Below are 72,089 nucleotides of genomic sequence, written 5' to 3' on the forward strand. Positions count from 1 at the left end.
TGGCAAGACTTTGAATTGGTAGCTTCCCATGGGGCAGTTAAATGCGGTCTTCCATTCGTCCCCTTCCTTAATTCTTATGCGATAGTAGGCTTCCCTTAGGTCTAGTTTAGAAAAAAATTTTCCCTTTCGAGAGGTGTGACAGCATGTCTTTCAGGAGGGGCAGAGGGTATAGGTTGCTTTCACTGATTGTATTCAGGGCCCTATAATCCACGCATAAGCGTAAAGAGCTATCCTTCTTCTCTCTAAAGAGGACTGGGGCAGCCACTTTAGGCTTGGCTGGCTCAATGAAACCCCTCCCTAGGTTTTTTTTAATGAATCTTTCCATTTCCTCCTTCTCATTTGGGCTCATGGAGTATAATCTGGGCTTTGGGAGTTTTGCCCCAGGCTTGAATTCAATGGCACATTCTGTGGGTTGATGGGGGGGAGCTCATCCACCCTCTCCTCACTGAAAACTTCAGCAAGGTCTCTGTATTCCTCTGGTATTTCTGGTGGTCCCTTTTCCTCTCCCATGGATGCTTTTTCTATTCTTGATTCTGGTAGCCCCCCTTAAAATTTTAAGTCCATAGGGTCCCCCTTCAGGAATTTGATTTCTGTCGTCCTCCAATTCACCCAGGGGTTCCATTTTTTTAACCATTCCATCCCTAGGATCATTGGGCATTCCATGCCTGGGGACACCACAAACGTTATGTTTTCCTCATGTTTGCCCAGGGAGAGGTGTATTGGTAAAGTGGCTAGGATAGCTGGCAACCCCCCTGCTATGGACCTATCTAACTGGGCAAATGAGATTGGTTGTTCCAGTCTCCTCGACGAAATGCCCAGATTCCCCACTTGTGTGGGGCTAATGAGGCAGCGGGTGCAGCCAGAGTCTATTAAGGCTTTCACCTTCACGGGCTTCGGGCATGGGGGGGAATTAATATAATCACTGTCTTGAGGATGGGTGCAATATGTCCACTTACCAGGGGTTCGCCCTCCGAGCTGTCATCTGAGGCATCCACCGGCCGTGTGGTGTAGGCTGGAGTTCTTTCCCCCTGATGAGCAGAGGTGGTGGGTTCCACAATTACCATCATTCTCATGGCAGTTTCTTTTGGCTTAGCTGAAGACTTTCCGGATTTGGTGATCGGGGATCTGTCTGGGTTGTCCCTTTGAAGTGTACTGAAGGAAGTGAGGGCCATAAAGCCCCTTTGTTCACCTCCTCCCCTTCATCGTATGACAGAATCCAGAGAAGGCAGAAATGGGGTTTTCTATAGTTGATAACTAGAGATGAAATATAATTGGATTCTCACATCCGATAAATTTTTAAATTTTTTCGCTAAGCGAACTGTTGTCATATGCTATCTATAAAACATTTTATATAAGTTTTCTTTGCATGTTACTGCTTTAGTAAGGTTGATATTTTTATCCCACAGTTTTTGCCAGTCTTCTAATTCTATAGAATATCCAAAGTTCTTCGCTCATACTATCATTGTCTCTTTTATTTGTTCTTCTTCCATCTTCCAATTTAATAAGTATTTATAAAGCTTCTTAATCAAATGTTCATCTGTTTTTAAAAGTATTTTATCAAGTGGAGTCAGCTCTTTGTAAAATCCCATTATTTTTATGTCTTTTTCATATCTTGTTTGAATTTGCAAATAGGACCACCATGTTAAGTCAATACCTTGTTGTTGAAGGGCTTGCCTGTCTTTGAGTTTTCCGTCCTTATCCAAAATGTCTTTATAACTAACAAGTTTGTCATAAATAATCAGATTCGGATAAGCAAATGATTCCATCGTTGAGAGCCACTCAGGAATTTTCATATACATTTTGTGTCTAACTTTCTCCCATTCAGAGAGTAAAACATTTCTTATAGCATGGTTTTGAAAGTACTTACCGTATTTTCCGGCGTATAAGACAACTTTCTAAACCCTGAAAATCTTCTCAAAAGTCGGGGGTCGTCTTATACACCCAGTCGTCTTATACGCCGGAATATACGGGTAGCTGTTCTCTGAATTTAAAACCAATCTGCCCCCTAGTGGCCAGCCCTATTTTTTTTTTACAGAAATAAGCACTAACAGGACAAAGCATACAAAAATCCCATTTTTCTACATCGCCCATCACTTTATTCTTTTTCAGGAAAAGTAATTAAATAATAGAAAACAGTAAGCTATATAAATTAAGGACATTACATCTACAAAAACAAAAAAGAAACATTCGATTTACTTCTTATACCTATAGCAGCAGTCATGAATATATGGAAAAACTTTTTGATTCAGCAAATCACATTGATTAAGAAAGATACTGGTCAAAGGAAAAAGATCAAAGTGAAAATTAAGAAAATAGATGATGGGATCTACCAGAGAGAATATTTAAAAAAGAAACATTTGTTTGAATATGCTTAAAGAAACAGAAAAGATTTTGAATACATATGTCATTCTAAGAGAGATGAATTCCTTAAATAATACTGTATGCTTCCCCCCCTTTTATTTTATTTCTTGATATAAGTAATATAATACTGCTGAAATGGCCTAGATAAAGGAAATGTTTTAGATAATTAAATGTGTACACCGCTTAGAGAGTGCTTGCACTTAAAGCGGTATATAAGTCTCATAAATAAATAAATAAATAAATAAATAATGTATAAAAAAGAAAAAATGTTTTGAATAAGACCTAAAGGCTTAGATGACTAGGCACATTAAATGGAATATTTAAAATTAAATATATTTTATCAAAATAATAAGAACTATATTATTTCAAGGTTTGCAAAGAAGACATTTTGGAGAAAAGGGGAAATCAACTAAATGTACTACGTGGATTATAGATTATAGAAACCAATTGTTAATGATTTTTCTTTACAAATGTAAACCCAGCAAACACACTGTTTATCAACTATTAAGTGATTTATGTTTTAAAAAATCAATAAAATATATGGGAAAAAAATACCAGCTGAGTTCAGGAAGCATTAGGGAAGCAGTGGTGGGCAACACTCGCTTTCTAGCAGCAAAGGAATGGAGCTCCTATTGTATTCATCTATAAACAGAAATTCAATATTGTACCGTATTTTCTGGCATATAAGACGACTTTCTAAACCAGTGGTTTTCAACCTGTGGGTCGGGACCCCATTTGGGGTCGAACGACCATTTCATGGGGGTCGCCAAACAATGCAGTCCGCATTTTCCCCCCCTTTTCCTTAGCTGTGCTACTTCCTTTTATTCTATTGGCTTTTGAAAGCCAATAGAATAGACTCTCTTGAATAGAGTCTAATTCTATTGGCTTTCAAAAGCCAATAGGAATTGTCCAGGCTGTCTCTGCCCTGCTGAGCCCACCAAAAGTCCCATTCTGCAAACGGTGCTGCACCAGTTGAGTAGTCCTCGACTTACAACCGGTTGAGTAGTCCTCGACTTATGACCGGTTGGGGTTGCGGCATTAAAAAGGTTGAGAACCACTGTTCTAAACCCTGAAAATCTTCTCAAAAGTTGAGGGTCATCTTATTTATTTATTTATTTATTTATTTTTAAAATTTATAAGCCGCCCCACTCCCGAAAGACTCTGGGCGGCTAACAATAAAAAACACATAAAACATAACAAAACAACAATACAAAAACAATCATCCAGGGGTAAGGTTTTATAAACCCCAGGCCTGCCGGAAAAGCCAGGTCTTAAGTAGCTTACGGAAGACCAACAGGTCTTATACGCCCAGTTGTCTTATACACCGGAATATACGGTATGTATTTTAGCTTTCTCATACCATAAAAAGGCATGTCAGTCTAGTTGAAGGTCATATCCCTCTAAATAGAGAATTCACTTATTTCTCAGAGTAATCCATTCTTTAAGCCTAAGCAAAGTAGCTGCTTGATAATAAAGTCTCCAATCCGGAAGTCCAAAACCCCCTCTCTATTTCGAGTCTTGTAGAAGTTTACATTTAATTCTTGCTTTCTTTCTTTGCCATATAAATCTTAATATCATTGCATTTAAATCTTCAAAAAATTTCTTACCCAGCTTTACAGGAGCTGTTTGAAATAAAAAAATTAGCTTTGATAAAATGTTCATTTTAACAGTCACTGTTCTTCTTAACAATGATAGTTGGAGATTTTCCCATTTTTCCAGGTCGATTTTTATTTGTTTTATTAGTCTCTCATAGTTATCTTCTTTTAGTAATGACTATTTCACCGTAAGATAGATACCTAAATATTTAACTTTTTTAGCTATTTGAAGATTTGTCTTTTTGGCGAGTTGAGTTTTCTGTTTATCAGTTAAATTTTTTGTTAACACTTTAGTTTTTTTCCTATTTATTTTCAATCCAGCCACTTCTTCAAATTTCTCAATTTTCTGCAAAAGTTTAGGGGCTGTTTCCAAAGGCTCCTCTAAGGTAAAGACCAGATCGTCCGCGAAAGCCTGTAATTTATATTTCTGGTCTTTAATCTCAAGACCTTTAATTTCTATGTCTTACCTTATGTTTCTAGTCAATACCTCCAGAGTAAAAATAAATAGCAGGGGTGAGAGTGGACATCCCTGTCTCGTGCCTTTTTTAATATCAAAGTTCTCTGTATAGTCTCCATTTATAAGTATCCTTGCTGATTGTTTCTTGTAGATCGCTTGGATTGCTTTAATAAAGTTTTCACCAAAGTCCATTTCCTGTAGTTGTTGAAACATAAATTGTCAATTTAAATTATCAAATGCTTTTTGTGTGTCAAGAAATATGAGCGCCATCTGGTTCCCTGGATGATTTTCATAATACTCCAAAACATTTAAAATAATCCTTGTTGTTCTTTATCTGTCTTTTAGGAAGAAAGCCATTTTGGTCTGGGTGAATAAATTTTATTAAAAAGCTTTTCATTCTTTCTGCCAAAATTGCAGCAAAGATTTTATAATCCACATTTAGTAATGATATTGGCCTGTAGTTTTTAATTTGTGTAGAATCTGTATCTTCTTTAGGTATCAAGGTAATATTAGCTTCAGTCCATGAATTTGAAATTTTTGTCTGTATAAAAGTTTCATTACACAAGTCCTTCAGAAAAGGAGTCACAGTATCTTGCAAAGCTACATAAAATTCTGCAGGTAGTCCATCCGACCCCGGTGTCTTATCTTTCTTTTGTCTTTTAATTGCCTCTATGATCTCCATCATTGATATCTTCTCATTTAACCTCTGTCACATATTTTCTGATATTTTTGGAAGATTTGCTTTTTTTAAATATTCCTGAATTGCCTCTTCAGAGATTGTCTCAGCCTTATACAGTAGTTCATAAAAGGCCTTAACAATTTTTTTGATACCATCATTATGACAATGTATTTCACCCTTTTCATCCAGTAATTTACTTATTGATCTTTTTTCTCTTTCTTTTTTCAATCTATATGCAAGCCATCTACCAGGTATATTAGCATTTTCAAAAAAGTTCTGTTTGGCTCGTTTAATCTGTTGTGCCATAGTATCAGTCTCAAGTAGATTTAATTTATGTTTTATTAAGTCCATTTGTATCTTCAAATTTTTCTTTTGTGGATCAGTTTGTAACTCCAGCTCCAATATACCAAGCTGTTTTTTCAATTTGGACTGTATGATCCTCTTTTCTTTGTTCTTTTTAGCAACATAGGTTATAGCTAAACCTCTAAAGTATGCTTTTGCTGTGTCCCAAACATTTTGAATAGAAGTATCTTCCTTTTTATTAATCTTTAAAAAATTCCATTTTTATTGCTAATTGTAAAAATTCTTTTTCCTTCAAAATAGATTTATTCAGAGACCATCTCAATCTTTTCTTAGATCCTTTCCATGTCATTTTAATTGGGTTATGGTCTGCTCAAATATTTGATTCTATTTCAACTTCCTGTATCATAGTCTTCAAGTCATGGGAGATCCATATCATGTCTATTCTTGACCAAGATTTATGCCTGTTAGAGTAAAAAGTATATTGTGTCTTTCCTGGATTCATCTCTCGCCATATATCCTGCAAACATAGTTCATCTTTCATTTTTAAACAAGATTTAGGTAAAATATTACTTCCTTTCTTCCCTTGTTTATGGCTTTTGTAGTCTCAAACTGCATCCACAATTGCATTAAAGTCTCCCAATATACAAAGACTATGATAATTTAAATCCACAAGTTTGTCGTATAGTTGTTGAAAAAATTGCTCTTGTTTCTCATTGGGGGCATATATTGCCACCAACAATATTTGTTTTTGATTCCCATGAAATCTCCACCATTACTATTTTTCCTTCCTCATCAGAATAAATTTGTTTTGGATTTATTTTATATATATATATCACTATCCCTCTTTTCTTTTGTAATGCCGAAGAAAAATAAAGTTTGCCTAGTTTTGGCTGTTCTAAAATTCTAGAGTGTTGTCTCTCAATATGAATCTCTTAAAATTATGTCCATTTTAAGTTTCTATAGTCTATGAAATATTTTACTCCTTTTTGATGGGGAATTGAGACTATTTATATTTATTGAGTATATTCCAATTTCCTCCATAATTTCAATTATTTTGGGATCTCAATCTTCTAGGTGAGCTTATCTGCCTCTGATCTTTAGGTCTGAGTCTTCCTCTGATTGCGTCTTTTTTGGTATCTCCTCCTCTGTTTGCTTAGAAGTCTCTGCAGTAGGCGTTCCCTCTGATCTCTTAAATTCCATATCACCTTTCTCCAAGAAGGCTCTGTGCTTGTTGAAAAATTCCTCTCCATGCTCTGAATGGAGTGTCCAGTCTATATCTTTTCGAGTCCCAAAAAATCAGTAGCCCTTCTGGAATCAACCATCTAAAATTCACTCCTCTATCAATCAGTTTCCTTGTTAAAAAATGATAATCTCTTCATGCTTCCCTTATTTTTCTAGGAATCTGTTTAAGAACTACAAGCTCTTTATCTTTATATTTCATAGGTTGGTCCCTTACAATTCTCAAAATTTCATCTCGTCGATTTCTTTTAAGAAATCTGACGTGGACCTCCCTGGGCACTCTGTTCCTTCTTGTGTAGTTAGAGTTGACTCTAAAAACCTGGTCTAATTTCCTATTCATTTGGTCCTTTTCAATTCCAGGTAAATCCGCCAGTAGTCCACTCATCAAGTCTAACAAGTTCTCATCTTTCTCTTCTATCACATTTTGAAATCTTAAGAAATACGATGACCGTTCCATCTCTATGACCGCCATATTGCCTTCCAATTCCATATTAAATTGTGCCAATCTTTGGTTTTCCTCTTGTAGAGCTACTAATTTCTCATCTACCACTGCTGACTTGTCTTCTATTTTCTGCATTCTTTGTTGTGTATCTATCATCGCCTGCTGAAATGCTTTCATTCTTTGGTCCATCTTAAGGATATCATTCTTCAAATCTTCATAGTTTCTCTCTAAGTCCTTTTTCATATCCATTCTACAATCCACAATTGCCTGGAGTATGGCCTGTGTGTCTTTTTGTTGAGCTTGTTGGGTTTCCTGCTGTAGAAATGTAGTGATGGATTTTTGGGGCGCCGGACTCACCGAAGTTGAGGCAGGGGCTGAAGAACCCTTTTTCACCCCCTTTGCTAAATTTAGTGTACTCATCTTCAAATTATTATAGTTGGAATTTGTAATCTAATAACAGGCCCGATGGCCACTTTATTTGTAATCCAACATGGAGGCCCACTGGCCGATTGTAATCCACCAAAATGTGCAAGAAAGCGAAAGAAGGATAAAAGTAATAGTCCAGTGCCCTCCTATTATCAGGAGACAAGGCCAAAATATTTTTAAAAAATAAGAGAGAAAATTAAAAATCAAAAGAAGAAATAAAAGTTATCAAAAAAAAAAAATATCGAGGAGCCTTAAAAAAAGGAAAAAAAGAAGATATGGACAAAGAAGCACCCAAAGTCTCTAGAAAAAGAGTAAAAAAAAAGCCAGGAAAAAAAACCAAGCCTACAAGGCAACAATAACCAAGTTTTAATCCAATTGCAGCTTTGCAAGATCTTCTTATGTAGTTTCCTTACTACAGAAATTGCAACCAGTCACAAATAGCAAAAAGCCAAACATTAGGCAAAAACAAAAGCAAAAACCCAAAGCTCTCTCTTGAAGGTCTCTAAAACAGTGGTTCTCAACCTGTGGGTCGCGACCCCATTTGGGGTCAAACGACCATTTCACGGGGGTCACTAAACAACGCGATCTGCCATTTTTTTTCCACCATTTTTCCCCCTTTTCCTTAGCTCTGCTACTCCCTCTTATTCTATTGGCTTTCAAAAGCCAATAGAATAGACTCTCTTGAACAGAGTCTAATTCTATTGGCTTTCAAAAGCCAATAGGAATTGTCCAGGGCTGTCTCTGCCCTGCTGAGCCCGCCAAAAGCCCCAGTCTGCAAATGGTGCTGCAAGGGGAACAGTCTGCAGAGCTTCCCTCCCTGCTGAGCAACTAAAAAGTAAGTAAAAGAGGGCCGGTTGTGGGAGGTGGGAGGCCGGTGGGCACAGGGAGGGTTGCTGGTGCACGTGGAGCCCGGCAGATGCCTTACCTGCCTTGGGCTGGGCCAACTGGTGGCCCAGCCAGTGGTCGCCCTGTGCTGCCGCTGCCGCCCGGGAGCACCTGGGCCCGCCTGCCACTGCTCCGAATGGGCGGCGGCCAAAGTAAGCCTAGTGGGGCAGCGGCGGGTGCAGGGAGGGTTGCTGGCATGCGTGGGACCTGGCAGGTGCCTTACCTGCCTTGGGCGGGGCCACTGGTGGCCCAGCCAGTGGTCGCCCTGTGCTGCTGCTGCTGCTGCGGCCACCGGGGAGCACCTGGGCCTGCCTGCCACCGCCCCGAATGGGCGGCGGCCAAAGTAAGCCTAGCGGGGCAGCGGTGGGCACAGGGAGGGTTGCTGGCACGCGTGGGGCCCAGCGGGTGCCTTACCTGCCTTGGGCTGGGCCAGCTGGTGGCCCAGCCGGTGGTCGCCCTTCCTGCCGCGGCCGCCCTGGGTGTGCCTGCTGCCGCCCCTTGCCGGCTATGCCTCAGCCAGTGCAGGGGGCAGCACCATGCATGCGTGGCGCTCCAAGGCCAGTAGTCCTCAACTTACGACCAGGGTCGCGGCTATAAAAAGGTTGAGAACCACTGCTCTAAAAGATAAGAATGTCTGGGCACACAACCAAGTGTCTGGGCATTGAGCCAAACTTTGCAGCTGTGTATCCAAGGTCAAAGAAAAAAAAATAACCACCAGGGGATGCTGTTTCTTTCCCCATTGTTTGAATAGGGAGAGGAAAAAAAGTTTTAAAAGTGAAGCAGCAAGCTAAAGTTCCGTAGCAAGGCAATTAAGCTAGCTTCTTCCAAATAAAAAGAGTATATATCATAGCAATCTTGCTTTTCCGTCCATAATAAAATATAGTAAGACCTTCTACTTTAATTCCATCAAAAAAGAATTCAAAAGTTTTATAATGAATCTTAAACCACCGCTTTAGGGGAGGGGGGAATTAAAAACCCCTTCTCCCTCCCTTAAGCTTCCAGCTTCAGCTCAAAGGCAGGCAATTTATTTCAAAAGGTCCAGTTTGCTATAAATATTGAGGTTATCTCACCTGGAGCAGTTGCTTTTTCTCAATCAGCCGTCTTCTGTCTCCGACGATCAGCTGGTGATGGCGGTGATCGCAGAAGCACTCCGCCCTTCTTTTGCCGGTTCCAGGGGCTGCTTTGAGTTCAGAGAGCCGGCTACCACCGGCTCTCCTTTCTCAAAGGTTCACCCCTCAGTGGCCACCCCTCCAGGGTGACATTCAGCCCAGGTGGGCCCACCAGCGAAAGAATTCCGGACCCTGGGGATGGAGAAACCTCTCCAGGGTCTATAGTCAGCTCCTCACCGGTGACATCTCTCGCAATACTGTCCTTAATTCACTGATCGGATGACCATCTACTGACCTTTATGGGGGCCAGAAGTCACCTAGTTGTGGCAATTTTTCATGAGGTCACACTGACATACAATATGTGGACAGGGCAATATTTGTGCCAAATTCCCCTCCTCTTAATTCCTTGAAATTTGTCAAAATACATCCTATGGGTCCATCCATGTGTACTAACTGCCGAAGCCCTCCTTTTACTGTTTCCCTTTTAGGTTTGTTTTTTGGCTTTGCCTCCTGGAGTTTTATTACCCATCCTTGTGATTATTTCTCAAGAGTTTTCCTAAGAGTTTTGTATTCCCTCCGCCTGGGAATTCAACCCTGAAACCCCTGGGGCATCCTCCGAATAGTCTCACCTTGTCCTGCAGATGGCCACCTCCTGCCATACGACCTGAGGGAGTCTGTTTAATTCCAATATTTTCCTCCATGAGGATGCAAGAAGAAATCCACACCTTGATTTTTCGAGCTTCAACCTTTGAGTCCCACACCATCCAAGGACTTATCCTAGGGCCAAGTCCAAAGGCAGGCAGCTTATAGTCACACACTCTCTCTCTTTCTCTGTGCCAGGACAGCATGCATGCCTGGTGAGGCACACAGCTGAGGTACCTCGCCAGATATAATTGTCAGGACCATCCACTCCTCTCTCTCAACTGCCTATTTACGTGACTTGGAGACCTTCCCTTCAGATCCATCCCTGGGCAGTGGTGGATCCAAGGATTTGCCCGCATACTTCACCAAAACTCTTGTTCCCAAAACTGGGTCTTAGCTTGGTGTTGAAGCCAATTAATCACACCAAACCCAAGGTATGGAAAAACAGACTTTTATTTTGGTACCAAGGAATAAAAGTGATCTCGGCTTTGAAAGCTACCAAGGCCCCTGTTCTGTACCAAACAGGAGATTTGCTTTATTCCTGCTTAACACAGGCAGAATAACTCCACAGACGGATTAATATTCAGACTATTTATTCTTCAGGGATCTCTAAACAATAACTCACAGTTAATGAAGAGTTCTTCTGGGGCATGTTTCATAATCTGTCCATTCTTCTGGTGTAAAAAAATAAAGGTAAATTCACCCCATGTTTGTACGAAGCAAAAGACCTCATGGCTGGATTACACAAAGACTTTTCAGATTGGCATGTAAACAGGATATCCCATAATAAAAACACAAGACCCTCTCAGTGGCCAATCCTAACACAGATATAACCAGGCAACAACTAAAACTACATTTCACAGAAGGCCATCCCTTAAGGGGACAGCATTTTAACCCTTAAAATGCTACTTGCTCTACACACAGTTCTTAATTCCTAAGCTAGCTATATACTCTGAACAGATCGCTATATACTCTGACCAGCACAGCCCCGTTTACAGTTTTATAGCAATTTTTATAATCAAAGATGATTTTCATACACCCGTCTGCACTCCCTCCCGATAATACATGCATAATATATAATATTGATTGGTTACCTAGATTGCAGCCTCCTAAAGTTTTCATGCTTGCTACAAAATTGCTAAATGTCATTTGCCCATTTAGGTCATGGGAATCTTGCAAAGCTTCTAATTTCCTGTGCCAGCTATGTGGTTTTAACATTTCTTGTAAATGAAGCTCAGCATCCTGGCTAAATGGTTAAACCTGTGAATCTGTCTCACTTCATTGTCCCTGCACCCCCTCCCATCCCCTGCAGACCCCCTAACATATCAACTGTTAGCAAGCTTGTCTGCAAAGCCCTCAGTGAGCAGAAAGGAAAAAAGCTGTTAAAGAAAAAGTTGTTTAAATGTTTCTTCTCAGAATTCATCTTCCTCACTCCCATGTCCATCACAACCACACCTGGGTCCTATCTCCACATATGACCCTTCTTCTGATCCCCAGGGCTTCATCTGCATGTATATTCTTTCATCTGACCCTTCATAGCTCCCCTACTTTCATTGACCAGCTGACAACTGACATACTTGGAATATATCAACACTACACATAACTTCGATTTAAATATCATGGCTTTTCAAAGGGAATGCTGGGAATTGTAATTCATTTAATTGGCTTCAAAGTCTTTAAATGCGTAATTTTTTTCTGGAATATAGTACTGTATCAGTGCAATCATTAACCTATCAGATTATTTCCACTGGGCTTCATTCCCAGTATAGTGTGTGTACAATTATGGTCTAAAACTAATGTAAAACAGATTTGTGCCTGGAACTTTAGTCAGAAAATAAAGCAATGTGTGGCTGGGATAAATCTTCAGTAAGGAAGCCTATAGCACTTCTAGGTACTATAAGATCTGTTCCTGCAGAAAGATACACTCCTGCTTTGTTAATTCCATATTAACAGATCAGGAGTCAGCAGTACCCATTTATCACCTAAGTGAAAGCATAGGCTAATATCTTATTCCCAATTATTTATCTGCACAAAAATTCCAAAAAAGAGGCAAATGCTACAGTGAATATAGATCTTTTCCTATATAAATATCAGAAATGAACAAAAATTAACCACACAACTACATGAAGTCCATTGAATAAAGTACATTCACCAAAAGTGAGTGGATAAGTGGTTCAGTGTAATCAGGATGCAGTAAACTCTTAGTATATGTTAATATTAGTTTGAAAGAATAGAATAGAATAGAATAGAATAGAATAGAATAGAATAGAATAGAATAGAATAGAATAGAATAGAATAGAATAGAATAGATGAGATGAGATGAGATTAGATGTCAGGACCCACTTCAACTAATCACTCAAGAAAGCAGAAGGGACTAGTAATAGCAGGGAATTTAAGGTCAGATCTGAAGAAAAGCCCACGTGAAAGATATATTTAAGCAAGCATATTCCCCTTCCTACCAAAGTCATAATGTCAGTTTGAAATCCAGTCAATCCACAGATGGTCTGGTGGGTGGCTGACTGGCATGGTAGGCATGGATCTCAAGGTCTTCTCCAGCTTTCATTTCCTTGCAACTGTCTCCTAGATAAGGCGACACATTCCATACTCAAAAGAAAGAAGCCAGACAAAGGAAGGAGAAAATGAAAGTTAACACTATGAATCCCCCATGCACCCCTCCCCAACAATAATGGCAGGCCCCCAAAAGACAGAAAAAAAGGAGAGAGCAGATGAGGAGTTTTGGGGTCTGACATCCAGCCCCCCCTAAAAAAACAGGAAATGCACCTGGAAGAAAAAATAGGGAAGGGGAAAACAACAAACAAATCAGTTAGGTTTGTCTGGATATAGAGAGTGAAAGTGTTGTAGCAATCTAGGGGCTCTAACATGCTTCTTATACACCCATTCATTTTGGGAAGCAGGGAGTTACTCCATGGTGGGTTCTAGAGTCTAGAATATCTTTAATCTCAAAATGTTGTTCACCCTCAACCATAATCGTTATAGGTAACGGCAGAGCAGGGGGTCTGAGAGTAGAAGAAATCTCTGGTTTAAGCAGGCTGCAGTGGAACACAGGGTGGATTTTCCATAGATTCTTTGGCAGGTCTAACTCGACTCTTACCAGGTTGATGACGTGTGTAACTTTGAAAGGTCCAACGTATTTAGGGCCTAACTTCTTTGAGGGTTGTAATGATATTAAGTATTTACTAGAGGCTTTGTAGGGCTCCTACTCCATCCTCTTTTTGTCCGCTTGTAGTTTATAAGTCTCTCTGGCCTCATCAAGAGTTTTATGGACCACTGGCCAGATATTTTGCAATTGCTTAATCTAGTCTTTTAACGAGGGGATTTTGGGTTCCTTGACAGGGAGTTCTAGTATGGCCACAAAAGTTTGGCCATTGGCAATTGAAAAGGAGTAAACCCAGTACTGGAATGTACTGCATTGTTGTAAGCAACCTCAGCGAAAGGTAATAAGTCCAACCAATTGTCTTGTTGATAATTTACAAAACACCTCAGATATAGTTCTAGAATCAAGTTCAGACGTTCTGTCCCCCCTTTTGTCTATGGATGATGGGAGGATGATAACCCTTGCCTAGAACCCAAAAGATCTAGAAAAGTTCTCCAGAACTTTGAAGTGAATTGGACCCCTTAATCTGAAATAATCCAATGTGGGACACCATGGAAAGATACATGTGTTGCACAAAAAGCTTGGCTAAGGTTTTAGCAGTTGGGATTTTGGGGCAAGGTATAAAATGCACTTGTCTAGAAAACAGGTCAGTAACCACCCAGATGACCATATTTCCAGCACTCTCAGGCAATTCAACAACAAAGTCCATGGAAATCTCTTTCCATGGTGCTGATGGGCTTGCTACCGGTTGAAGTAATCCTGGGGATTTCCCTTGGCATCGTTTTGCAGCTGCACATATGGGACAACTGGCTACATAGCTTGCAATGTCCTTTTTTAATGCAGGCCACCAAAATTGCCTTTTAATTAGGTGCAGGATTTTCACAAATCCAAAATGCCCAGCAATCATGACCAGCCACCATCACTTTATGTCTCAAACTAGCTGGGACATATATTTTCTCCCCAATCCATGCTAATCCGTCTTTGAATACACATAGATTGTTATGATTACGAAACCATTCATCAGTATTTAAAGCCTGTTTGAATTCCAACAATAAGGTTTTATTTTCTGGTTCTTTTGCTCTAGCTTGAGCCCTGGTAGTGACTGGGGCAGCTAGTTGATGAGGCTGGAGGAACGGTTTAGTTATCCGAGGCTTCTTATTGTGTATTGAGGTAGTCTTGATAAAGCATCAGCTAAAAAGTTCTTTCCCCCTGGCAGGTAATGGATTGTGAAATTAAATCTGTGAAAATGCTGCAACCACTTTGCTTGTTTTGGGGAAAGCTTTCTGGGTGTTTTCATAGCCTTTAAGTTTTTATGATTGATCCATACCTGGAATGGTATTTTATGTCCCTCAAGAAAATGCCTCCAAGTAAGTAAAACCGACTGTACCGCATAACTTCTTTTTCCCATGCTGCCCATCTCTGATCAGTGTTTGACAGTTTCTTAGAGATGTATGCACAAGGTTATAACCTCCCTTCCTTATTCCTTTGTAAGAGAACAGCCCCTACAGCCACATCACCGGCATCAGTTTGAATGATGAATTGCTGGTCTGGGTCTGGATGCTTCAGGACCAGTAACAATTTTTTAAGTTTCTCAAATGCTGCTTGACATTCACCTGTCCATTTTAGTGGCTGGCTAAGTTTTGGTTTATCCCCCCCCCCTTTGGTTTTTAACAGATTGGTGATAGGGAGGGCAATCTGAGCAAACGATGGAATAAATTGTCTATAGAAATTGGCAAAGTCCAGAAAACTTTGGAGATGTTTCCTGGTTCTTGGGGTAGCCCAATCCGGCACTGCCTTCACTTTACCTGGGTCCATCTCTATCCCCTCATGGGATATGCGATGCCCCAGGTAATCAATACGCTCTTTGTGAAACTCACATTTTGATAATTTGGTGAACAACTTTGCAGAACGTAATTTCTTCAAAACAGTTCTGACCAGTTTGATGTGTTCATCTTTTGTTTCAGTGTAGATAAGGATGTCATCCAGGTAAACCAAAACCCCCTTATACAGGTGCTCTCTCAGCACATCATTTATTAACTGGCTACACATCATCAGGCACCCCCTGCAGTCCAAAGGGGAGTACTTTCAATTGGAAACATCCTAATGGGTAGTTAAAAGCCGTTTTCCATTCATCTCCCTTTCTAATCCTTATGCAGTAATAAGCTTCCCTCAGGTCTAGCTTTGAGAAAATTTCCCTTTTTGACAAATGTGCTAACATGTCCTTCATTAATGGTAGGGGGTACATGTTCTCCACACACACAGTATTCAAACTCCTATAGTCCATGCAGAGATGAATAGAACCATCCTTCTTTTCTCTAAATAGGATGGGAGCAGCCACCCGAGGTTTGTCTGGTTTAATAAAACCCCTTTGTAAGTTTTTCCTTATAAACTTTTCCAGTTCACTCTGTTCTCTAGGAGCCATTGAATACATTTTTGATTTTGGCAGCTTTGGCCCTGGGATAATTACAATAGCACAGTCCGTGGGGTGGTGAGGGGGGAGTTCATCTGTCTCTGTTCACTGAACGCCTCAGCTAAATCTTGGTATTCCAATGGAAGGCTTTGCAGCTCTGACTCATTAAGGGCGGAGGGAAATTTGCGATATAATCCACATCTCCCATCAGTTTCTTTAGCTATGGGTAGGGTTTCCTCCTCTGCAAATTTGAGTTGCCCCTCCCTCCAATTAACCACAGGATTCCATTTTTTTAACTATGCCAACCCCAGGACCAACGGCCACTCCATTCCAAGAGCCACAATGAAAGCCAAAGTCTCTATGTGGTTCCCCAGGTCGATGTGTAAGGGTCTGGTGGCAACACTAGCAGGCACCCCTCCCACAATGGATCCATCCAGCTGACAAAATGTAATGGGAGTCTTTAATCTCCTGAGGGGTATTCCCATCTTCCTCACCAGTTCTGGGCTGATCATGCATCGGGTACACCCTGAGTCCAAAAGGGCGGCTAGTTTTACAGTCTTTCCAGTGCCAGGAATGGACAGTTCTAGGGGCACTGTTATGGGGTCAATTGGCCCACTCACCAACGGGCCATCTTCCTTATTGTCCTCCGTTTCTCTAGGGTCACCGGCTCATAGGACCAGAGCTCAACTTATTGGACTGCAGTCCCAAGGGAGCGTCACGGCCTCCGCAGACTTCATGATGGTTTCTCTAGGTTGTGGAAGGGGTTTTCCAGCTGGCAGGCAGTCCCCTCTCTCAGCAGGTGTCTTGCTGTGGCAATCAGCGGCACAATGCCCCTCCTTTCCACACATGAAACATGCTGTGCTGCAAGGCAGAGGGGGGGAGCAGCTCGTGCAGAGTCTCCTCACTTCTCTGGCTGCGACTTAAAGTTTTGCCTCACCGGGCGGTGTAGATGCTTACGTTGGTCAATTTCCACCTCCTTGGCTAGCAGGCACCAGTCATAAAGTTGCCCAGGGCTGCTCAAGCTATGCAAGCATTATATAGCTCCTCATTCAGCCCGTCCTGGAAACAGTTCACTAGGATCTCCTCTGGCTAATGAAGACGGCTGGCCAGTTCTCTGAATTCTTCAGTATATTCAGCGACTGGTCTTCTCCCTTGCTTCATGGTCTTTATGTGCTCTCAGGCTTTCTTATCTGCCAGACAGTCCTCAAAACGCCTTTGGAGTGCGGCCATAAAACGGTTGAAATTTCTCAGCTTGGGAGCATTGCAGTTGTAAAGAGTCACCATCCAATCTGCCGCCACCCCTTCCAACGCTAAGGCGACTACATGTACCTTTTCGACATCTGTGGGCAGGGTTCTCCCATAGATCTGCATATAGGTGAACATCTGCACCAGAAAATACCCCAGCCTTTTGGGGTCTCCATCAAACTTCACCCCGATTGGGATTGGCTTCACTTCTGCTGGTTGGGGAGGGGGTCTGCCCCTGGTGGCTTGTAGTGGATGGCCCCTGGGTGGTGCTATACCATGGGCTCCAATGGCTGCTGCCTCTCAGGTCTCCGATTCCCCCTCTTCAGATTCTTCCTCCTCTGACTCTTCTTCAGATTCGTGGCCCCCTCTCATTTGCATTTTAAACTCATCGAGGGTTTTCTTTGCATACTCCATTACAGCTTCCATAGATCCTGGTTTGGGTTCTTCTTTCTCTGCGTCTTTGTCCAGGGGGGGCAGATTCTGGATTTTTCTTCTTAGCTTTTTTCTTACCTCCCTCCCCCAGTTTAAAGTGACTTTTGGGGCTTTCTCCTTCCAGCCTTTCTTCTTTCCAACTCCAAGTGACCATCTGGCTCGATCTTCTTCACCAGATGGTCCAGCCACTTCCAGGTCCCTGGAGAGGCTTTTGCTGGCTTCAAGGCTGAGGATGTCTTTGGCCCATTGTGCCACCTGGAACTCCTCCATCAAGAATTTGGTCGCAACTCCCCCGGTAGGGCAGTTTACTTCTCCGGATTGAGTAGTATGCAGATCTCGTCTTCTGTCAGGACCCACTTCAACTAATTACTCAAGAAAGCAGAACTCTTGAAACAGGCATTGTCTCAAGAGGAAACTTTTATTAGGGACTAGTGATAGCAGGAAATTTAAGGTGAGATCTGAAGAAAAGCCCGCGTGAACAATATAATTAAGCAAGCAATATGCTCCCTCCCACCAAAGTCATAATGTCCATTTGAAATCCAGACAATCCACAGGTGGCCTGGTGGCTGATTGGCCCGGTAGGCACGGATCTCAAGGTCTTCTCCAGGTTTTGTTTCCTTGTAACTGTCTCCTAGATAAGGAGACACATTCCATACTCAAAAAGAGGAGGCCAGACAAAGGAAGGAGAAAGTTAAAGTTAACACTATGCACCCATGCACCCCCCTCTCCCCAACAATGGCAGGCTCCAAAAAGACAGAAAAAAGGAGAGAGCAGATGAGGAGTTTTGGGGTTTGACCAGAATAGAATAGAATAGAATAGAATAGAATAGAATAGAATAGAATAGAATAGGAATAGACCTTGGAGGTCATCTAGTCCAGCCCCTTTGCTCAAGCAGGAGAACCTATACCATTTCAGATAAGTGACTGTCTAGTCTCGTATTAAAAACTTCCAGTGATATAGTGCCCATGATTTCTGAAGGCAAGCTGTTCCACTGGTTCATTGTCCTCACTGTTAGGAAGCTTATCCTTAATTCCAGGTTGCTTCTCTCTTTGGACAGTTTCCAACCATTGTTTCTTGTCCTGCCCTCTGGTGCTTTGGAGAATAGTTGATTCCCTCTTCTTTGTGGCAGACCCTTAAATACTGGAATACTGCTAGCATTTCACCCGTTTCTTCTTTTCTTTAGACTAGCCAAATCCAAGTCCTGCAGCTGTTCTTCATATATTTTAGTCTCCAGGACTTTGATCATTTTAGTTGCTCTTCTCTGGACTTTTTCCAAAGTCTCAACATCTTTTTTGTAGTATGGTGACCAAAATTGGTTGCAGTATTCCAGGTGTGGTCTTACTAGGGTTTTATAAAGCTGTACTAATACTTTGCGTGATCTTGATTCTATACCTCTGTTTATGCAATCCAGGATTGTATTAGTTTTTTTGGCTGCTGTTGCACACTGCTGGCTCATAGTCAAGTGATTGTTCACTAGGACTCCAAGGTCCCTCTCACAGTTACTGTTTTTGAGACAGGTTTCACTTAATCTGTACTTATACCTTTGATTTTTCCTGCCTAAATGTAAAACTTTGCTTTTCTCCACATTAATTTCATTTTGTTGGATTTGTTGGAATTGTTCAAGTCTGTCAAGATCTTTTTGGATCCTGAGCTTGTCTCGTGGAGTGTTGGGTATTCCTGCCAGTTTAGTGTCATCTGCAAATCTGATGAGTTCCCCTTCTATTCCCTCATCTAAGTCATTTATGAAGATATTAAAGAGTGCTGGGCCTAAGACAGAGCCTTGTGGTACCTCACTGCTTACTTCTCTCCATGTGAATGTAATACCATTGAGGATTACTAGCCAGCTACAGATCCATCTGGTGGTAATGTTGTCTATATCCCACCTTTTTCTAGCTTACTAAACAGCAGGTTGTGGTCTACTTTGTCAAATGCTTTACTGAATAAATCATCAGGTCCAGTCCCAGCTGGGAGTAAATAAAATAGAGGCTAAGATGCTGGAAATAAAATGGAGGCTACTTAGGAAAGAAGGTTCTTGTTTATTTAGTTGCCAGAAACTTCAGTGACACAGCATGTTTCTGGGGTGGCTGACAAAATGGAGTTTATACCATGTTTCCCTGAAAATAAACCCACCCCTGAAAGTAATCCCCAGCTGATTTTCAGGGGGACGGGCCTAATATTAGCCCTCCCCCGAAAATAAGCCCTGCTTAAGGGCCTGCACGGATGGCCTCTGTGATGAGGCAAAGTCGATGGGGGAAGGGGGATCCAGTATACTGGTTCCTTACCTCCACCCGGCTTGTTCCGCGGCCTCATGGTAGCAGCATTGGGCGTGACGCATGAGTTGGCAAAAGGCCGGTTTTGGCACGATGTGGCTGTTTGCTGCTGGCTGCGGCAACTTGCCACCTTACGCGTCACACTCAATGCCACTGCCATGAGGCCATGGAATAAGTTGGGCAGAGGTAAGGAACTGGTATACCGGTTTCTTACCGTTGTCCAGCTTGTTCCGCAGCCTCATGGCAGCAGCACTGGGCAGGAGGCAGCAAACGGCTGGTTTTGGCATGACATGGCTGTTTGCCACCTTGTGCATTGCGCCCAATGCCGCTGCAAGGCAGTTCAGCCAAAAGTGGCTGTGGAACAAGTGGGGCAGGTTCCCCTCTCACTTGCCCATTCAGGTACAGCTTTGGTAGCTCTGTAGGCAGAGCTGTGAAGTTCTCTTTTCTAACAGAGAAGATAACTTTGCAGCTCTGCCTACAAGGCCACCAAAGCAGCAGGTGGCGTGCCAGAGGCTTGGGGAGGGAAGGTACTGAAGTGGGCAGTTGGGCCATTGGCAAGAACAATGCAGCTCAGTGGAAAGCGGCCTTGGAACAAGTGCGGCAGGTAAGGAAAGAAATCCTTGCTCCTCCCAGAAATTGCCTTTCTTTCCTTACCTGACTCCCAGCCCCATGCTGTTTTTCCTTCATGATCTGCTGCTGCCATGTTCAAGGAAACAAAGGAAGTTTTTTTTTGGGGGGGGGGAAGGTCAATCAATCAATTCCAACTTGTTGCGAAAGATTGCGAAGTTGGACATTTTTTCCCTCCCAAAAACTTCGTTTCCCTGCATGCGGTGGTGGTGGCGGATCGCAAAGGAGAAACAGCATGGGGCTGGGAGTCAGGTAAGGAAAGAAAGGCAATTTCTGGGGGGAGCAAGGATTTCTTTCCTTACCTACTCCACTTGTTCCGAGGCCACTTTCCGCTGAGCCCCATTGCTCTTGCCAATGGCCTGACCGCCCACTTCAGCACCCTCCCTCCCCGAGCCTCCGGCGCACCACCTTCTGCTTTGGTCAGCCTGCCGGCCCCCACCTCAACACCCTGGCTACCACTGCCCAGCATGGCTGCCCAGAGGCTGGCTGGCATGGGAAGGGCACGCACCCCACCTTCCCACCACCGTGCAGGGTAAGGTTGCCACGCCCCCCCAGAGGTCCTTGCCTCCCCCAAGCGTTTTTTTTTACTAACCTGCCTTTCAGCTGCATTCTGTTTCTCTATTTGCTTCTCAGCCTTCACCGCGTGTTTGTGGGACTTATCTGTAAAAAAAAAAAGTTCCATCAGACTTTCTAACTTCTTGAGATCTTGCGAGAAGTTAGAAAGTCTGATGGAACTTTTTTTTTTACCAATAGTCCCACAAACACGTGGTGAAGGCTGAGAAGCGAATGGAGAAATGGAATGCAGCTGAAAGACAGGTTAGTAAAAAAACATTTGGGAGAGGCAAGGGTATCTGGGCAGGGGTGGGCGCAGCAACCTTATCCTGCGCGGTTTCAGCAGGTGTCTACCAGGGGGAGGGAAGCAACTGGTCCGCCACCGTGCTAGCGCCACCGCGTTGCTTCTCCACCCCATGCACAGGCCCCGCCCCACCCCCACGCACTCACGGCCTACTGGTACTGGCAAAAAATAAGCCCTCCCTGAAAATAAAACGCTGTGCTTACTTCAGAGCCCAAAAGAAAGTAAGAAAGTGTCTTACTTTTGGGGAAACTGTACCTTCTTGGACTTTGTATTTGAAATGCCTGTTCCTGTTGGAGTACTTTCACCTGAGCTTGAGTGTGCCCTTTTGGTAATTTAATGGTGGTGGGTTAATTCTATTATGTCCTAAAAGTCATGTTCCTGTCCTTGAAGCCTTTGTTTTTCTAATCCCATCAGCTCAAATCAGCATTTTGTTTATTTATTTTTATTTATTTAATTTTATTTATATGCCGCCCAATCCCAAATGACTCAGGGCGGCGTATAAAATTAAAACAATCACCAACAATAAAACAATAAAATAATACAATCATACCGCGAGTCCGATCATATCCCGCCCCCCCCCGGGGACATCAGCCCCAGACCTGCCGGAACAGGAGAGTTTTAACGGCTTTCTTAAAGGCCGGCAGGGTGGGAGTAGTTCGAAGCTCGGGGGGAAGTTGATTCCACCAGGTCGGAGCCACCACAGAAAAGGCCCTTCCCCGAGGGCCCGCCAGCCGACATTGTCTGGCCGACGGGACCTGAAGGAGGCCCAATCTGTGGGACCTCACCGGTCTCTGGGAACTGTGCGGCAGTATGCGGTCCTGTAAGTAAACTGGCCCTATGCCATGAAGGGCTTTAAAGGTGATAACCAACACCTTGAATTGCGTCCGGAGACCCACAGGAAGCCAGTGCAGCTCACGAAGGATAGGTGACACGTGGGCATACCTTGGCGCACCCACAATCGCTCTCGCGGCTGCATTCTGAACCAACTGCAGCCTCCGAACGCTCTTCAAGGGTAGCCCCACGTAGAGCACGTTACAGTAATCCAGTCTTGAGGTGACAAGGGCATGAGTGACTGTGAGTAAAGCCTCTCGGTCCAAATAAGGCTGCAACTGGTGCACCAGGCGAACCTGGGCAAAGGTCCCCCTGGCCACAGCCAATAGATGTTGTTCCAAATTTAGCTGTGAGTCCAGGAGGACCCAAGTTGCATGCCTGCACTCAGGGAGGTAAATTTGCCCCCCCCCCCGGACCAATGATGGACCATCCAGTTGACCTTTGGGAGGCAAGACCCAGAGCCACTCGGTCTTGTCAGGGTTGAGTCTAAGCCTGTTCACCCCCATCCAGACCCTCACATCTTCCAGGCACCGGCACATCACGTCGACTGCTTCACTGAAAGGACACTTTATGAATAAGTGGCCCCAAATCTGCATTTCTAAAAGCTGGCCTGCTCAGTTTCTGCCTGGGGAAACTTGGGCTGCTCCTGCCTCCTCTAAGATTTGCCTCCATTGTTCCTTTGGGAAAATATAATATTCTGCCTTTTTTAAATATCTTCAAAAATATTTTCTTCTCTAGGAGGGTGGGTGGGTGCTGACTTTCTAGACCAGCGGTTCTCAACCTGTGGGTCATGATCCCATTTGGGGTCATACGACCATTTTACAGGGGTCGCCAAACAACGCAATCCGCCATTTTTTCCCTCAGGGGGCGACGCCGCGCATGCACACCGCGCATGGAGGCAACACTGCGCATGGGGGCGACGCCGCGCATGCACCCACGCATGGGGTGATGCCATGCATGTGTGTCGCGCATGGGGGCACCGCGCATGCGCGTTACGCATGGGGGCGCCACGCATGCACGCTGCACATGCGCAACGCATCCTTATGGCCAGGGTCACCGTATAAAAAGGTTGAGAACCACTGTTCTAGACTAACTAAATTATAATTACAAGTCCAAGGATTTCTCTGAGTTGGGAAATTATTTTTTCTGTATGTTATCATAATTTTATTTAATTTACATTTAAATTTGGATCCCAATTAAATTAGATAATCTAATATGGAATTACAGTAGGCTAGTTATTGATGAGGTGAAAATACCGGTAGATTCCTGCTGGATGTTACATATTTGTATTTTCTCATAGGATTGTTCATTTTCTGGGACATATCTACAGCCAACAACTGGTATTATTCTATCTATAGGGAAAATTGGATTTTGAAAAAGCAGGATAGGAAGCGTACCAAACTTTTCTGGTGTTGGAGAAAACTCCCTAGACTAGAATACCATGGACAACCAAGAAAACAAACAAATGGATCACTGAACACATCAACCCAGTTTTTTACTCAAAGCACAAATGACCAAGCTTAAATTACCCTACTTTGGATGCATTATGCAAAGACCTATCTCTCTGGAAAAGGCTGTAATACAGAATTCTTTTATTAGAAACAGTATTCTAATTATATAGTTATCTTTAAGCATCGCCCTTCTCTCAAATAATGCGTCTATTGTCACAGCTTATGATTGGTCTCTGGTATTCGTTCAAAAGGAGAGATAAAGCTGTGCAAACGTTTCCATATTACTTATACATTTGTTACATTGATATACCATCTTTCCTTCAAGACCTCTGAGAAGCATCGTATTCCCTCCAATATTTCCCCACATCACCGTGAATTAGGCTAGCAAGCCGAGCCAGAGTAATTCGACTCGAGTCGCCCAGTGAGCTTTGCGCGTGCACCACGCTGATTGTCATTAGGGACCCTTCGCATAACCCAGCCTTCACCTCCACAGCGGCTTGCTGGAATTCAGATTACCCTACCTAATCGCTTCCAATCGTTCGCAGCTTGTAGCGAACCCACATTGCCTTCGCTTCCCCCGACCGACGGTCTGTACCGGCGCAAAGACCCAGGCGAAGCTGACTTTCGCGTGCTCTAAGCAACAATTAACTGTGGTGTGTTCAGAAATCCTGTACAGTAATTAAAGGTTCATATTTTAAACAATATAGGAAACAGCAAACAAATCAGCGAAAACAAATAACAGCATTGTTGGTCTTCAGGAGTCATCAACGCGTTTCATTAACCATGAGAGAAAAAAAAACACGCCAGCCCAAATCAATTAAAAGTTTAAGTCACTGTCTAAAATAAATTAGAACGGGTAGAAGACGGTGAAACTGGGCTTTTAAAGATAGACATTTCCTATATCCAATAAAAACGTGCTCCTTAAATCCAATGGTCGGTAGCCGCTCTTAGGCAAGGCGGTACAATTGCGTCGGCAGTGATCACGTGCGCGTGCTGCGCCTGCGAAACTTCCTTTTCTGGGCAGCCGTGAGAGAGGTGAGACCATGAAAGCGTCGGGCACGGTGAGTACTGGGCTTGTGGCCTTCCTGGGGTCCGCGCGGGGAAACCTCTGCTGCTGCGTGGCTGAAGGAATGTGAGTGAGGCAAAGAATGGTAGAAAGGCTGGGAAGGAATCTCCGTTCGGGAATCTTGCAGCCGCCTTTTTCTCTGCCACGAGTGAGCACTCAATATGGCTGCCTCCCCGCGCCAGTTCCTGTAGCGTGGGCTCGGGTCGGCTGCTCAAGTCGGAGGATTCAACTCGCAACATCTTTCCCGGACCTAGGATGCAGTGTAGTACAGCGAGATTAGTTGGGAAGAAAATGCAATTGTAGCCAACATACTCATGTCATTCTTAGGTCCTTTTCTCTGTAATCCTCGTATCGGTTTCCAAGATTGAATTCGAAGAAGTTTCAAATAGACAGTAGGTATTCTACCTCTGTATAAACACTGTTTTTATATTTTTAGCTGAATTTACAGAGCATTGGGGAGGCGTGAACTTAGTTTGATTTAGTAAAGCAGATAACACCTTTTTTATAGCAAATGCATTGCTTGATCAATTTTGACTCTAAAAACTAGAATGGTTTTTTATTAATATTTCTCTTTTTTTCTTTTAAGCTGAGGGAGTACAAAGTTGTTGGGAGATGCCTTCCTACTCCCAAATGTCCAACCCCATCTCTTTATCGGATGCGAATCTTTGCTCCTAACCATGTTGTTGCAAAGTCCCGTTTCTGGTATTTTGTCTCACAGCTGAAAAAGATGAAAAAATCTTCTGGGGAAATTGTATACTGTGGACAGGTATTGTAATAGAAAGTGGGATAGATTTAAATATTGAAAACATTTATTTTCTAACACTGCTTGCGCCTAATATTTATAAGTATCTATATTGTTTGGATTAAAATTTATTACTAGTGACCATCATGTCTTGTAAAATGCTTAAATTATTTTATCCTATTTCATTTCATGACTGTTAATGAAATGAATGACCTGTTTATTGAAGACAAATGAAAAATAGTTGTTTCTGTGCCCTGGAGATGGTTTAGAAGTTATAATATTCTTTTAAAATTAGAAACAACATGAAAAGATTTTTTTTCAAGAATGCCCCTTTTTAGTTTCAATGAATTTGGCAGAGAGGTAGAAGGAAGTTAAACTTTGCACAATCCATTGCTAATTTTTTATTGCAAAGTAAAATAGTTCTCACCTTACTTTGAATGTCCATCAGTTTTATGTCCAGCATGTGGAGGCATCTAGTTAATTACTACTTTGGATAGAATGCTAGAGAAGCAAACCAGTCCTGGCTTCTTCCTAGAGCTATGATTTGATTTAATGTGTTCCTATGCTGATAAAGAATTAATCGGAGGAGGCCTTTCATATGTCAGTGAATACGTTTACAGAGATAAATCTGTAGCAGACCATGAAACAGGTGAAGTAATAAATGGGCCAATCTTGTGTCTGCTGGATTTAAAGCACTTTTGTGTGGGGGTGGGCAGAGAATCATAGTGCAACACTACTGACTTCTGCTTAAAGATTTTATTTTGTTTCAGGATTAGATTCATGTAATCTTGGATATGTATTGCATTTTTACTCTGTCTATTTTGATCCAGAGAAAATCTAATGTATTCTATGGAAATTGGATTACAGCTTTAGGATATTCATTCTAATTCATTCATTGTATACTTGGCATGCTAATTAAAACAACATTGATTTGTTTTTTATTTCTATACTATTAGGTTTTTGAGAAGTCTCCTCTGAAGGTGAAAAATTTTGGTATCTGGCTGCGCTATGATTCTCGCAGTGGAACTCACAATATGTACAGGGAGTACAGGGATTTAACAACTGCTGGAGCTGTAACACAGTGCTGTAAGTAGAGGCCTCGGAGTACTAGATCAGTGATGGCAAACCTTTTAGAGACCGAGTGCCCAAACTGCAACCCAAAACCCACGTATGCATCATCGGGTGCCGGGTGGGCATGGCCCATTGGGTGGGCATGGCTGCAGTGGTAACAGACTGGGTGGGACTAAAAAGTTCAATCAATCAATTCCAACTTTGGAAGATATTTTTTTTTCCTGAGAGAAGTTGAAATTGACTGATTGATTAACCTTTTTTTTTTTTTTGTACACGGCGGCAGAGGCCTAAAGCGAAAAGGTTTTATAAAACCAGCTGAAGGCCTAGGGCTACACCACGCGTGCCCACAGAGAGGGCTCTGAGTGCCACCTCTGGCACCCGTGCCATAGGTTCGCCACCACTGTACTAGATTATCTTAAGATATCACTATCATAAAGAAAAATAAGTGTTGCAGAATTGGTATTTCTTAGTGTTGGTTTTACCTAATGTTCCTATTAGTTTGACTGTCTTATAAATAAGTAGCTAATGTATTATTCTGTCATTTTACTGAGGGGATAGTAAACAATAGGGGGAGGTGTTCTGGATGCCTTTAAATCAGTTTTGACTCCTGACAACTGCCTGGACAAGTCTCAGCAGTTTTCCTGGAAAGATTTTGAAAGTAGGTTGGTTGCCATTGTCACTTTCCTATGCTATTTTCATTTTTTTTATAGATGTTTTATTAAATTTTTATGGTTATAAGCCTTTAGTGCTTAATGAACAATGTGTTGTCTGGGTTCACATATTTAACAATAATAATACAACTTCCATTTCTATTCTCTACTCTACTCCATTTTTCCAGCCATTTATAAAAATTATCCCATGTTTTGGAAGTATTCTGTATCTTCTTTCCCTTTCATTTTCGATGTAAGCTTATCCATTTCCTCACAATCCAAAAATTTCCTGATTGTGTCTTCCAATGGTGTTTCTTCTTTTTTCCAATACTGTACAAATGCAATTTTTGCTGCTGTTAGTACATGTAATATTAAATATATACATTTTTGTCATAGTTCTCTGTAATTATACCTAAAAGAAATAATTCTTGCTTGAAATCTGCATGTTTTCTTAACATTTTCTGTAACCACATGGGTATTTTCACCAACTTTTTTTTTTGCTTTAAGGCATGTCCACCAAAGGTGACATGCTTTTGCCTACATTTCCAACAATCTCTTTTCTAGGGTTGAGAAAGAGTGACTGGCCCAAGACTTTCGTTCTTAAAGTAGAATTTTTGCTCTTTAGCATAATGCCTTAACCACTACACTAAGCTGTCTCTCAAATTGTAATATAGGTAGTCCTTAACTTATGATTGAGCCGAACATTTATGTTGCTGAGTGAGACAGTTAAGTGAAATTTGCCCCATTTTACAATTTTTCTTCCCACAATTTTTAAGTGAATCACTGCAGTTAAATTGCTAAATGAATCTGATTTCCCATTGACTTTGCTTGTCAGAAGATTGCAAAAATGATCACAAGACCCCGAGACACTGCAACCTACATAAATATGAGTCAGTTGCCAAGTGTCTGAATTTTAATCATGTGATTATGGAGATGCTGCAACGGTCACAAGTGTAAAAAATGATCAATCACTTTGCTGTTGTAATCTCGAATGATCACTAAATGAACTGTTGTAAGTCGAGGACTACCTGTACTGAATATTAAAAATTGAATTGTTGAAATGTGTTATATATTGTAACTTGGTAGATTCATAACTCATGATTAGCTATGTCTGCTGTAAGTTATTTTATACAGTGCCATTTAGACAGGTAAAGTTTTCTTTAGACTATTGACTAAGCTACCTGACATTTATTTCAAATCCAAATTGTCCCAACAACTCAAGAGCCATTTGAATGTAACCCAGAAGGCCTTTATTGGTATTAAACAGACAATTATTGCCAAAGCAAAAAAGTTCAAAAATTAATTTGGACAATATATAAGAAATTTGGTATAGAGACTTGGATTTATGCTGTATTACTCAAATCACCAGCTTCAGGCTTTAATAATAGATATGCTTCTAACATCCTAAATACCCATTCAGTTCAGAAAAACCTTGAATAGGGCTAGTTGAATTAGTCAAAGGATGCTTTAAAAAGGTTCTCTTTTTACTACTTACTAGGAATAATTCATATTATTATTATTATACATTATTATACATATATCGCCTCTACCAACACCTCATTTTAAATTTCCAACATTATTCATTGTAGTGACTCTCGTATTTTTTATAGGACTCAACCAGGATTCCATCTAGACCTGGTGATCATACAAATATTCTCATAGTCCAAATCCACTAGCTTTTTATATACCTTATTTTTTTTAAAAAAAGATTCACGTTAATTATTATTTAGTGCATATACTGTTTTTGCTCTAGTACTATTTCCAACATTAAAATTCACCCCTTTTCATCCAAATATATTGATTTTATTTTTTCTTTGACATATATAATAATTCCTCCTTTCTTGTTTTATGCTAATATTGTGTATATTTCTAAATTTTACTTTCTCTAGTAGTTTTCTATAATCCTATTTTATATAAACTTCCTAAAGATACATCACATCTACATCCAATTTCCTTAAATTGTTAAACGTTTAAACTCTTTTTCTTGATATATTTAATCCATTAATGTTTACAGAAAAGAGCTGTTAGAGAATTTTAATTTCTCTATTGGTGAAAAAATAAATCAGAAGCTCTCACAATTGACTGCATTTAGCTGATTCAAAATAACTTCTTTATATTCATATAAAAATATTTACAATACCATATCTGGACCCTTTTCAATCTGGTTTCAGGCCCGGCTACAGCACTGAGACTGCTTTGGTCGCACTGACCGATGACCTCTGGCGAGCCCGGGATAGGGGTCATTCCTCTATCTTGGTGCTTCTTGACCTCTCAGCGGCTTTCGATACCATCGACCATGGTATCCTTCTGCGTTGTCTCGGAGAGGTGGGGGTGGGCGGCACCGTATTGCGGTGGTTCTCCTACCTCTCTGACAGGTCGCAGTCGGTGTTGGCGGGCGGACAGAGATCGACCCCTAGGCGCCTCGATTATGGGGTGCCTCAGGGCTCGGTCCTGTCCCCCCTCCTTTTTAACATCTACATGAAACTGCTGGGTGAGATCATTCGGCGACACGGGGTGAGGTATCATCAGTACACGGATGATACCGAATTGTATATCTCCACCCCGTGTCCTTTCAGTGAAGCAGTCGATGTGGTGTGCCGGTGCCTGGAAGATGTGAGGGTCTGGATGGGGGTGAACAGGCCTAGACTCAACCCTGACAAGACTGAGTGGCTCTGGGTCTTGCCTCCCAAAGGTCAACTGGATGGTCCATCATTAGTCCTGGGGGGGGGTAAATTTACCTCCCTGAGTGCAGGCACGCAACTTGGGTGTCCTGGACTCATAGCAAAATTAGGAATAACATCTATCGGCTGTGGCCAGGGGGACCTTTGCCCAGGTTCGCCTAGTGCACCAGTTGCGGCCTTATTTGGACCGGGAGGCTTTACTCACGGTCACTCATGCCCTTGTCACCTCAAGACTGGATTACTGTAACGCGCTCTACGTGGGGCTACCCTTGAAGAGCGTTCGGAGGCTGCAGTTGGTTCAGAATGCAGCCGCAAGAGCGATTGTGGGCGCGCCAAGGTACGCCCATGTGTCACCTATTCTCCGCGAGCTGCACTGGCTTCCTGTGGGTCTCTGGACGCAATTGAAGGTGTTGGTTATCACCTTTAAAGCCCTTCATGGCATAGGGCCAGGTTACTTATAGGACCGCATACTGCCACACAGTTCCCAGAGACCGGTGAGGTCCCACAGATTGGGCCTCCTTCAGGTCCCGTCGGCCAGACAATGTCGGCTGGCGGGCCCTCGGGGAAGGGCCTTTTCTGTGGTGGCTCCGACCTGGTGGAATCAACTTCCCCCCCCAAGGTTCGAACTACTCCCACCCTGCCGGCCTTTAAGAAAGCCATTAAAACTCTCCTGTTCTGGCAGGCCTGGGGCTGATGTCCCCGGGGGGGGGGGCGGGATATGATCAGACATGCTGTATGAATGTATTTATTTTATTGTTTTATTGTCATATTATTGTTTTAATTTTGTACGCCGCCCTGAGTCCCTTGGGATTGGGCGGCATATAAATTTTAGTAATGAAATAAATAAATAAATAAATTCTTCTTTACAGCAACATAGCTTAATGAAGACTTCTTACAGAGACAGATCAGAGACAAACCTGAGACTGGAAAATTCAGCTCCTAACTCAATACCCTTTGCACAGACTCAGTAGCACTTTCTTCATATTGGCTGACTGAGTTACCACATGACTCTTCCTGTTCATGAATATTCCAACACTCCTCCCTTCATTCTTAATACATTCTTTAATCGTGAAAAATCTTGTGCCACTAACCTGGCCTTATACTGTATATCAATATTTGGCAATACCTTTTTCTTATATACCCATTTACAACCCACAGCTTTGGTTCCCTGTGGCAAAGTCATTGATTTAAATACTTCATGGTCTCCCATGGATTTCATCTCTTTATCCATGGCCTCCTTCCATCTTTCTTGTTCAGCCTTTGGTAATGCCAACACTTCTTTTTAACTTCTTGGCTCATACCACACATTGCAAACCTTTACCTTGCTAGCAGAATACCTGTCAGGCGGAATTCCTTTATTACATCACTCTGACCTATGTGGTATTAACTGCTCCTGTGTCTCAAGTCTTTCTGGTTTCATGTCTTGTATAGCCTCTCCTCCCTGAACATTGACATCTTCTATAATGATTTTTTCATCATTAGATGCGTTATTGTCACTAAACAGATCACCGTCATTAAGTGAGACATGCCCAGAATTTGCATTAATTCTGTCCCAATTTTGTTCTGCAAAATTAGCAGACCTTGAAATTATAATTCTTTTACTTCCATCGCTAAAGTGATATCCTTTTGACCTTGGCTCATAGCCCACAAACCTGAGCTTTCTTGCCTTTTGCTGTCCCTTTCTTCTGTTTGCTTTTGGATTATGTACCCATGCAGTACTTCCAAAAATTCTCAAATGTGCCAGTGATGGCTTTCTCCCATATAGAATGGCATATGGAGTATTATTAATGGAGGAACTCCACAGCCTGTTAACTATATAATTGGCAGTCAATATGGCTTCTCCCCAATATGACCTGCTCATACCAGAATCCTCCAATAATGAATCTTTCATTGTTTGCAAAACACCATTCCTTCTTTCAGCTACACCGTTCTCTGCTGCTGAGTAAGGATTTGTACGTCTGTGTCTTATCCCCAACTGCCCCAACCATTGTTGGAATTTAGTTGACATAAATTCAGTATCTCTGTCAGTTTGCAACTGACACACTTGTTGTCTGTACCTTCTCTCTACAAAACTTACCCACTGTTTGAATTGTTGTAGCACCTCTGTCTTTGCTCTAAGCAAGTAGCAAAACGAATACCTGCTATAATCATCAACAATTACCAGTGCATATTTTGCTCCTCCCAAACTGGCTTGCATAGGTCCCACTAGATCTGCATGGACCAGCTCTAGAACTCTTTTTGTTTGTCTTGTGCTACATTTACTAACTGGGAATGCCTTTGACTTCGATGCTTTGCATACTGCACAGTCCAAATATGTTTTGCATCCCTTCAAATTTAGCCCTTCTGCAAAATCTTGCGTTTGCTGCAAAACTTTAAAGCTTGCATGGCCAAGTCTTCTATGCAGAAGATGAACACATGAATCATGCTCTGCAACATTCTTAAATATATGGGAACATTGAACCTTTTGTCCTTGCAATACATATAGATTTATCTTCCTTTATGCCAGTGGTTCTCAACCTGTGGGTCGGGACCCCATTTGGGGTCAAACAACCATTTCATGGGGGTCGCCAAACCACACTGTCTGCCACTGTTTTCCCTTTTCCCTTTTCCCTAGCTGTCCTACTCCCTCTTATTGGTGGCCACACCCACTTGGGGGTCACCACAACATGGGGAATTGTATTATGGGGTCACGGCATTAGAAAGATTGAGAACCACTGCTTTATGCCTTCTGCACAAATATTCCCATGCCTTTTGATGAGACACTTCCCATTTACAAAAATGACCTCAAAACCTTTTTGTCTAAATTAGACATACTTAACAAATTATGTTCCATCAGGTACACAAAGCACATTGGTAAACTTTGATTCCAAATATGGAATTTTTACATCGCCTTTTCCGATGACTTTTGCTTTCTGGCCATTTGCCAAAGCCACAGCTTCTTGTGCTACTGGAACAAACCTGCAAAATAATTCAGTCATTAACAATTGTTTGACTTGCCCCACTATCTATTAGCCACTTGTTTCTGTTGTTGCTATAGCAAACTTTTGCAACACCAAAATGTTCCCTTTTGCAAATTAGTCTTCTTTACATGCACAAATGTCCTTTGCTGCAAACAGTTCCTCTGCAAACAGTTCCTTTGCAAATGTGTCTTTTCTCCACAAATGTAGCAATTCTTTTCTAGCTTAGCTCTCTGCCTGCAAAATCTCTCCTTTGTTGCAACTTGGTCCAGGTCCGATCTGCTTGTTTTTTTCTCCTCCGGAGACTTGCAGTCTGGACCCCCTCCTCAGGAATTTCTCCTTGTGGCTGCTTCTAAAATGGCGTTTTTCCTCTTCATTAAGCAAACATGTCTTTAAAGCCTCAAACTTTAAGTCTTGCTCTTCTTTAAACTCAAATATCGTAGAAACTGTGTCCCAGGTTTTATCTAAACTATTCAACATCAATAAAACCTTCTGGGACTCAGGGAATTTAATCCCACCTTGTTCTAAGTCCAAAAATAAACTTTGCATTTTATTTAAATGCTGTTCCACAGATTCATCTGGTTGCAAACAAGCCCTGTAAAGTTTTCTTGACAATTGCACTATATTGCATGCAGAAACATTCACGTGCACAGCTCTCAACTTCAACCAAATCTCCTTTGCAGTCTTTAAATTTGCAATATTTAGAAATTGTTCATCTAAATTCAAGATGAGATAAGCCATTGCTTGATCATGACTTTTCTGATCAACTGCTGCAAACACTTGTGGATTTTCTACAATATACTACAGCTCTTTTGCTTTGAGCAAACATTCCATTTTAGCAGCCCACACAATGTAATTCTTCTGGCCCAAATGAGGTACACAGCTTTCCTTAAATTCCATTGCAGCCATTCTGCAAATTCTGCCATATTTTTATACTTTTATACTATACGTTTATACACAGGCAATTTTTTCCAGCTTTAAATTACAGTGCAGTCCTTAGTAAGCTCTGGGCCCATAACCTGTTAAGAGAATTTTAATTTCTCTATTGGTGAAAAAAATAAACCAGAAGCTCTCACAGTTGACTGCATTTAGCTGATTCAAAATAACTTCTTTATATTCATATAAAAATATTTACAATACCATTCTTCTTTACAGCAACATAGCTTAATGAAGACTTCTTACAGAGACAGACCAGAGACAAACCTGAGACTGGAAAATTCAGCTCCTAACTCAATACCCTTTGCACAGACTCAGTAGCACTTTCTTCACATTGGCTGACTGAGTTACCACATGACTCTTCCTGTTCATGAATATTCCAACAAGAGCTTAATTACATCTCCCATTTTTTACTTGATCTATTTTTTATTTTTATTTATTTTTTATGCTTGTCTCTATAAGTCTTCCTTTTGCTTCTCTTTCTAACCTTTCTCTTTCTTGTAACTTTTGTGTTTCTCACTCTCGATCAACTTCCTCTAATAAATCTTCATCGTAACTTTTACTCTCCGGCTCTTCCCTACTTTCTTGTTCTTCTCCTTGTGAAAAGTAATTCATAAAAGTCCTGTGCTTTCTCAAGTGTATCTATCTTGTATTTTTTTTCCTGCCAAGTTAAAAGTATGCCTTCAGGTATTAACCAACGAAACATGACTTTATATTTAATTAATTGTGTCGTTAAAAATTGTTATTCTTGTCTCTGATTTCGTATACTACGTGGTATTTTTTTTAATACAGTTATTTCTTTACCCTTATATATTATTGGTTCGTCTCTTGTTTTTTTATATATTTCATCCCTTATTGATCTTCTAGTAAACCTTATATGGACCTCTCACCAATCTATGCCTTCGTGCATAATTTGTATATACTCTATATATTTCGTCTATGTCGCTTCTTACTTCCAATTTTTCTTTGCCTAAAATCTAGAATGGATAATATCATTTGTGGTCTAGGTTAAATTTATTGCTTAAAAATTAATGTTAAAATTGAAGGAAGTTATACAATTTGAATAGTTTGATTTCTCTGTATTTAATTTTATTTTTGGTCATTTTTTAAATTTTTCCTAAGTTTGTTTAGCTCCCTTGCCCCAGTTTTCCCCCCATTACAGTTTTGATAGGTTTCTTTCTAACAGTGTATAGTCTTTTATACAATAACAATTAAATGATTATTTAATTTAAATATAATACATTCATGACATATTTTTTACAAAATGTTATAAAGTTTGTAAAAATGAACTCAAAAGTTTGAGTTAAAGTTGGTTATCTTAAGGTAGACATATCAAGGATTACATCACAACATAAGCCTTTCAAGCCTTTCCAAATAAATTCAATAAATTGAATTCCTAGATAAATGTTTATTGCATATTTAGCTTCCCTTGAACCTGAAATTCAAGTCAACCTGAAATTTAAGTCCACCTGATTTTCAAAGTATAAATAACATACCATATATTACTTCATTAAAAAGATTCTAAACATTCTTATATTCTTGTATACAAATGATTGAATGTAGCTATTTTTCATTTCTAGAATCTGTTGATTCTCCTCTAATTCAACTTGCTCAGCTTATATGGCAGAGCCATAAATCACTACTGGTTTTGAAATTTTTAATTGCATGCAAACCCAAAGAGCATTGTTTATAATAAAATGTTCTTGTCATGTGTGCAGATATTAAATGTATCTTGTCGCCTTTCAAGAGCTGAAATCTTTTTGAAAGTGAAATTGAAGATTCTACAACAAATACTGTTCTTATATGGAGATTGATATAAGTATTTAATCAAAACTAATTCTTTTGCTAAAATGTATAATACAACTGATGAATTGCAGATCGTGATATGGGAGCACGTCATAGAGCCCGTGCTCATTCTATTCAGATCATGAAGGTTGAAGAGATCGCTGCTAGCAAATGCCGCAGACCTGCTGTCAAGCAGTTCCATGTAAGTAAAGCAAATTTTAAGTGCGTGTTCTCAAACTATATAATTTGGAAATTTTTCTCTTCAGCCCTGTGCTTTCTATGAAAATGTTTATAACTGTGATCAATGACTTTAAGAAGATTGATTGATTGACTACATATATATTGAAATTGGAGTCACAGACTGTTCAGGTAACTACAGAACAATTGGGTCACATCTTTCAGCTCAAATTACTGCAGGTTCATTGGAAAAAAGCTGAAGAAGACTGCTTTATGCACCAATTTGATCTTCTAAAGAAAATGAGATATTAAGCTAACAAATACTCAATACTAAAAATGCTAATATGCCATGGAGTTCTAATATTTATTTTTTAAAAAACAACTTTCCAAAATGATCCAGTTTCTTACTGTTAAGCATTATACGTGCTTTAAAAAGTATATAGTCACTTGCCTTGTTCTTTTAAAAAGTTATTTGATAATTATTGTGCTCTTAAGAAGTCCATCCTTTATTTTGCACTGATTAAATAATCACTCCATGCTACTGAAAATAAGACCAGGTTTTATTTTAATTTTTTGGACCAAAAGACCCATTAGGCCTTATTTTCAGGGGATGTCTTATTTTGCACCCGCCTGCTCCCTTCCACCAACTGCTTGCCAGCAGCAACAATGGCTTACAGGGCTTCCCAGGGCAGATGCACTTTTCACTTGGATGGAGACTGAAAGCTTTGTCTACTTGCAAATAGAGTGCTTTGAAACGGAGCAATTTGCCCCATTTGCAAGTAGACGAAGCTTCCAGTCTTCCTCTGGGTGAAAAGTGTGCGGTGGAGCAAGACAGAGGCATGGGGGAGGAAGGCAGGTGATCTGGATGTGCTGCATGTCCACCTGGCTCGTGGGAAGCTTGTGCAGCAGCAAGCAGAGGCATGGGGGGAGGCAGGCGATCCTGACGCACCACCCACTCCATCCCACCATCTCTTGGCTTGCCCACAGCTGCACCGGGGCAGGTAGCTATGTGGCGCATCAGGATCGCCTGCCTTTCCCCCCCCCCCCCAATTCCTCGCCTGCTGCTACACAAGCTTCCCATGAGCCAGGTACAGCATGTCTGGATCGCCTGTCTCCTCTCTCCCTCAGTGTTTGGACTTAACCTGTGCTGCGGCAAGGTGGCTGCAGTTGCGGCTGTACACTGTTGGCCCCCACACATTTGCTGCGTTTTGAGCTGGCCACATCCATCCTCCCCCAGGCTTATTTTTGGGATAGGGCTTATATTAGGCCCACCCAAAAAATCAGGCTAGGGCTTATTTTTAGGATGAGTCTTATTTTCGGGGTAATACGGTAACATTAGAAATATATATGCTTTCATTAGAAAGTGTCATTTAAAAAATTTTCTGAATAATACCCAAACTGATGATATTTATTTGGGCTTCTAATGAAATTTAATCTCTTTCTACAGGATTCTAAAATTAAATTCCCTCTGCCCCACAGAGTGTTGCGCCGTCAGCATAAGCCACGCTTTACTACCAAGAGACCAAATACATTCTTCTAAATGTAGGCTTGATTGATATGTTCCATGTATCAATAAATTTTTTTTGAACATTTGATTGTGTTTTAAAGCATATTCTACTCTTATTTATATGACTCCTCATCTCTATGACTCTGAATGGCATCAGTTTTAAACATTTAACATCAGTTAAAACCAACCAAGACAAATATCAACACTATAGCTTTACAGAGCAGATGCCATAACACAAAAGGCTCTCTTCCTGGCATATGCCAGATGACACTGACAAAATCCATAGCAATTTTCTCATGAGATACTGTACATGATAGGACAAGTGGACACGCTCAAGTAGAGGTAGTTCTGACTTTTGCAAATAAAATGCTGCATTTTAGAATTCAATCTTCTGATACATCACTTTGGAATGTAGTGTATTCTGGTCTCAGCTCTACTATACCCTAATTATGCAGAAGGCTGAGGTGCTAAGATCTTTAGATCTTTCATAAATGTACACAGGGCATGTTTATTTTCTTAGGCAATTTCAACTTTATGAAAAGCAAAACTTAATTTCTATCTGGCAATATGCTAACTAAAGATGCAGAAAACTAATGTTCAGTTGAAAAATACATTTTCTCAAAAATAGTACCTCATTTAGAATTAAATGTTCCTCAATACAGAAATCATAAGACTTGGAAAGTACATCAGAGATCATGTAATGCACTCTTCATTGGATAAATCCATTGCAGCATTGCAATTTTTTTGTATTCTGAAAACAGCACATTTACACACTAAAAGCAGATCAGTTAAAGCCCAGAGAAAAACTTGATGTCACTTTTCTTTCAGATATATTTTTATTTCAGTCCTGCTTGTTCTGGAAATATATCCTCCGGCTTTTATGTCCTGAGGTCTAGAATTTACAAAAAAAAAGGGCATAAACATCCAAATTGAATAGCACTAGCATTTAGAATCATATACAACTTTACAGAGTCAGCATATTGCCCCCAACAATCTGCGTCCTCATTTTATGGATCTCAGAAGGGTGAAAGGCTGAGTCAACCTTGAGAGTCTGCATTCTAACCACTGTGGCACCATGGCTGTAAGTAGGAGGAGAAAGATCTATCCGTCTTATCCAAACTTAATACTTCGCATCTAAGGTCATTAAACTTTTAACAATGCTCTCTCATATGTTACCAATTAAGGTCATAGAGGTGAAGTTAATTTGGGTTAGCATCTATTAGGAAAACACTGAAAAAAGCTGCTCAGCAGGATAAAGCTTGTTAAGTACTTAAAACAATGTTTGATTTTAAGGTTCTTTGCTGAGTAGCCTTTTTCAGGGTTTCCTTAAGGAGTGCTAACCCGGGGGTCTTCAAACTTGGCCCTTTTATGACTTGTGGACTTCAACTCCCAGAATTCCTCAGCCAGGCATGCTGGCTGAGGAATTCTAGGAGTTGAAGTCCAACAAGTCATAAAAGGGCCAAGTTTGAAGACCCCTGTGTTAAGCTCAGCTCTGTGACTTTATTAGTTGATTAGTACTCCCTCGCAGGCTCTTGCTACTGTCTGAAATGGATAAGACCTTAATCATGCGGAAGAATTTTTGCCTCCTAACCAATAACCGAATCTATGAGTTCCTTTCAACGCCACCCCATTGCCACGCCCTTCTCGTCCCCGATAAGTCACGTGGGGCTGAGCCTTTCAAAACCGCCTCTCCGGAATGGCTCCTGAAAGGCAAGGGGTCGGGCTTACGCCTGTTATGGCCTTCCCTCTGGCTCACGTGATTATTGTTCTTGTGAGTCCAGGCTCTCACTTGGCCCAAAGGCTGGCGAGCGGAGGCAGTTGTGATTGTTGCGGCGGCTAATGGGGGAGCCGATGCCCGTAGGAGCGCCAGTCCCGGTGGAGCAGGCAGTGCTGGAGACGTTTTTTTCTCATTTAGGCATCTTTTCTTACGACAAGGCCAAGGACAATGTGGAGAAGGAGCGCGAAGCTAACAAGAATGCCGGGAGTAGCTGGCTTTCACTTCTGGCGGGGCTGGCCCATCTGGCGGCGGCTGAAAAAGCCTACCATAACATGACCTTCCTGGGCCAGAAGCTAGGTACTGAAACTCGGGCTGTTGCTGGGCGTTGCAGTTCGCCTTTTCCCACCTTGTCCGCCCCATTCTGCTTTGGGGGCGATTCCCTGGGAAGGAGTATCAACTCTTGCAGGGCTCGAAGAGGACGGCGTAGGGCTGGGGGAAGTTGAGTCTGGGAAAGTAGCCTTTTCGTCATCATCTGAGCCTCACTCAAGGCTGCCAAAAGTCAGTGTGTGGGAGGCTTAATCCCGAAATTTCTTACAGAACCGGTTCCAAATTTCCAAATTAGTGCATTCCTAAATTTATCCGAAGCACCGTTGCTCCCTTCAGAATGACTTGTACACTTGCTCTCTTTTCCTCCTCTGCATCTTTAGCAAATACATTTGGGGTTGAGGTCTTATAAGTACCACTGTCCTTGGTACTTTTGCTTATGGTGGGGAGGTGTTACTTTTAGACAGAATGTGCAGATTACATAGGAAGATCAATGCTTGAAATAGTAACATAAATTGATCCCGCCCCTCCCCACATATCTGATTAACTGTGGTTTCCATGTAAATTAATATTTGGTGAGCCGTGTTGCCCAATTTGAACTAAAAGCTCTGTTCTTTTGTAGAATCTCAGGAAGTTAGGTAACATTTGGGATTGAATTTTCTTTTAAAGCTCTTCCTGAATTTTGTCAAATTTAGTTGACCAAAAATAACAACCAAAATTGTCTTTAAAGTGAGAGGGTAGTGAACAATAGGTCTAATATATATGATAAATGTAGTAGGAACAGTCTATCATCTGTAGTATAAATTTTATTTTTAAGACTAGTCCTCAAAATCTCAAAGTTGGTGTTATCAATAGGCTTTCTTCTGGATTATATTGCTTTATGTAATGTGGCTAATTAACATAATTTGTAGTATTGCTTAACATGCACTAAGTATTGTACAAGAATAGCAAAAACTATCCTGGCTTAGAAACACACAAAAGTTACAGATTAAAGGAAGAAAGGAAGTTGGAGGGAGAAATGAAACTATGTAGTAGTTGAAAAAGAAAATATTAAAAAAAGAATAGGTTGGTAATAAAATGACTGGCACATTCTGAGGGAAGTAATGAAAATGTCTTAATATTTAAAGGAGGATAAAGTGCAAGAAAAAAGTATCCTTTAAAATAGGTTCTAAATCCGCAGCTACCTATGGTTCTACCTTCATGAAGGGTTATTTTTCTTTTTCTTTAATTCTCTTCATGGTTATTACAATAGTCTTGTCGCATTATATGCAGGTCTTCTGGTACATATAGTCATTACCTTGACTGTTAACAGTATAGTTAAATAAAGATCAGTGGTGGGATTCAAATATGTGAACAACCGGTTCTTTGTGTGGATGCCGCTTTTGGAAGTCCATTCTGGGCCTGGGCAACAAAAAATTAGCTATCAGTTCTGCCGAAGTTGTGCAAACCAGCTGAATCCCACCACTGATAAAGTTTCATCTTCTGCTTGATCAAAAAGCTGAACCATCTAGAGCAGGGTTTTTCAACCGGTGGTACACATACCACCTGTGGTACATTAGCACATCACAGTTGGTATGCGGCCCTGCCCAGCGAAGTGTAGTGGGGGAGGGAACGAGCCAGCGCAGTGCAGGACTTACTGTGGGAGAGTCTTCCGGAGCTACAGAGTGGCTGGGGCGAGGCAAAGGCCCCAGGCTCACTTCCTGCTCACCCGGATGAGAAAGGAGGAGGAGGGGGTGGAGACAGGAGAGGCTACAAAAGGAGACAGTTTGAAAGCTTTCTTTTTGGTGGTCGGAGGGTGAGAGCTCCCACGGAGTCTGAGGTGTCCTCCACATTCCAGGATGCCTTTGCCCTGATTTTTATCCAGGGCAAAGCTAGACGCTGCTTCCACATCTGCGCTTAAAATGAATTTGTGAGTAAAATTTAAAGCAGACAGAGCTGACCAGGAGAGATTAAAATGGTGATTATTTTGTGACTTTAACTCTGGAAAAGAATTTATCTTTTCCTTTTTTTTTTCAATTAAGAGTGGTGAAAAATGGCGCTGAGATGTTGATTCTTTGAGTGAAAGGACCGGAACTTCTATTTGAAACAATGTAACAGATTTTGTATTTATATAAAACGCAAGAATCTTCTTTTTTCTTTTAAGGGGGCTTTTGTCTTTTTTCTCCCCCTTTTTTGGTATTTGTTGATTTTATAAGATTTTAGCAGACTTTTTAACAAGTGGTCTTAAAAATAAAATGGCTTCAAAGCGTCTCGGAGCTTCTATTGTTTCTAAAGCCTCGATCTTCCCCGTAATGCAGACAGCTCAGCAAGCTAAGTTTAAGTTACCACCACCTTCTTCATTGTTACCAGCATCTATACTTAAAGATTTATAGGAGGCCTTGGGAAATAAGGCAAGACAGATTAAAGAAGAGATGGAGGAATTTCTTGAAAATAAAATTAGGGAACTGAGAGAGGATATTGTGTCTGCGTTTCAAAAGTTTGTTGGTCATATAGATTGACTGGATGATCGTATTGATGATGATGTGGAAAATTTTGAAAAACTGGAAGATCGAACTGATAAAGTAGAAAATAAGGCGGAAATAATACTGGATGAAATTACAATGTTACAATATAGAGACATGGAATTTGCTTTAAGAATAAGGGGAATGAAGGAAAACACGCAAGAGGATTTGAGACAAATGGTGGTAAAAGATAAAGCTTTCATTTTGGGGGCTGAGCCTGAAGAAATACTGAGAGAGACGGAAAAAGTTTTTAGGGTTAATTCAAGGGTTGCAAGGCAGAGGAATTTGCCACGAGACGTGGTTATTTATTTTTCTAGAAGATCACTTTGTAATGAAATTTTACAGGCTTTTTATAAGCAGAGATTTCAAATTGCAACTCAAGATGTTATAATTTTAAAAGAAATACCTTCAAAAATTCTTAGAAAAAGAAAGGATTTTGCTTTTTTGGCTGATGAGCTCAAAAAACGACAGGTCCGGTTCAGATGGGAGATACCGGCTGGAATAGCGGTGAATTATGCGGGGATATATCATAGACATAACACAATTTCAAAGGCGAAAGATTTTTACACTTCTGTTTTGAAGGCGGGCTTTCCATCATCTTTGCAACCTGAGATTACAGAAGAAAAGTCGGAAGGGCAGCTGGTTGAAGGTGTTATGTTATTGGATGTAGGAGACATACAGGCTGAACCTCTGCAGCAGTCTCTTATGACAGAAGATTTTTTAAAGAAACCGAGAATGACTCGTGCAGCCTATAGACGTAAAGTAAAAGAACAGCAGAAGGCAGATGTTGGAATAAAGAAAAGGAAATGATGAACTTTTGTAGTAGTTTTTTGAGATAGAAGATGTTTTAAAGGAATACTGAATGATTTGTGTAATATGTAGAAGTAAAGAAAAAGAACAATAAATAGTACCGTATATGCCGGCGTACAAGGCGACCCGGCGTATAAGACGACCCCCGTCTTTGTCGCCGAGTTGCATTCCTAGAACGTCGTCTTATACACCGGAAACTACCAGTATTTCCGGCGTATAAGACAACTCAGCGTATAAGACGACCCCCGTCTTTGATGCTGATTTTAACGCTTGCGGAAGTCGCCTTATACACCAGCATTTACAGTATGTTTTAAAGGAATAGTGAATGATTTGTGTAGTATGTAGATGTAAAGAAAAAGAATAATAGAAGGTGATGATTTAGTGGAAAAGTTTAAATATTTGGGAGTATATATATTATAAAATTTTTAATTTAAAGTGTATAAAAATAATTATGAGATATGGGTAAATGTGTAAAAGAAATTCTAATGATCTTTGTTGGTGAGAATTTTAGTGATTAAGATGAATGGTTTGTTGAAACTTCTTAAGCAGGAGGGTATTAATAGATTTACTTAGGGGTGGGGAAAAAAACAAATAGCCAAGTTTATCGAATGTAAGTTTGTTGGTTGGGTTATATTGGAAGGAAAAGATTGTGTTTATTATGGATGAATGGTTGTTTAAAAGAAATATACACCTCAGGGTGGAGAAGATGGATAAATTACATGTAGAGTAAATAAAGTTGATATGGGATTAAAAACTGTTATTTAGATTATGAATAATTTTTAGTTTTTTTAATTTGGAATTGCTTATATTGTTATTTTTGTTTTTTTTTTTTTGTTTTTTTAATATATTTTATTTGCTTAAATTTGTTTTGTATTCTAGTTAAAGTACATTATTGATTTTGTTATTTGTATAGTTGGATAAGTTTATTTAGAATTTGTTTGTTTATTTGTAACCCTGTAACCAGCTCTGGGAAGTGAGGGGGGAAGAAGGGAGGGGGTTATTTTAGGGGGGGATATTGTTAAAAACTTGTATAAAACTTTTCAATAAAAAAAAGGAGGCAGTTTGGGCAGGAGAGGGAGAGAGGAAAAAAGAGGCAGACTTGGGAGGAGGTGGAGTCAGCTCTAGCTGCACTGAAGAGAAAGAAGGAGAAGGGTGGGGGGAGAGGAGAAAAGATCAAGCAGGCCGGCCATGAGCCGATCTACAATTTCTATGGCATCCATCCGTGCTAGCAGCAATAAACAGGCAAGAAACGCAGTGGGGGAAGGGTCGCCCTCCATGAGGAATGAAGAAAGGCAGCAATGAAGAAAGGCAGCATCAGCTAGAGGTGAGGCAGGGAGGGAGGGAGATGGAGAGTGGAAGGATTCTTCTGTGCTTTTGTGACTTTGAAGTTCTGGGATTTGTGCAATGTGGGCTTTGTCTTCTTAAGGAGTGTTTGGCAATTTATATTTGGCTGATGGCTGATGTCTCCTGTTAGTTCTATTGCTCTGCTATTGTTAGCTGTAAGTTTTGCTGCAAAGGATTTTGAAGTATTTTTCTCCTGAATGGATTTTGCCTGTAGCATTCCTTTACTTATGAATGGAGCCATTTGGGGAGGCTGCCTTAGCCAGCAGCCAGTACTTACTACATTTTTTTTCCTCCTTAATTTTCCTTTCTAGCCAGTAGCTAATTCTTAAAGGGGAATGCATCTTTTTAAGCTAGTTTCCTCAGCGGCTTGTCTTTTCTGTCTCTGGAGGCTTTTCTTTGTTTGATGAATATATGGGAAAATATGGGGGGGGGGTTCAAATTCTTCCTTCAGAAGGAGATGGGCATGAGAAAGAGGGAGGCAATGAAGGTGGGAGAGAGGGAAGGAAGTCCCGCCTTAGCACTTGGCCACCAGCAGCCCTGCCATTGACTTTGCTTGTCAAAAGTTTGCAAAAGGGGATCACATGACCCTGGGACACTGTGACCATCATAAGTATGAATCAGTTGCCAAGCATTCAAATATAAATCGCATGACCCTGGGCAGGTTGCAATGGTCATAAGTGTGAAAAATGGTCATAAGTTATTTCAGTGCAATTGCAACTTTGAACAGGTTTTTTTTTGGGTCAAGTTTTTGACACGTTGCTAGGTGGTACTCAAATATTGCCATATTCTAAAAGTGGTACAATTGGTGAAAAGGTTGAAAAGCCCTGATCTAGAGCAGGGGTGTCAAACTGCCAGCCCACGGGCCGGATGCATCATAGCGAAACCGCGCCCACCCCATTGCCAGCAATGGCAAAAAAAATCACGATATATCGTTACACGTCATGTGACGTTGCAAGTTTGACACCCCTGATCTAGAGCTTTTAGTAGCAATGTGAAGTATCAACATTTAACAAAGGCTGTTTACATTAATTCCCAGGAAATGGGCTGTTTTTTGTTATAACTAATCTTAAAGTTTTAAATATTCTGGAAACAAAGGTTGGATTTTGAGAGATGTGAAAGAAGTCTATTAATAGATAAATCATGCTGATAAATCATTATAAGTTAATATTTTAACTACAATATGAATAGATATTAAGGAATAATGAAAGCAGCTATTAAAGTGCACCCCTGAATGTATCATTAATAATCCAAAGAAAATTTGCATGAATATTGTATCATATTATTTCATTCCTATCTTTAGTAACACCCTACTCTTTAACAACAAACAATAGGTGGGCAGTCATTCTTCAGCCGGAAGGATTCTATACGAACTATATATACGTCTCTGCATAATGAGCTGAAGAAGGTGGTAGCAACCGGTCGGAATGCAGTGGGAGGAACAGCTCCTCACCTTGAAGAACTGCTTTCTCATCTTTCTGAACAGCTCTGCTTCTTTGTCCAGGCTCGGATGGAAATTGCTGACTTTTATGAAAAAATGTACAGCTTCAGTACCCAAAAGTATATAAACTCAGAGGAACTGATAAATATTTGGGAATCCATCCTGAAAAGATACAGCTCAAGGTTAGTGTGTGTACATAAGATTCTTATGTACAAACAATATTCTCAGGTTGAGCTCTTGGTGACTGTATCTGCACAGTTATTCTGCCAACAATAAGAAAGTGGTTTACTGTATTTTCAGGATGCTTTTGGACTTTCCAGTTTAACCAACAACACTGAAATTCCCCTGTTGTCTACTATCTAAACCAGTGGTTCTCAACCTGTGGGTCGGGACCCCATTTGGGGTCGAACGACCATTTCACGGGGGTCTCCAAACAACGCAGTCCGCCATTTTTTCCCCCTTTTCCTTAGCTGTGCTACTTCCTTTTATTCTATTGGCTTTTGAAAGTCAATAGAATAGACTCTCTTGAATAGAGTCCAATTCCATTGGCTTTCAAAAGCCAATAGGAATTGTCCAGGCTGTCTCTGCCCTGCTGAGCCCACCAAAAGTCCCATTCTGCAAACGATGCTGCCCCAGTTGAGTAGTCCTCAACTTACGACCGGTTGAGTAGTCCTCGACTTACGACCGGTTGGGGGTGGCGGCATTAAAAAGGTTGAGAACCACTGATCTAAACTCTAATTAAGACTCACCAGATCAGCCATTGGATAAAATGAAAGCATGTTTTAAATTTCAAAAATTAAGAGATTATTTAGTTTCTATTCCTGGAAAATACGTAGTATATTCACAGTATCAACAGAGTTCAGGCAATTTTTCAGTATTCAGTTATATATATTTAGAATATTTAGAGTTAGAACTCTACAGCATATATATCACTGTTTTTATCTTTACATTTTTAACTAGAAAACATAGTTGCTTAAATGTAGACCATAATCAGACCTATGATTTGCCTAAAACTGAAATGCATATAATATAGGCCCAAATGTGATTTTCTAGGCAAAAATGTTTTGAGGAGGGGGGGGGGCAAACAAGAAAAAGTGATGTCATAGAGTACAATTTAATTACGTAACTGATGCTGTCCTTAGGTTATCTCTCTTAAGTAATTAGAATGTGCTCTGTTAAGACCTAAGAGTTCTGTAGGTGCACATGAATGAGATGGGATGGATAATTATCATTGGATAATTGTTGGATAATAATGATCTTTTGAGATTTGCCATCCGAGTAACTAAAATAATTCATAGCACTTAAGACGTTGGATATCTAGTTTCAAGGGTACTTAGGGCTGACTTGTTATAAACTCATTGATATAAGAATGATCATTCATCAAACTTGATTTATATCCTGCCTTTCTTATTTTTATAAATAAAGCAGCAATACCTAATATTCCTTCTTCCTATTTTCCCTACTACAACAACCCTATGAAGTGGGTTGGGCTGAGAGAGAATTACTAGACCAAAGTTCTCCAGCTGGTTTTCATGCCTGAGGCAGGACTAGAACTCAGAGTCTCCTGGTTTCTGGCCTGGTGCCTTAACCACTGTAGCAAGTATGGAACTACCTGGTGAATATTACATTTTTGTGAAAAAGTGTGGTATTACAGTTTTCATTAATTGCTTGCTTAGAAATACTATCAAGGAATGATAGCATTCTCCTTTTATTCTATATATACTATAAATAAGAATATTGGAAATATTTATATATATTAGAACTAAAACAGTAAATAGCTTGTTGAAATAATGTCTTTTATGTACTATTTTCCCTTTTCTAGATTTCATCACCCAATCCTTAGTCCTCTGGAGGGCAATTTCCAGTTAGAAACTGATGTGCTTATGCATCTTCTGAAGGCTCAGGCCCAGATCTCTGAATGGAAGTTCCTCCCATCCTTGGTCCACTTGCACAATGCTCACATGAAATTGCAGACATGGGGACAGATTTTTGAGAAGCAGCGGGAAACAAAGAAGCATCTCTTTGGTGGCCAGTCTCAGAAAGCTGTTCAACCTCCATATCTTTTCCTGTGGCTAATGAAACTCAAAAATATTCTCCTTGCCAAATTTAGCTTTTACTTTCATGAGGCACTTAGTCGACAAACAACCTTATCTGAAATGAAAACTTTGACTGCAAAAGCTAATCCTGATTATTTTGGGAAAATCTCCAGCTTCATCAGGAAATATGATGCTGTTAATGTTTCATTAATCTTTGACAATCGTGGCTCAGAGAGCTTTCAGGGACATGGTTATCATCACCCCCAGTCCTATAGGGAAGCCCCAAAGGGTGTAGATCAGTATCCAGCAGTGGTTTCACTGCCCAATGACAGGCCTGTCATGCACTGGCCTAATGTCATCATGATTATGACTGATAGAGCTTCTGATCTGAATACTTTGGAAAAGGTTGTCCATTTCTATGATGACAAAGTTCAGAGCACGTACTTCTTGACCCGACCTGAACCTCATTTTACCATTGTGGTTATTTTTGAATCCAAAAAGTCTGAGAGAGACTCTCATTTTATCTCTTTCCTCAATGAAACTTCCTATTCTCTTAAGAACTCTAAAGCTTTTGCGAGCCTGAAGCCGGGATCCAAAGGGTAAGAGGACTATTAAAACAAAATAGACAACAGTAACACAACAAGTTCGAAACATCCTCAAAATAGGCATTTGTATATGTTGTCATTTTAATAACCATTTAATTATGAACATTAATTATTAAGCATTTTTGGAATGAAAAATCAGAATTATATAGAATTGAACGGGAACATGCAAATTACACAAATGTGCACTAAAATTATCAGTATGGAATTTTGATTCACTTTTATTTTGTCTGTGACCCTTCTTGTTCTTCCTATATGCACTTTATCTTTTGTTACTGCAGGGTCTCCAGAAAATTTGGTTGAAGATTTCAACCCAGAACCCACTGTCTTCTCTTAAAGTATTTTTCAGTCATAGTCACTGGAAAATGCTAGAACTTAGAAATACAATGAGGGAAAAAATTATTTGATCCCCTGCTAATTTTGTACGTTTGCCCACTGACAAAGAAATGATCAATCTATAATTTTAATGGTAGGTTTAACAGTGAGAGACAGAATAACAACAAAAAATCCAGAAAAACGCATTTCAAAAAAGTTACAAATTGTTTTGCATTTTAATGAGTGAAATAAGTATTTGATCCCCTATCAATCAGCAAGATTTCAGGCTCCCAGGTGTCTTTTATACTGGTAATGAGCTGAGATTAGGAGCACTCTCTTAAAGGGAGTGCTCCTAATCTCACCTTGTTACCTGTATAAAAGACACATGTTCACAATCAAATTCCAAACTTTCAACCATGGCCAAGACCAAAGAGCTGTCTAAGGATGTCAGGACAGGCTTGTAGACCTAACCAAGGCTGGAATGGGCTACAAGCAGCTTGGTGAGCAGGTGACAACAGTTGGCGCGATTATTCGCAAATGGAAGAAACACAGAATAACTGTCAATCTCCCTTGGTCTCTTTGGCATCAACTCAACTTGCCGTGTTTGGAGGAGGAGGAATGCTGCCTATGATCCCAAGAACACCATCCCCACTGTCCATCATGGAGGTGGAAACATGCTTTGGGGTGTTTTTCTGCTAAGGGGACAGTACTTGCCAACAAGGGTTTTGCCACCAAGTACTAAGTCATGATTTGCGAAAGGGTCAAATGCTTATTTCACTCATTAAAATGCAAATCAATTTATAACTTTTTTGAAATGCGTTTTTTGGATTTTTTTGTTATTCTGGCTGTTAAAATAAACCTACCATTAAAATTATAGAGTGATCATTTCTTTGTCAGTGGGGAAATGTACAAAATCAGCAAGGGATCAAATAATTTTTTCCCTCACTGTAACTGCAATAAATGAAATGCATTGTAGAATGAAGTGTTTTATTTTTTCATTGTTTCTGCACCTTTCAGATAGTTGTACAAGCTTGGTCTGGTATACTGTATTTTTCTAATGTGATACAGACCTGAAAGTAATTATTCTGAAATTCCTTACATTTACATATTGTATAAGAAAAGAAACTATTTTGTACATTTTAAAGCTACAACATTAATGGCAAGGTTGAGCAGCAGTAATTTCAATTCTAAGTGCTGAGGTGGAATTCTTCATTAAATTAATGACACTCTGTAATTTGAATGTTAATAAAATTTAATTAAAAATTAGAATGGAAAAATAGAAGCATGATATGTAAAATAGATAGAAGGAACTGTATATAAAAATCTAGTAAAACAACTAGCAGGACAAAAGTCAGAAATCAGAATTAGCATTTTAAATACTAAGTGCTAACTAAAATAATAAATGCTATTTTGGCTCTATTTGATTATTGTATTTCAGATTAATAAAATAAATTATGTATGAAAGTTTGGTTAATAGTTCTTTGTAAAAGCAAGCAAATAATTCAGTTCTATTGTTTATATTTTTCTGTTTCATTTAAGTTACAATTAACAGCTTCAAAATAATCCTGGTTAAACCATTGGACTGGGTCAGAATCTTGGTTTATTTAAGTTTATTAAATTATTAAATTTATTTGCCACCCATCTCACCGCAAGGGGACTCTGGGTGGCTTACAACACTAAAATTAATAAAATCGTAAAAGTAAATATTTCTTTTTTTAAAACAAATATTTTATTGAGTTTTTTAAGGGTAACAAGAATAGGGTCAACAGAGGTAAAACAAAGGGAGACATACAAAAGGGTTAAACCAAAGGAAGGGGGTAAACACAAAAGTGGGATCAATCCCACAAAATAAGTAAGCCCATCTGGGTATACATATTAAATCTTAATGATTACTCTAGTATTGAACAGCTTTCAATATAGTCATGTAAATAACAAGTTAATCAATATATCTCATTCATTTTACTAATTAACAATGCTTAATACTAATTAGTTTTAATAACTTCAAAATAGTAATATATTACTTATTGGTTATAATTTACTATATATCACAAATACGAAAAAAAGAAAAAAACAAAAAGACAAGTTGATACAAATAATCATGAAATATAAATACAAATTATCAATTATCTCTTTAAGTTTCATAACCTTTTCTCATTCTATCGTATTGCTAACCATTGGTAAAAATTTTCCCATGTTTTAAAATAAATTGTATCTTCTTTCTCTTTCATTTCTAAAGTTAACCTATCCATTTCTGCACATTCAAGTATTTTTGTTATTACAATCTGATCAGATGGTAAATTTTTATTTTTCCAAAATTGGGCAAATGTTATTCTCGTGGCTGTTAACACACATAATATTAAATACTCATTCTCTTTTCCATAATTATAGCCTAATATTCCTAGCAAACAGAGTTCTGGTTTAAATTCTATCTGTATTTTAATCATCTTTTCTAGTCACATATGAATCTTAAACCAAAATTTCTTAGCATTAGGGCATATCCACCAGAGATGGTAATAAGTGCCTGGTTGTTGTTTACATTTCCAACATATATTTGATACATTTTAAAACATTTTCTCTAATCTAACTGATGTCATGTGCCATCTATAAAACATTTTATATAAATTTTTCTTATATGCAGCTGCTTTAGTAAGTTTAATATTTCGGTCCCATAGTTTTTGCCAATCTTCTAAATCTATAGAATAACCAAAATTCTTTGCCCACACTATCATTGTTTCTTTCACTTGTTCTTCTTCCATCTTCCAGTTTAACAAAAATTTATAGAGTTTCTTAATCAAATTTTCATCTGTTTTCAAGAGTATTTTATCTAGTGGTGTCTGTTCTTTGTAAAATCCCATTACTTTTACATCTTTTTCATATCTTGTTTGAATTTGCAAATATGACCACCATGTTAAATCAATACCATTTTGTTGAAGATCTTGCCTATCTTTAAGTTTTCCTTCTTTATCTAAAGTATCTTTATAGACCATCTGTTAATTAAGTTCGGATACACAAATGCTTCCATTGTTGAAAGCCACTAGGTATTTTCATATAAATTTTATTTTTAATTCTCTCCCATTCTGAGAGTAGTACATTCCTTATAGCGTGAGTTTGAAAGTATTTATGTACTTTATTTTTCTCATACCATAGGAAAGCGTGCCAACCCAGTTGAAAATCATGTCCCTCTAAATAAAGAAGTTGTTTATTTCTCAATGTGATCCATTCTTTAAGCCACAACAAAATAGTGGCTTGGTAGTAGAGCCTCCAGTCTGGGAGTCCAAAGCCCCCTCTGTCTTTTGAGTCTTATTCTGACTCAAATTTAAAGCGCCTTCTTTTAAATCCAGTCAGATAGACAACTCAAAAGAAACGATCTTATAATAAACAAAAATATATTTTAATGAGAAAGATTACTTGCATTCACGCTGTGGTTGATACTCCTGGAAAATATATCTTTGTCCATCTCTTTAGACCATCCCTTTAGGTAAGAGTATGATGCTCTTCCATGTTGTTGTTGTTGTTGTTAATTGCGAAGTCGTGTCCGACCCATCGCGACCCCATGGACAACATTCCTCCAGGTCTTCCTGTCCTCTACCATCTTCTGGAGTCCATTTAAATTCACACCTACTGCTTCAGTGACTCCATCCAGCCATCTCATTCTCTGTCGTCCCCTTCTTCTATTGCCCTCAATCTTTCCCAGCATTAGGCTCTTCTCCAGTGAATCCTTCCTTCTTATTAGGTGGCCAAAGTACTTGAGTTTCAACTTCAGGATCTGGCCTTCTAAAGAGCAGTCGGGGTTGATCTCTTCTAGGACCGACCGGTTTGAACGCCTTGCAGTCCAAGGGACTCGCAGGAGTCTTCTCCAGCACCACAGTTCAAAGGCCTCAATTCTTTGGCGCTCAGCCTTTCTTGTGGTCCAACTTTCACAGCCATACATTGCAACTGGGAAAACCATGGCCTGGACTATGCGTACTTTTGTTGGCAGGGTGATGTCTCTGCTTTTTAGAATGCTGTCTAGATTTGCCATAGCTTTCCTCCCCAGGAGCAAGCGTCTTTTAATTTCTTGGCTGCAGTCCCCATCTGAGGTGATCTTGGAGCCCAGAAAAATAAAATCTGTCACTACCTCCATTTCTTCCCCATCTATTTGCCAGGAATTGAGAGGGCCGGATGCCATGATTTTGGTTTTCTTAATGTTGAGTTTCAAGCCAACTTTTGCACTCTCCTTCTTCACCCGCATCAAGAGGCTCTTTAGTTCCTCTTCACTTTCTGCCATTAGAGTAGTATCATCTGCATATCTTAGGTTGTTGATATTTCTCCCGGCAATCTTAATTCCAACTTTTGATTCATCTAGCCCTGCCTTTCTCATGATGTGCTCTGCATATAAGTTAAATAGGCAGGGCGACAGTATACAGCCTTGCCGGACTCCTTTTCCAATTTTGAACCAATCAGTGGTTCCGTGTTCGGTTCTCACTGTTGCTTCTTGACCCTGCATATAGGTTTCTCAAGAGACAAATGAGATGGTCTGGTACTCCCATCTCTTTAAGAACTTGCCACAATTTGTTGTGATCCACACAATCAAAGGCTTTTGCATAGTCAATGAAGCAGAAGTAGATGTTTTTCTGGAACTCCCTAGCTTTCTCCATGATCCAGTGTATGTTGGCAATTTGATCTCTAGTTCCTCTGCCTCTTCGAAATCCTGCCTGTACTTCTGGTACTTCTGGCTCTTCCATACCATCTTTATAATGACTTGGGCTTATTGTATGAGCTTACATGGCCCATGCTTCTTACAGACAAAGAGATTCCCATGTGGCTTGTGTCCAGGAAGTTTCTCAATGACCTTTGATACTCCTCCCACTGACCCATCAACATACGTAGCATTTAACCCAATAACTGCCAGACACTCCAACACACTCATACCTGCTCTCTAGTTAGGGTTACATAGAGCTATACGGTCCATGGAGCTATACGTTTCAGAATAAGTCTTGTAACAGTTTAATATTAATTCTTGCTTTTTTTCCTTGCCATATAAATCTCATTATTGTTGCATTTAAATCATTGAAAAATTTCTGGCTTAGTTTGACAGGAACCATCTGAAATAAAAAATAGCAGTTTAGGTAAGATATTCATCTTAACAGGCGCTATCCTTTCTAATAATGATAGTTGAAAGTTTTCCCACTTTTCCAAATCTGTTTTTATTTGTTTCAATAGTCTTTCATAGTTGTCTTCTTTTATTGTTGTATATTTTGATGTTAAATAAATACCTAAATATTTAACTTTTTTGGCTATCTGGAGATTTGTTTTTTCGACAAACTGAACTTTCTATTTTTCTTTAGATTTCTTGTAAGTACTTTTTTCCCCATTTATTTTCAGCCACTTCTCCAAATTCCTCTATTTTCTGCAACAGTTTAATGGCTGTTTCCAAAGGCTCCTCCAAGATAAAGACCAAATCATCTGCAAAAGCTTGTAATTTATATTTCTGATCTTTTATCTCCAGCCCTTTGATCTCCACATCTTGTCTAATATTCCTGGCCAGCACTTCCAATGTAAGAATAAATAACAAGGGAGACAATGAGCTATTATTGCTGTAAATATTTTATAATCCACATTTAATAGTGATATTGGCCTATAGTTTTTAATTTGTGTGAGATCAGTATCATCTTTAGGTATAAGGGAAATATTGGCTTCTATCCAGGATTTTGGTATTTTCATCACAGAAAAAGTTTCATTACAAAGATCTTTCAATATCGGGCTTATTATATCTTGTAATGCTACATATAATTCTGCTGGGAGACCATTGGGTTCTGGAGTTTTATCTTTCTTTTGTCTTTTTATAGCCTCTGTAATTTCCATCATTGTTATTTTCTCGTTCAACATATGTTGAATGTTCTCTGGTATCTTTGGGAGGTTTGCTTTTCTTAGATATTCCTGTATTGCCTCCTTAGAAACCACCTCTGCCTTGTAAAGTGTCTCATAATAAGTTTTAGCAATTTTTTTCAATGCGTCATTATGACAATATATTTTGCCTTTTGAATCTTGTACTTTATCAGTTTTTTTTCTCTTTCTTTTTTCAGTCTATATGCAAGCCATCTTCCTGGTTTGTTGGCATTTTCAAAGAAATTCTGTTTTCAGTATTTTATTGTGCCCTTGTCTCCATCTCCAATAAGTTTAGTTTATGTTTTATTAATTCCATTTGTGTCTTCAGCTTCTTCTTTTATGGATCATTTTGTAACTCAAGTTCTAAATTCCTAAATTGTCCTTTCAAATTAAGCTGTATTTGTCTCTTTTCTTTATTCTTTTTAGCAAGGTAAGTTATAGCCAAGCCTCTAAAATACACTTTCACGGTGTCCCAAAGATTTTGAATAGAGGTTTCTTCTTTCTTATTTTTTTTTTAAAAAACCCATTTCTTTCGTTACAAATTGTAGAAATTCTTTTTCTTTCAATATTGATTTATTCAATGACCATCTTAATTTTTTCCTGGTTCCTTTCAAAGTCATTTTAATTGGATTATGATCAGCCCAAATATTAGGTTCAATTTCCACCTCTTGTATCATAGTCTTTAAATCATATGAAGTCCATATCGTATCAATTCTTGATCAGGATTTATGCCTATTTGAGCAAAATGTATATTGTGCTTTCTCTGGATTCATTTCTCTCCATATGTCTTGTATACACAATTCATCTTTCATCTTTAAAAAAGACTTAGGTAGGGTATTTCCCCCCTTTCCCCTTGTTTATAGCTTTTATAGTCCCATCTTGCGTCAACTATTACATTAAAGTCACCAAGTATACAAAGATTTTGATCATTTAACTCCACTAGCTTATCATATAATTGCTGAAAGAACTGATCCTGTTTCTCATTGAAAGCATATATTGCCACCATCAAGATTTGTTTTGATCCCATGTAATTTCCACCATTAGTATTCTCCCTTCTTCATCAACATAAATTTGTTTTGGATTAATCTTTTCTTTTATATAAAATGCTATTCCTCTTTTCTTTTGTTGTGCTAAAGAAAAATAAAGTTTATCTATCTTTGGTTGTTCTAAAATTTTGGAATGTTGTCTTTTAATATGTGTCTCCTGAAGACAAATTATGTCCATTTTCAATTTTTGTAGTCTGTTAAGTATTTTACTCCTTTTTGATGGGGAGTTAAGACCATTTATATTTATTGAAAAAATTCCAAACTCCTCCATAATTTCAGTTATATCTAGACCTCAATCTTCTAGGGGAGCTGATCTGTCTCTGATCTTTCGGTCTTACATCTTCCTCTGATTGCATCTTTTTTGATTCTCCCTCCTCCGATTCTAGAAGATTTCTTGGGTTTGGCGTAGCCTTTTTCTAAAAAGGCTCTGTAATTGTTAAAAAATTCCTCTGCTTGAAATGGAGTATCTATTCTGTATCTTTTTGAGTCCCAGAAGATTAGTAATCCTTCTGGGACCAGCCATCTAAAATTCCCTCCCTTATTAAAGAGTTTCCTCATTAAAAATTGATATTCTCTTCGCACTTCTCTTATCCTTCTGGGAATCTGTTTGAGAACTACAAGTTCATTATCTTTATATTTCAGTGGTTGGTCTCTTATCCCTCTCAAGATCTCATCCTGTATAAATCTTTTAAGAAATCTTACAGGGACCTCCCTAGGAACTTTATTTCTTCTTGCATAGCTTGAATTCGTTCTGAAAACCTGATCTATTTCTCTTGTCATTAGATCCATTTCCATTCCAAGCAATTCCGCTAATAATTCGCTCAACTCCAACAAGTTCTCATCTTTCTCTTCTACAATATTTTGAAATCTTAGAAAGTGTGATGTGTTATCCATCTCCATCATGGCCATGCTGTCCTCTAAATTTCTAGTTGACCACCATTGCCTTATCTTCTATTTTTTGCATTCTTTGTTGAGTATCTACCATCACCTGTTGAAAGTTTTCAATTTTTTGATCCATTTTAAGAAGATCAATTTTCAAATCGTCATGAGTTTTTTCCAAATCTTTTTTCATTTCCATTTTCAAATCATCAGTATTTTTAGATTGAGCTGAAATTGCTTGGAGTATCGCTTGAGTATCTATCTGATGAGAATCTTGTTGTAAAAAAGTAGTAATTGATTTCTGAATAGCTGGACTCACTGAGGTAGAAGTGGGGGCTGAGGAACCCTCCCTCGCCCCTTTGGCTAAATTTGAAGCACTCATCTTCTAATTGTTGTATTTATTTGTAATGCACCAAAAAGCCCGATAGCTAATTATAATCCACCAGATAGCCCGATGGCCACTTATAATCCAGTGCCCTCCTATTACCAGGAGACAAGGCCAGGCGTAGTTTAAGGAAAAAGAGAGAGAGAGAAAAAAAAACCCAAATCCTTTAAAGGAATGAAAAGAAAAGAAAATCTCAAAACCATCCACAGAGGGAACAGGAATGGGCAAAAAAAAAAAGTTAGAAAAAAAACCTCCACAGGAAAAAACAATTTCCAAAAAAAATAATAGTAATAAATCAATCTGTAAAAGGCGAAGTAGAAAAAAAAATCAAACTTTCAGAACAAAAGGGAAGAGACTTCAGGTAGACAGCCAAAAAATAAAAAATGAAAATCAAAGTTGTCAAGAAGAGATGAATACTATCCAAATTATAGTCCAATCGAACTTTAACTGCAACCAAAATAAAAAAGAGCAAAAAAAAAAATTAAGAAAAATTTCCTTCTTCCTTTGTATTTTCCCTTGCTATGGGAAATGTATAGCTAGCCAGGCAGTCAGATAAAAAGCCAAACAGACTCTCACAATAACTTTTAAAGAGAGATAAGAATGTCTGGGCATATAACCAAATGTCTGGGCGTTGAGCCAAGCTCCACAATTAAATACACAGCAAACAAAGGAAAGAGAAAAAAAAATATTACGATTTAACCACCAGGGGAATGCAGATTCTTTCCCAGGGGATTTTTAAAGAAAATATTCAAAGTAAAAACACTGTTTTAAAGTTATAAAAGGGAAAGAATAATTAGGGTAGCGTTCCAAATAAATTCTGTTTAATTTTTTAGATTTCTCCAGCCAAAAAGAAAGTTTAAATAGTCCCAATTAGATTTCTTCCTTAGCAATGGAGTCGCTTAAAATGCCGCCTGTACAGGAGGGGGATGAGGGAAAAAATCCTCCTCCATCCTCCCTGAAGCTTTCAGCTTTCAGTTAAAGATAGGCTATTTTCATCAAAAAGTCCACTTTCCACAAGGAACAGAAAATAATCTCACCGGACTGGCTACTTGCTGTCAAAATCAGCTTTTTCTGTTCTCGAGGTTCAGCTGTTAATTGTGACTCGCATAAATGCGATCCGCCTTTCTTTTGCTGGTTCCGGGGGCTGCTTTGGGTTCGGAGAGCCGACTACCACCACATCCTGTTCCCCAAATATTCACCCTTCAGCAGCCACCCCTCCAGGGTGGCTTTTAGCCCAAACAGGCTTGCCAGCAAAGGAATTTCAGACCCGGGGAATGGACGATCGCTCCCCCTTGTCTATACCCAGCAACAACCGGAAATCCTCTCAAAAGTAAATATTTCTAATAAAAGTACAAATTATAATTAAAAGATGGAGAGGAATAGACAGGATGCACAGAGGAGGAGGTGGGATCTTCTATTGGTCCATCTACCACCTCCAGCATGATACTTCCCCTTGGGGCCCCAAACCAGCTGGCAGAGCCAGGTCTTCAGGTCCTTATTGAAGTCAGGAGAGTGGGAACAGTTCTGGGGGGGGATATTCCAAAGGGCAGGAGCCCTGTTCTTCTGGACATACACCTCCCAACTGGAATACCTTGACTGACAGGATCTACTACAGCATGTCTTCTCTGCCAGGGCGATTGGAACAGGCCAGTCCCATTGGGTTGAGACAATTCCTCAGGTAATCTGGACCTATGCCATGCAGTACAGTATCCCATAGCAACTGTGTATAGTAGCTTGTAAGCACTTAATGTTTCTCAAGCTTGACACCTTTAAGGTACATGGACTTCAGAATTCCTCAGCTACCACACATCTCAAACTTGCCCTGCTTGAGAAACACAGACTTAGGGTGACTAGCAAATGTGCAGGCTCCTGCATTATGTACCATCTGATTTTTGAAATTTTGTATTGGTTTTTGATGGCCCCAAGCCTCATGTAGAACAAATTACAATAATGAAATATTTACTTGGTGATAAACACCAAATGTTTTTCAATTGTTTAATTTTTTGTATTTTTTTTTAACTCCACCAAGACTTGCCAGTCATCAGAATAGCTTAAAGTACCTATATGCAATGGGAGCCAGGACTAATGCATGTGAACAAGGAAATGTGGATGACTATGCTTCTTTTAGTCAAACTTTAGACAAAATACAGAATAAAAAGTAAGAATGTCTACATAATTATGTTACTTACATTTCATATGTCTACATCCACTTGATCTCAGAGAATTGTGGATTTAACACTGGGTTTGTCAATATGACAGGGACAATGCATAGATTGAGCTACACAGGCTACTTTTGGAAAAAAAACCACTGAAGTAAAACAGCTGTCCTGCTTTATCTAGGTGCAGCAAACAATGGATTACTTGTTTTTCAAATGATAGCACTGGGGGAAGAGAGAAATTGCTATTGCTCTGAGTCAAGAAACATAACATTTGTAGATTATCTTCTTGCTTAATTTCCAAATGTCATATTTTAGATGTGAATAAGGCAGGTATTCTATCCCTCATTGGCTGAGTGGAATAGTTAATTGTAAACAGTTAAAACTTTAATAATAACATTACATGAACAGCTAATGTGGGTTATCATTTGCCTCTGTTGATTGGTTCATCAATCACAGTTACTGAATGCTTCATTATAGAATGATCGTCACAAGGACAATCCTGTGTTTTTCTGCTCTCCTATGATACAGTATATACTAATTTCCCAATTTTTATCTTGTCTAATTGACACCTGCCTTTTTCCTCTCCCAGTTCCTTTAGTTTTGTTTTTTTTTTTGCTATTTTCCTTATAAACAGTGGCCAGCTAATTCTTTAACTGCACACCTTTCAGGAAATGTAATTTTAAATCTCTATATTAAAGTTAAAAGCATTTAGTTTTGTAAAAGAGATACAGATCCCCTCTTGTTGTAATGATCTCATATTAAAGGATTACAGGATAAATTGATAATATATTATCTGAGCTTCAGGGAATATCATACAAATGTACTAATATAACAAAGCTGCAGTCCATACCTGACAGTAAGTTATCATTGCACAACAGGATATTTAAAGAAAAATAGTCATACCTTTAAGCTGTAAATATTTGGGTGTAAATATTTAGTCTTGAGATTTGTGACTGTAAACAAAACACTCATTTTATAGATATAGAGTCAGAAGATATTCCTTGGAATCCCTAATTTTCTGTACCACTTCTCAAAAATGTACAACAGTTTCGTCAGATTCCCTATATAAGTTGTTCAAAAATAATTTTCTCAAATGTATTTCTCCAAACAAGAAAATATACCTGAATTATATATCTACAAATGTAGATGTATGAAAGAATAGATGGAGTAATGCTTCCCTATTCACAGGTGGTATGTGACTTGAGTGCCTCTTGGACTGAGAGTTTCTGCTCAACGAGCAGGTGGCAGCTCTGACCAGAAAGGCCTTTACCTGGTACATCAGTTCTGCCCCTTCCTAGATGGGGGGGGGGAAATCCTTCAGATAGTCACCTAATGGTTAGGGTATTGCAATGGATTCTATATGGGACTGCTCTTGAAGACTACCCCAAAACTCCAGCTGGTCCAGAATGCAGCAACATGGGTAGTGGTAGGCCTAACTTGATATGCCTTTGTGTAAGACGCTAAGAAAAAGACTCAGGCATGTCTTGAGCAGAGATTTGAAGCTGCTGCAGAGCTGCTTGTCACAGTTTGAGACAGCCTGAGAGTCTCTGTGTGTTTATTGGTTTTTATATACTTTTAACATACATAGGGGGTGTATGGGGTGGTCAGGGAGGGGTAGTACCTCTGGTGTAGGGCATGTCATGCCTCTTTAGGGCAGCTCATACACCTTTGGTCCCCACCTGACACTCAGCTCTCACCTGTGACTCCTAGTAGCTATAACATGTGCAGCAGTCACACCCCGGGCAACAGCTTCAACAGGCTGGCTAAACCAGGTTGAGAGTAGCCGTTGTGTCTTTGACACTCAGTGAGTAAGGGATTTGTCTATCCCGAGCATGTGAAGACAAACTCTGGCAGATTGAGCGGATGAGATCTATTAAGATAGAACCAACGGTCATGAAGGCAGTTTCTGCAAGCAACGTGGTATGCTGACAGCACGGCAAGACACGAAAGATGCCCTGGTCAACCACTGCACCCAGCCCATCTCCAACTGTCTCAACTTTTGTCCTGCCATTGTAATAAGATGGAATCTGTGAAGAGAGAGTGAGGCTGACTATGTGCACTTCTGCCTCACTTAAATCCAATCCATGCGCAAGTCTTGACATCTTGACTTTCCCTAATTCCGACAAATCTTAAAGTCCTGTGGCAATAGGCGAGCAAAGAAGCAGCAGGTGTGGAATCACTGGGAGCTGTGGACGTGGACCTGCACACAGGTGGCTCAGGTCTAATGGTCGCTTCTTGCTGATGAAGCAATAGCTGGATTCGGCATCTATCTGAGTGACTGAGCAGCCCTCTTTAGGATCACACTGCTCACCTCCTTAGTATGAGGAAGAGGCTAGAAAATGTGCCCTAAACATTGTTGCTTCCTTCAAACCCTGTCCAGCCTACCGCGGTTGGAGGGGATCCCATTTCATGTGGTCGAAAAACAAAATTTAAGATGAAACACAAGGAGTTACCACTTATTATTGGTACATGGAATGTACGTACGCTTCAAGACAATCCATTAGCAGATCGCCCAGAAAAAAGAACAGCTCTGGTAGCCAGAGAGCTTGCAAGATTTAATATTGACATTGTGGTCCTGTGTGAAACTCGTCTAGCCAATGAAAGTCAGCTCACAGAAACAGTAGGCGGTTACACATTTTTTTGGTGTGGACTTAGCAGTGACCAATGTCATGAGTCTGGAGTTGGCTTAGCGGTTAAGAACCATCTTGTTCACCAACTTGCCAGTCTTCCTAAGGGTGTGAATGATCGACTCATGACACTGCATCTCCCATTACTAAGTGGAAAGCAAGCCACATTGATCAATGCCTACGCACCCACAATGACAAATCCAGATGAAGTAAAGGACAAGTTTTATGAAGATCTTGATTCCCTACTTTCATCCGTGAAGCGCACCAATAGGCTGATTTTTCTTGGCGATTTCAACGCAAGAGTGGGGTCTGATCATTCTACCTGGGATGGCGTTATTGGTAAAAATGGAATTGGCACGTGTAATAGCAATGGTCTGTTACTATTGAAGATATGTGCTGCTCATGACCTGGTCATTAATACCATCTTTTGCCTGCCTACTTGTAAAAAGACGTCCTGGATGTACCCACGCTCCAGGCACTGGCATCTCATTGATTATGTCATTGGGCGGAGGAAAGACATGCAAGATATAAGAGTAACTAAGGCTATGCCGAGTGCTGATTGCTGGACTGACCATAGACTCATCATTTCCAAGTTAAATATTCACATCAAGCCAAAGAATCGTCCACAGGGAAACAGAGTTGTGATGAAAAAGATCAATGTCAGTACACTGGAAAACCCCGACGTTGTAGCTTCATTAGTAAAAGATCTTGACAATCAACTCCTGGAGCTACAAATACAGGAAAATGCTGAGTAGGACTGGGAATGTTTCCAGGACATCTTGCACTCTTCTGCACTTAAGTTTCTTGGACCTTCATATAGGAAGCAGCAGGACTGGTTTGATGAAAACGATGAAGAGATTAAGGCCTTGCTTGCTGAAAAACACCATCTCTACCAGCTCATCAGAATGACCCATCGTCAACTGCAAAGAAAAATGCTTTTATAAACACTCGCAGGATTGTACAGAGCAAGCTCCGCAAGATGCAGAACTCCTGGTTGAGTGCCAAAGCAGATGAAATCCAGATGTTTGCTGATAGAGGTGATGTCAAACGATTCTATGAAGCCCTTAGATCCCTGTATGGACCTCAGCCCTTAGGAAGCTCTCCTTTACTGGATTTGAGTGGTGCAACTCTTATCACTGAGAAGACCCTGGTTTTACAGCGTTGGGCTGAGCATTTCCACTCTGTGCTGAACCGCCCATCCACCATCAATAATGAGACGACTGACAGGATATCCCAGATAGATATCAACTATAGCCTGGCTGCCCTACCATCAGAGGCTGAAACCTCACAGGCCATCAGTCAGTGTTCTAGTGGTAAAGTGCCAGGATCTGACACAATCCCAGTAGAAATCTATAAGGCTGGTGGTGCAGTGCTTGTTGAAGAACTTACCCAGTTGTTCCAATCTTTCTGGAAACAAGGTTCCATTCCCCAGGAACTGAAAGACGCGTCCATCGTGCACCTCTACAAGAGGAAAGGAAATCGACAAGTCTGCGATAATTATAGAGGAATATCACTTCTCTCTGTCGCAGGCAAGATCTTTGCACGAGTGTTGCTAAATTGCCTGATTGACCATCTGGAACAGGGTATACTACCTGAGACACAGTGTGGTTTCCGCAAAGAGCGTGGCATGGTAGACATGATCTTTGCAGCTCGACAGCTCCAGGAGAAATGTCAGGAGCAGAATCGTGAACTATACACCACCTTTGTGGATCTTACCAAGGCTTTCGACACAGTTAGTCGTGAAGGATTTTGGCTCATTATGTCGAAGTTTGGGTGCCCTGACAGATTTATTCTGATGGTACGGCAGTTCCATGATGGCATGGCGGCTCGTGTTCTGAGTAACGGTGGAGCCTCAGAGGCCTTCCCTGTCACTAATGGCATTAAGCAAGGCTGCGTGCTGGCACCAACCCTGTTCAGCATGATGTTTTCAGCCATGCTGTCAGACGCCTTTCAGAACAGCTCAGTGGGAGTTAATCTGAGGTACAGAACCGATGGGAAATTGTTCAGCCTGCAAAGACTTCAGGCTGTCACCAAGGTAAAGGAGACTGTGCTACGAGATCTCCTCTTTGTCGATGACTGCGCTCTTAATGCAGGATCGGAACAGGAAATGCAAGCCAGCGTGGACAAATTCGCAGACGCTTGTGACAACTTTGGCCTCTTCATCAACATGAAGAAAACTGAAGTGATGTACCAGCCAGTTCCAAAAGCCCAATATCAAGAGCCTACCATCACAGTAAAGGGACAAAAGCTGCAAGCAGTGGACCAATTTACGTATCTTGGTCGTACCTTCTCCCGTGCAGTGACAATTGACAACAAGGTCAACTGTAGAATTGCCAAGGCAAGTTCTGCATTTGGCAGATTGTGGACTAACGTGTGGGAGCGCCGTGGAATAAGCCTTGCTACTAAGCTTAAAGTTTACCAGGCAGCAGTGCTAACTACCCTGATGTATGTTAGTGAGACCTGGACAGTATACAGGAGGCACGTTAGGCAACTGAACTACTTCCACATGACTTGCCTTCATAGAATTCTGAGGATCCGGTAGCAGGATAAGATACCAGACACAGATGTCCTCTCCAGAGCAGGCTTATCATCAATTTACACTCTGTTGATGAAAGCCCAGATGCGCTGTGCAGGACATGTTGTAAGGATGCCAGATCATCACATCCCTAAACAGCTCTTCTATGGTGAGCTGTCTCAAGGAAAACGATCGCACGGGGGACAAAAGACACGCTGAAAGCCTCTCTCAAGTCCCTGGATATTAACACCATCTCTTGGGAACTTCTGGCGCATGATTGACCAACATGGTGCACCTTGGTGTACCAGGGTTGCCAGACATATGAGCACAGAAAGACAATCTTGGCACAAGAGAAGTGAGCACTCCGCAAAGCCAGAGCTGTAAATGCTGAAGTGACAGTGTCTACATTTCTTTGTTCAGTATGTGGTAGAACATTCCGTGCTAACATCGGTCTTATCAGCCACCTATGGACACATCGTTGATGGCCCATAATCTACAAGATGTCAAGGTCCTCATCAAAATTGATGGACGAACAACAACACATACATAGGCTTTTACCATTAAATGCTGACATTTTACATTCATAAGTGTAACCATTAGATGCTGACATAAAGTTTCTTTATTGGAAAATTCCTTCATATAAGCAACTATTTTCTAGTAACATATTACTTGATCAGAGACCAGGTAAAAACAAATACAGATAGATCAAAAGGAGAAAGAACTGACAAAGGCAGAAAGAGATAGCAAGTAACTTAAGCATATTATCTATTTAGGTAGGTGAGGTATTAAGTCAAAAGAGGATGACCTTCTGGCTGCTTCATTGGGGCAAAGGGTATCAAAAGGTTATGAGGTTTGTGGGGGGGGGAAGCATGGCAGTTTGCTGCGCGTGCATTTTCCCCCACATCTCATTCTTCTCTATTTTATTAGTGAGGACATTATCCTAAGCTGGAGTAGTTAGTGGGTCTTAGTTTAGCATGGAAGATTGCAAGACATCTTATTAAGTAAAGAGAAAAGACATTGAAATAAACAACAGCTGATAAGGATAGCAACTATTATAATGAGATATTGAACAATCTTTCTGAGAAGGCCAATGGGAAGCCATGACCAAAGAGCACTCCACCAATTTCCTAAGGTATCAATTTTTAAATCAGAAGTCAAGTTATGTAAAACATTAATTTGCTTTTGAATAACGTGAGGTGGGAGAGCTTGAGCCCCCACACAGCAATTAAGAAGGAAAGAGAGGCAAAGAATGACTAAGGAATTTGCAGTCAAAACCGCAAATATGGCAGCGCATAAATTCTCTGGTGTAGGTTCTTTTCCCTGTTGCCATAGAACCTCCTGCGCTTTGGATGTTAGGTTCTTCACATCGTCCCAGGTCGTTGGCTGACTGCAATGACGAGAGCGAAAGGGACGTTGTGCTGTATGAAGAGTCACCTGCTTCATTTCCGGTATTGGGTTCTGGATTTGATGCCACAACATCTTTGGCTGTATGCACACACTGGGCTGGAATCCAGAGAGGGCCCGTAGGAGCAAGCACAACAGCATAGTCTCATCCCCATGTTAGTAAGGGAACTGGACCTAACCAGATTTTATCAGGCAATTGCCAATAATATACCAATAGATTAGGGAGCACAGCTTTTTGCTGAAAGTGATGCTGGTAGGCAATAGTGTTTTGAAAAGAAATATTTAGCTGATTTAAAGTTATTAAGACTTTATTGACTTGACAAGTTATCCATGCCAAATTAAACAATTAAAAAATTCCTTTTTTAATTGTTTAAGTAAGCATTCTTTTTTTATTAAAAGTTTTACAAACTTTCCCCCCTCCCCCACTTCAATTCAATTATATTAAACTATTAATAATAATCTAAAATCTACTCATAAGCAAGATAATACTTTTCAGTCTCATATTTCTTTTGAATATAATCAATCCATCTTCTCCAGACCGAAATGTATTTTTCTTGTGAATGATCCTTCAAATAAGTGGAAATTTTCGCCATTTCTGCTAAGTTAGACACCTTAAGTATCCATTCTTCCATAGCAGGCAAAGAGTTTTTCGTCCAATATTGCCCCACCAATAATCTTGCAGCTGTTATAAGATTCAGCATCAAATTAAGTTCTTTAACATCAAAATCAACCATAATACCCAACAAAAATAATTGTGGAGTAAACTTTATCTTTCTCTTAAAAATCTTTTGAATATTCCATCAAATCTTAATCCAAAAAGCTTTTATATCTCTACAAGTCCACCAAATATGAAAATAGGTTGCATCTAAGCTTCCACATCTCCAACATTTGGGCTGTAAATTAGGATACATGTGGGACAACATTTGGGGATCTAAATGCCATCTATAAAACATTTTATAAAAATTTTCTCTTAAATTTTGCTCTTGGGTAAATTTTATATTTCTAACCTAAATTGTCTCCCATGTATCCAATAAAATTGGTTCTTGAATATTTTGAGACCATTTAACCATACAATCTTTAACTAACTCTGTTTTGGAATCTAATTCTATTAAAACATTATAAATTCTCTTTCTTTGGGCTCGAGTTTGATCTTTAATCTGTTTTACCAAATTCACATCTTCTAAGGTAATACCAACCTTTTGATCTAGACTCCACCTCACTAACAATTGATTGTACTGAAACCAAGAGTATACAATATTTTCTTGCTTCAGCTCAGTTAAAGACTTTAATTGCCAATCCTTCCCTACCAAACTAAGTAATTTTTTATAAGAAATCCTATCCAAATTCACACCCCTAGATATTCCCTCTATCGCGTGTCCAGGAATCCCCCAAATTGGAATTTTATAATTTAACCTATAATAATACTTCTTCCAGACACGCAACAAAGCACTTCTCAAGATGTGGGATTTAAAAACCTGATCCACTTTTTTATCATAAATTAAATAAGCATGTCATCCATATATTAAATCCCATCTCTCAAGAGAAAGGATATTTTTATTTGTTAAATTGAGCCAATCACTAATCAGCGTTAAAGCCACCGTGTCATAGTACAATTTTAAATTAGGCGCCTTAAGTCCTCCTCTTTCCCGTACATCTTGTATAATCTTAAACTTAACTCTTGGTTTTTTCCCTGCCCAGATAAACTTATTAATCCCCTTCTGCCATTCCTCCAAGTTGGCATCTTTTTTCAAAATAGGTATCATTTGAAACAAGAAAATAAACTTTGGAAGAATATTCATTTTTACTGCTGAGATTCTTCCCAACAAAGATAACTGTAATTTTTTCCAATCATTTAAGTCCTTTTGAACTTTTGCCCATAGTGTCTCATAATTATTTTTATACAATTTAATGTTAGAAGCTGTAATATATACTCCTAAATAGTTAACCTTTCTCATTATTTCAAAACCTGTTAATTTAGCCAAAATCTCCTTTTCCTTCATAGACATATTTTTCGATAATATTTTAGTCTTACTATTATTTACCTTAAAGCCAGAAACCTTCCCATACTGAGTTAAAATTTCAACCAGATCCCTAACCAAATGTCACAACCAAATCATCACTAAGCATTCTGTAATTGAACAATTGGCTCGTTCCACAATAGCTTGGCCAGTAGAATTATAAGGAAGGCCATGACGAAGAAGAATATTCCATGTAGTGCAAAACTGTAGGAAGGTAGTGGAAGTGTAAGCTGGGCCATTATCTGTTTTATAACAGCCGGTTTTCCCAAAGCTGTAATAGCAGCCATAAGATGGGAAATGAAGTGATTAGATGTTTCTCCCCGTTGAGGGGTTGCCCAAATGGCACCGGAAAAAGTGTCAATTGAAACATGGAGATATTTCCAAGGTGCTAGAGATGGAACGTGAGTAACATCCATTTGCCATAATTGATTGGCTTCTAAACCACAGAAACACCTGTGTCTCCTATAGGGGATAGACCTGCACATTGAGGACAAGCGGAAATGATTTGTTTCACTTGGTTTAGAGGAATATGGCAGGATTGTGCCAGGCCATGAGCATTTTGATGGAAAAAAGAGTGACTATAAAAGGGATCAGAAAACAAAGTGGGTAAGATGTGAACAGCAGCGTCTGCCTGAGCATTACCTTCAGAGAGAGGTCCAAGTAAAGAGGAATGACTTCGAATGTGTGAAACAAAATATGGATGAGTATGATCCTGTAATAAATGCCTCAAAGTTAAAAACAAAGTTAATAAATTAGCATCTAGTCTGGGTGTTAGATAAGCACCAGGTAAATTAACAATATGTTGACAGACATAGTGAGAAATGAGATTAAATGGTTTTTGAGCAAAAGTGTGAAAAGCAAGAATAGCAGCTGCAAGTTCCGATCGTTGCAGTGTGGGTTGCACAGCTGTGTAAAGAGTGTGCCATTTCGCTGTTGATTCATCTTGATATGTGATTGCTACTCTAGTCTTGCTGCTATCAGAAAATACAGTAATAGCATCAGATAAAGGCTGATTTGAAAGCATAGAGGAAATGCAAAAAGAGGAAGTCATTAAGAATGTAAAGCAAGGGTCTTTAGGTAAATGATAGGACATTTTCTCTACATAGTCTATCAAAGCAATTTGTAAAGCTTCACATGTCTGAAATGCAAATTCAAAATTAGATTTAGCAACAGGGATACAAATGTTCACCAAGTCTGTGCCAGTGCGTTGAAGAGCCCTCAAACGGCCTTGTACTATTAAATCTGATATAGCAAGAAAAATAGGCAAAACATTATGGGAAGGAGTGTTTGGTAAATAGAGCCATTCAATACAATAAACTTGATTGTTCTTTATAGCAGAAAGGACTGCTGTAGGTAATTTCTCAGTGGGGAAGATTAATAAGGTTAGCAGAGAATTAAGAACAGGAATATGGTCAACGAATTTAGTTCTTATAATTGAATTAATTTGTTTAATAACATCTTGCACTGCCGAAGGAATGGAGATTACTTCTGCAGGGGATTTGCCCTGGGTGAGTAACTCAAATAAGGGGCTTAACAGACCTGTAGGTAAGCAAAAATAAGGTCTTACCCAATTAATAGTGCCCAAAATTTGTTATAGCTTAACCAGCGAAACAGAAGAAGGTAAAGAAAACTGTGGAATATTAGGACTTGAATAACTTTGGAGAAGTTTGTGTCCTAAATACATATATGGTGAGCAAAGCTGTACCTTTTCAGGGGCTATTTGTAATCCACTGTTGGCTAGATCTACTTGAAGTTCAGAAAGCCAATAAGATGGGATGGAAGGGGTTCCTATAAGAATATCATCCATATAATGATATATTAATGCTATTGGATGATGCTTACGAAAAGGAGCCAAAGCATTGGCTACAAAATATTGACACAAAGTGGGACTATTCAACATTCCCTGTGGTAATATAGTCCAATGGTAATGGCAAGTGGGTTCAGTGTGATTTATAGCTGGTACTGTAAAAGCAAATTTTTCTCTGTCTGCCATGCACAGAGGTATGGAGAAAAAAAAATCTTTCAGATCTATGATCATCAATTGATGATCCTGTGGAATTAAATTTGGATTGGGGGTGCCACATTGCAGAGCTCCCATAGGCTGAATACATGCATTCACAGCACGGAGATCGTGTAGGAATCTCCATTTGCCACTTTTCTTTTTGATATCAAAAACTGGAGTGTTCCATGGACTAGTGGAAGGGGCAATGTGTTTGGCTTGTAATTGTTCTTGAACAAGAATTTTTAAGGCCTGTAATTTGTACAAGGAAGAGGCCATTGTTCCACCCAAAAAGGTGTAGTAGTTAACCAAGTTAAGGGTAAGGCAAACATTTTATTCATCAAAGGTGATGGTAGCCCCCCATTTACTAAGCAAGTCTCGTCCCCATAAGTTGACAAGAATTCAAGAATGAAAGGACAAAGTTGAATAGTTACAATAGAATTGGGAAGACTTGCAGAAAGAAATTGTGTACTTTGTTGTGCACCTTGTTGCCCTCCTACACCCCAAACCCTAGGGCATGAGTCAGTGGGCCAAGATGCAGGCCAATCTTTAGCTGAAATTACTGAAACATCAGCCCCTGTGTCAATTATGCCCTCAAAAGGCTTACCCTGAAAAAAGACTGTCTGACGGGGTCGCTGGGTGGTGATTGGGGTGGTTAATGCAATTACAACGGTATCTGTGGAACCAAACCCACCGTCCCCTCAATCCCTATCATGACCCCCTGCAGGGACAAAATAGGGCAAATGGAGTAATTGTGCAGGACTAGTATTGCTTGGCAAAGTCTGTGGCACGTTAGTCCATAATTGAATAAAGATGACACCTGTATAGTCAGAATCAATTACTCCAGGTATTACAAAATTTCCCTTTTTTCCCATGCTAGATCAAGGCAAAATTAATCCAACATATCCAGAAGGGAGAGGTCCAGAAAGTTGTGAAGAAACTACTTGTATTTCTCCTGGAAATTTGAAACACACTTCTTGTTGGATAATTAAATCTATCCCAGCACTCCCTCTAGTGCAGTGGTTCTCAACCTTTTTAATGCTGTGACCCCAACCGGTCGTAAGTCGAGGTCTACTCAACCGGTCGTAAGTCGAGGACTACTCAACTGGTGCAGCACCGTTTGCAGAATGGGACTTTTGGCGGACTCAGCAGGGCAGAGACAGCCTGGACAATTCCTATTGGCTTTTGAAAGCCAATAGAATTAGACTCTATTCAAGAGAGTCTATTCTATTGGCTTTCAAAAGCCAATAGAATAAAAGGGAGTAGCACAGCTAAGGAAAAGGGGGAAAAAATGGCGGACTGTGTTGTTTGGCGACCCCTGTGAAATGGTCATTCGACCCCAAATGGGGTCCCGACCCACAGGTTGAGAACCACTGCTCTAGTGGCTGCAGGGGTATTATTAATTGTTGATGGAATTACTGAAGGGTTTCTGTTTGGACCGGGGCCAGAGACCGGCCCACTTTGAAGTTTCCCGACCGGCATTCATCAGCCCAATGAAATCCCTTATTACACTTAGGGCATTTTATTTTTGGATGCCTCCCAGCAATATTTTTAAATGGTCAGGAGGCATACATTCCTCCCCCAGGATTTCTGCATTCCTGTTTAAAGTATCCAATTTTACCAGAATTATAACATTTCCCCTGAGGTTTCTGAGTTTTTGTAAGAGCTGCAGCTAAGAGATTAGTTTGAAAAGAAACAGTTCCTATATCCTGACATGCTTTAATCATTTCTGCTAAATCTGGGTTTGCTCCCAATCCAATGATGGCCTGTTTACATTCAGTGGTGGCATTTTCTTCAGCCAATTTCATAAGCAATTCAGTTTGGGCATCAGGATTATCAATTTGTCATCTCAAGGCATCTTGCAGATGGTTAATAAAATCTGCATATGGTTCATTTGCCTTTTGACGAATATTTGAAAATGCTTGAGATGGTTTCCCAGTTATAGGAACTTTTCCAAAAGCTTTGTAAGCACATTCAGAGGATATTTGAAGAGTAGCTATAGGCAAAACAATTTGTGCATCCACTGGAGTGTAATCACCAGAACCATATAACTGCTCTGGGAGGTAAGCACCTCCAGAAGTTGCAGCTCTTAATGCACATTGATGTCTAAATTCACTATCCCATACCACATACTGAGCTGGTGTTAATAACATACGAATTGTTGCTTTCCAACCTTCTGGTACCAAAACATGATTCCTCATTGTTGCTTCTAACATACCTTGCGCATAAGAACTTCCTAACCCAGTATCTCTTATACCCTTACGCAATTCTGTTAAGATTGCATAAGAAAGTGGTCGATACTCTACCACTGGGGTTCCATTCGGATCTACCTGCCCAGTCAAATGTACAGGACAAACTGAGAGCATATCTGCTATTTCCTGCATATCTCCCTCCCCTTTTGCCATTTGATTTTCTAATACATGGCGAATGGAAACATAAGATCTAGAATTCTTTTGCTCTGAAGGTGTCACATCCATCGTGGAAGATATAGGAACTGATGGAACTGAAACCTTTTCATGATCAAAACCTGGAGAGGGAATAGAACTTAATTGTACTGCATCAGCCCCATATTTTTCCACTTCGTGGCGACATTGATGCCAACAATGTAAAACATCCACTGAGGCTCGGGGTTCCTGATGAAGGGTGTTACCTATTCTTTCCCAATCCTTAAGTTGGAGCGTCCCCCTTTCAGGATACTAAGGACAGTTTTTCCCTATCTCACTCATTAGCTTCCTAAGCTCCTTTTCAGGCATTGTCATGCCTGATTTATGTAAGAGAAACTTTAACTCTCTTACATGCTTTTGCTGATAGTGAGATATATCACAGTCCATACTTACAGTTTGAGAAATCTCGCAGGACGAGAAGACGAGAAGGTGCACCAGCTTTAATTTCCCATCATTATTCAAATTAACATTTGGTATTTATAATTGCCAAGCTTTAGGTAACCAAAGTTTCCCTTATCTCAATTTCTTCCTTTTTCCCTTTTCATAACAAAATCTAATGTTCTAAATACACCTTATCTATTTGAATATAGTCTTGTTCTGTTTTCTAAAAGTTATCCATGTTTATCTATTATTTAATTAATAATACAGTATCCCCTCTAATCAAAACCATTATATGTATTGTCTGGGTTACCCAAAAAATCAGTAATATAC

General features: G+C 39.9%; 2 protein-coding genes and 1 non-coding gene across 5 annotated transcripts; all 3 read left to right on the forward strand.

Annotated features, from left to right (window-relative positions):
- Positions 1-24,330: 24,330 nt before the first annotated feature.
- Positions 24,331-37,035, forward strand: RPL18A (ribosomal protein L18a). 3 transcript variants are annotated; one of them, XM_039342203.1, is made up of 6 exons: positions 24,393-24,436; positions 24,769-24,833; positions 25,028-25,207; positions 26,140-26,269; positions 35,356-35,465; positions 36,888-37,035. In XM_039342203.1, exons 3-6 carry the CDS (start codon positions 25,097-25,099, stop codon positions 36,978-36,980), a joined length of 444 nt encoding a protein of 147 aa, XP_039198137.1. In that variant the 5' UTR covers positions 24,393-24,436; positions 24,769-24,833; positions 25,028-25,096; the 3' UTR covers positions 36,981-37,035. The 3 variants fall into 3 exon arrangements, with proteins under 3 accessions (XP_039198136.1, XP_039198138.1, XP_039198137.1); XM_039342202.1 differs by lacking the exon at positions 24,769-24,833 and having other exon boundaries at positions 24,331-24,436; XM_039342204.1 differs by lacking the exons at positions 24,769-24,833; positions 25,028-25,207 and having other exon boundaries at positions 24,366-24,436.
- Positions 35,139-35,267, forward strand: LOC120307422. The gene has a single exon (XR_005556530.1). It is a non-coding gene; the product is annotated as a small nucleolar RNA SNORA68 (small nucleolar RNA).
- A 1,462-nt stretch (positions 37,036-38,497) lies between the features above and the next one.
- Positions 38,498-48,228, forward strand: CUNH12orf66 (chromosome unknown C12orf66 homolog). The gene is made up of 3 exons (XM_039342205.1): positions 38,498-39,021; positions 44,975-45,263; positions 46,904-48,228. Exons 1-3 carry the CDS (start codon positions 38,787-38,789, stop codon positions 47,718-47,720), a joined length of 1,341 nt encoding a protein of 446 aa, XP_039198139.1. The 5' UTR covers positions 38,498-38,786; the 3' UTR covers positions 47,721-48,228.
- Positions 48,229-72,089: the final 23,861 nt, after the last annotated feature.

Source organism: Crotalus tigris, unplaced genomic scaffold (assembly GCF_016545835.1).
Source record: "Crotalus tigris isolate CLP2741 ecotype Arizona unplaced genomic scaffold, ASM1654583v1 scf7180000017775.1145084777:2100578, whole genome shotgun sequence".
Taxonomy (NCBI): Eukaryota; Metazoa; Chordata; class Lepidosauria; order Squamata; family Viperidae; genus Crotalus; species Crotalus tigris.

Excerpts from the sequence above, each read along its gene's own strand:
- RPL18A (XM_039342202.1), top strand. Across the intron at positions 25,208-26,139 it reads AAATTGTATACTGTGGACAG|GTTTTTGAGAAGTCTCCTCT; the intron begins GTATTGTAATAG and ends CTATACTATTAG. Across the intron at positions 35,466-36,887 it reads CTGCTGTCAAGCAGTTCCAT|GATTCTAAAATTAAATTCCC; the intron begins GTAAGTAAAGCA and ends CTCTTTCTACAG.
- CUNH12orf66 (XM_039342205.1), top strand. The coding sequence starts at position 38,787 with ATGGGGGAGCCGATGCCCGTAGGAGCGCCAGTCCCGGTGGAGCAGGCA. Across the intron at positions 39,022-44,974 it reads CTTCCTGGGCCAGAAGCTAG|GTGGGCAGTCATTCTTCAGC; the intron begins GTACTGAAACTC and ends AACAAACAATAG. Across the intron at positions 45,264-46,903 it reads CTGAAAAGATACAGCTCAAG|ATTTCATCACCCAATCCTTA; the intron begins GTTAGTGTGTGT and ends TCCCTTTTCTAG.